Source organism: Zeus faber (assembly GCF_960531495.2).
Source record: "Zeus faber genome assembly, chromosome: 22".
Classification (NCBI taxonomy): Eukaryota; Metazoa; Chordata; class Actinopteri; order Zeiformes; family Zeidae; genus Zeus; species Zeus faber.
This window is the reverse complement of record NC_137209.1, coordinates 12,503,689-12,570,364: the sequence shown is the minus strand read 5'-3', so window position 1 is coordinate 12,570,364 and position 66,676 is coordinate 12,503,689. Positions and strand designations below refer to the sequence as shown.

Below are 66,676 nucleotides of genomic sequence, written 5' to 3'. Positions count from 1 at the left end.
AGTAGTATCATAGTATAGGCTTATTATTTTATAGTATATTATATTAGCTTGTACAATACTTTCTTCGACAACAATATAATACAAATATAAATATATTATATATATATATATTTATATGTATATATATATATATATATATATATATATATATATATATATATATAGTCATAGTAGTATCATAGTATAGGCTTATTATTTTATAGTATACTTTATTTATATATTTTATAGTATACAATACTTTCTTCTACAACATGATAATACAAATATAAATATATATATATATATATATATATATATATATATATATATATATAGTCATAGTAGTATCATAGTATAGGCTTATTATTTTATAGTATATTATATTAGCTTGTACAATACTTTCTTCTACAACAATATAATACAAATATATATATATATAATATATATATATATATATATATATATCTAATGATATAATATATAATTGTTTTCAATTGAATGTATTTATTATTAAGAACCGCCCGCTGCTCTCCAGCGGTATCAACAGCGTCCGCTCTCCTCTCCCCGTCCGTTGAAACTGGGCGCCGCGAGCCACCATTTTGGATCCGGCCGGAACCCGCCGACCGGATGTGCTTCGCCGCGAGCGATCCCCGGAATGGACGTCGTTTCCGCCGCGCTTCCCGGTGGCCCGCACACGCAGCAGCGATGGCCGCGTCTCTCGTCGTCCGGAGGTTCGCGGCGCTCTCGGGGGCGTCCGCGGTGACGGCCGGGGCGTACGGGGCTCACGGTGGGTCGTTGGCGGTAGAAGAACGTTGGAGCGCCGTTAGAACGGCTGCGTGGCCGTGTTGAACGGGCCGGAGGGCTTGTAGTGGCGCCATGGTTGGTGAAACCGCGCCGACAGAGCAGAGCGGTTCGATATTGACATGTAATATAAAATCATATATTAATGTTGATTATTCCCTATTAAATGTTATGTAACATGCGACCAAAATACAGGACTTATTTGACGGCACGGTCGCTAATAAATGTATCATATGATGTAAATTTATACATCATTTTAGTAGATTTAAATACATCTGTAAATATTTGCGTAAGCAAACAACGTTCCTACAGTTTGCTTTACTCATTGTTATTTCACGTTTTACTGTGTGTTCTGTACCAGCCGAGAGGGTCCGAATTCCTTGAACGTGGAAGCATGATTGTAAATTGGGCCAATCAAGTGTAATTGTGACATGAGTGTGACTTGGCTTGACTCTCCTTCCAGGGTTTAAAAACAGTGACCCTGATGATTACCAGCGACAGGTACGTGCGGTCGTTTCTGAATAACTCATAAATAGTTATGGGTGTTCACAGCCTGTGCAAATGTAAGAAACTGTGTATAGATATTTTGTGGAAAAAAAAAAAAATCTATAATTTATATAATTATGTTATATTATACAATATTTCTTCTATAATAATTCATTATAATAATTGTATAATATAAATGTTAATTATAATTGTTTTCATTTTATTTATTCACTTATCAATGTGGTTATGTTCTGATTTATTAAAAAAAAAAAAAGGTTGAAAAATCGCTTAACTTGCATACATATAAAAAAAAATCGGTGGTGTCTCGTAATGTTAATGAGAAATCCTCTTGATTTAAGAGTGTGAGGAATGTGCCAACATGAGTTTGATTAAGGGGGACATCATCATCAATTTTTTTTTTTTTTTACGAGCGTAATTGATGAAACCCGCTTCCCAGGCGGATGAAGTGTTTACTTAAACCGTATTGATCCCGTATTGCATCGCCGTTTTTAAAAGCTGTGGCAGGAAACGGATGTCGATTGGGGGAGGGAAGAATTTTACAAGGGTGGTGTGGTATCGGATCGACGTCTTCCTCTATCTCTTCCCTCCAGCTGTTTGAGACTGCCAACCAGTACCACTTCTACCACAGCCTGGCCCTGCTGGGGGCTGCCCACTGCGGGAAACCCGCCGTGGTGAGTATACCGCGCTTGCATACCGTTCCTGAGGGAGGGACGCGCCCCGGCGTCCTCTGATATTCAAATAGTCCGACGGGGAAATCCTGCACCTCCCTCCCTCCGCCCCGTCCCCTGCGCACTTTTTGATTCCATTTCCGAGCGCAGAATGTTAAGTACGGTTTCCGGCAGCAAGTCAAAGATTTGATCTGTTGCTTTTCACTGAAAGCGTCTTTAGAGAGTTCCGATACCAACTTTTCCTTCCTGATACCGATTCCGATACCTGGACTTGCATAAGTGCCGATACCCATCAGACAGAAGTTTGTAAAAAAAAAAAAAAAACAAGTGTGTGCGTGTGTGTGTGCGTGTGAGTGTGTGCGTGTGTGAATATACTGTATATGTATGTAAAAAAAAAAATAATAATAATAAATATATATATATATATATACACACACGTCTGTGTGTTTAAAATTTTTATATATATATATATATATATATATATATATATATATTCTGTGTGTTTAAAAAAATAAAATATATATATATACACTGTGTTAAAAAAATATATATATATACTGTATGTGTGTGTGAATATACTGTATATGTATGTAAAAAAATATATATATTTGTGTGTTTGAGAAATAAAATATATATAGTGTGTGTGTGTGTGTGTGTGTGTGTGTGTGTGAATATACTGTATATGTATGTAAAAAAAAAAATATATATATACATATATATACACACACTGTGTGTGTGTTTAAAAAATAATATATATATACTGTGTGTGTGTGTGTGTGTGTGTGTGTGTGTGTGTGTGTGTGTGTGTGTGTGTGTGTCGCATAGACTCGCATACTCGCCGATATCCGATCCAGCATTTTAGGCTGTATCAGAGGCATTACCGATATCGTTATCGGAACAACTCTGAGTATAGACACAGTCTGGTATTACTAGGACCTCCATCCATTGCAATCTCTTAACAGGGTTCTTTTTAAATTTAAGTACCTGGAATACCTTGAAAATAGCCCCCTTTTTGCTGAAGTCCTTGGAAAGCCCAGTGATATTCCCGCTGGTCTTGTTCTTGAAATGATAACGAAATCATCATATACGGTGTTCTAGAATCGCTTTTACGACATGGATGATGCCAGGGAGATGTGACTTTAATTCAGCACGGTTGGAAATAGACACTTATAATTAGTGCCCTATCAAATTCATGGTACGATTTGCTCAATTTCAGGGGCACCGATCCTCAAAAAAAAACAACCCGCGTTTCGTGGACTTTAGAGGAAAAACACAACCTTTCACGGCGATGATTAAATTCAACTTTTTAGGCACACACAGTCGGGCCCAACTGTTCTCATCACATGCAGTGACGTTTACGTCCGACGGCGACAAAACAAAAAGGATCAACATCTCACACAGGCAATACTCCACAGTATTAAAAGTGGCACTTCGACACGCCTGTTTTCTTTTGACATTTTTTATTTGGGCAAATTTACGCAGAAGGCGGCAGATTTCACCGTCCCTGACGCGATTTTCACGGCCATGAATTTGGTCGGGCCCTGGTGATAATAGTAGATGACAATGACATCTAATGATGATAATAGATGTAAAGATACAGTAGATTTAATAGATACACTAATATAAACAATAGACAATGAGACTAAGATCATATTATGTTTTAATTAATAAAGGTCGCTTGGAAAATTGATTCATATTTGTTTTGCGAGAGGCCCCTGAAAATGGAAGAAATTGTCCTTGAAAGTGCTTAAAAAAGTACTTAAAAGTCCTTGGAGTTTACCTTGTAGTGCCAGTCTAACACATGACCCCCCCCCCCGCCGCGTGTGTGTCCTCAAAAGCATGAAAAAGAATCGAGTCGCTCGTCTTCAAAAGCCGACGTGACGGCTCTCGGTATTTAATGTATCGGGGAAATATTCTCCGGATGGCGGGGTGTCAGACGTCGTATCATCCCCGACGGCGGCGTTGATGTGAGAAGTGTAGAGTAAGACTCTAAACCCCGGGGTGGTGGGACTCAAACTAAATCTTGACTTTGCCCCTTCCTCCTCCAGGCTGGCACGCTCCTGATGGCCGGCATCGGGATGTTCTGCGGCTCTCTGTACCACCAGGCGCTGACGGGGGACCCCAGCATGCGCAAGGCGGCTCCCGTGGGGGGCATGGCGATGATCGCCGGGTGGCTGGCCATGATCCTCTGAGTTCCGTGACAAGCCGCCTCTCCTCTCTCTCTCTCTTTCTTTTTTTTTTTTTTTTTTTTTGGCCCACGGGGGGGACGCGGTTCGACACTCCAAAACTGTCGACGGTTGACGTCTGCGAGAGCTTGGGAGGAGGAGGGTGGGGGGGCTGCCGAAACGGGAGTTAGGAGATGATGGGGAAAAAAAAAAAAAAAAGTGGGGTGTGTTTCCCCTCAGCGCCCCGGTGTCGGCGGGAGATAAGGTCGTGTGGAGGGACTACCCTGTGTGTGTGTGTGTGTGTGTGTGTGTGTGTGTGTGTGTGTGTGTGTGTGTGTGTGTGTGTGTGTGTGTGTGTGTGTGTGTGTGTGTGTGTGTGTGTGTGTGTGTGTGTGTGTGTGTGTGTGTGTTCCCCCCTCTATGGCAGAGTTTCCATTTCAGAATGTGACTGCATGTCATGTATTTTGTCCAAAATTAAATAAACTCAGAGCTCTGTTATCGAAAGAGAAACTCGTGGAGTTAATGATGTGCACCACACCAAGGTAGTACAGAGGTAGCAGAGTTCTGCGGAGGTAATAAAGAGGGGCTTCGGGCTCTTGGAGGTTCTCCGGGGGGGGATTGTGATCATCCCCCCGCCTGCACCAGGTGGAATACCCGAGCAGCCCGTGTCCCCATTCTGCAGCTTGTCGAGTTTTTTTTTTGTTATTATTATTATTTTTTATTTTTTGAAAGCCGGAGCAAGGTTTTTCCCCTACGAACGTCTTCATACCCCGTGCGCAGCGTTTGATCCTCTTAAGTGCAGGAACACAAAGGAGTTCATTACCGGTGGGCCTCCACACCCCCACCCCCCCCCCTTTTTTTTTTTTTTTTTTTTTTTTTTTTTGCCGTGTTCAATCCTCTTCACACATTAAAATTGAAAGCGAAATCCTCTGAGGCGCTAATTCCCATTACCGACTGTAACGGGGGGGGAAACCTTTTTGAAAATGGCGTTTTTTCCCTAAGACTCCAGGTCAATTCCCCAACCCCCGGGTTGCCGTGGAGAAAATAAAAAAAAAAAAAGCTGCCCGAGGCTACCGCTGCAGGAAACGGGCTCCCCCCAAAAAACGAGCCCACCCATCAAGATGCACGCGGCTCCTTGTCGGGGCCTATTTGGTTGCTATTTATGAGCTGAATTTTTTTGCAACCCGACGCAGCGCAGAAACTTTCTAAAAGACGAGCGACGACTCCGGGTGGTTGAGTGACGTGCATATTTTAGCGCCGATCCCAATGCGTCGGATGGGGTAGAGAGAAGGAAACAATCCCCCCCCCCCCAACCTGGAAAAATCTGACGCAACTTCACGCCGCAGGCTTATTTTTTGTGGCGCCTCGCCGCTTATCGGCGTCCAAGTGGGGTTTCCCTTCCTCTTTCACCTGCTTCCCTTTAACAACCCGACGCCAAAGTCCCCGTCGCTTGACCGAGGCGTTCCGACCCCCTCCGCTTGCCAAAGCGGCACGCAAGGGAAAAATTCGCCTTTCCCTCGAGATCTTCGGGAACTTCCCGAGGCCGGACGGAAGTTGTCGGTGCCTTACTTTTTTTTTTTTTTTTGGTCTCCTTTAGCTGAAATATTTGTCACGTCCCATCTCCAGAGCGCGTCCCTGACGCCGCTTTCGAAACCCTAAACCAGGACAGTGCGTAAAATAAACCCAACGGAACGAGGGGATCTCGCGGATTGCTCCGCCGCTGCCTCGCTCCGCCGTCGTGGCGGGCGGGCGGCCGAAAGGGTGGCCCCAGCCGCGAGACACTAACCGTAGATATTATCGTTAATCGTACCTCGGCGGATCCTTCCCCTTGCACTTCACAAGCTTTCACCCCTGTCTTTTACTTCTCCACTCATGAATCAATTATTTAGGCAAACGCTCCCGCACGCCCCGGCCCCCCCGCCGGCCTGCCCTCCTGTCACCCGGCAGACGGATTTAATTACATCGGCTGCTTCTCCTGGAGATGGCTCCCTCCGTTTTGATTGATTCCTTGGCCTGATTTGCGCGTTTCAGGCCGAGGTGAGGTACGGCCGGCGCGGGGGCCATCAGTCACCGACGAGCCGGGGGCAGGGGTGGAGAGGCGGGACCGGGTGGGCCAGGTCCGCCGGCGAACGCGTCGCCGCCGACACACGGGCGCCGGCCCCGAAAGTATGAAACCCTGCGCGTAAGAAATCACTTGTCTTTAAGTGCAAGCTTTCGAATGCCTGGACACCCGCACAGACGGCAAGCGAATCCTCTCTCAGGGGCACCGATCTGGTGGTGGAAACTTGAATGCTGGAGCGGAGCGGAATGACTGTAATGGCCATTCGGATCGCTGCCACAGACCCCCGCCCCAACCCCCACCACCCCCGCTGACCTTTTCAAGCCACTTAAATGATGGCCGCCGCCATCACACTCGCAGATAGATTATTCCCTCACTTCAGTGGTCACTGAGGCTCCACAATAACCGGTGGAGGCAACAGCAGAGCACCCCTCCTCAGTTGGAAACCCGCGGCTTTATATCCGTTCATTTCCAGGCGCCCGGCCGCGGTGTTCACGCATCAGCGGAGCCGAGATGGGAAAAACAGGGAGGAACCCGCGGGTGTTACCGTAACGCTAGGATCGGGAGTCATCCCGGTGTCGCCTAGTTTATTACCGCTGGCTTACGGGGGAGATGGGTTGTTGGTAGTCAGGTCAGAAAGGTAAATTACGCCGTGTGATACTTTTCTTTTCCTTTTCTTTTTTGGTACTAAATCAGAATCAGAATGTGTTTATTTTGCCAAGCACACTTTCATATGTAGAAGGGATTTTGTCTTGGTGAGGATTGGTGCGTTTCTGTGCATTACACAATAAAAATAAAACTGAACAAAGAGAAATCAAATTTGTATTACAATTAAATACAAATTAAAAAAAAATAGACAAATATATGGAAATTGTCCAAAAATATAGAACAGATTCAGCCAAATATATAAAATATATATAAAGTAAATACAAAGTGTGATTTTATGCACAGAATACATTATTGGTATAGGTATATTAGGTAAACATTATTACTACTATGTACTTGCCTGGTAATGCAAAGCATTGGGATGTCCATTCCGTTATTCCTTATCTTATTTCTCTCTTTAGCTACTTAATCACCATCAAGATTTTTCTACTTTCACTTTGAAGGTTTTGCTGATGTGAATAGGTAATTCCAAAATCAAATGGTCCAATGATCCTTTTTTTTCTTTTTCAAGGTGAGGAAATTGTGTGAAGGCGCACAGAGAGGACAAGTATTAGAACACTGTAGATTGCCTTCCTGCAGAAATGGAAAAAGGTGTAAAAGACAACGAGGAGTGTGAAAGCTATCAGTGAGCAGAACATTTGTTATTTCTTCTGAGGGACAGAATTTTCTCTGTGTCATTTGACAAATTGGGAGCACAATGCTTTAAACCATCTGACTGAGAAGTGTGTTATATGGCATTGAGTTGATATAGCACTTATTAAAGTTATGCAGTTGTTCAGATTTCCGAGTGTGACATTTTACAGTTGTACAATGGTAAGGATCAGTCAATTTATCAACGCTTTTCCAATGTAATGCATAAAGTTACAGGGATTCCCACTCAAGGCTATTAGTACACTCCACTGAGACAAAAGACGAGTTGCATAATATGGCATGATGAACTGAAAAGTCAAAGATACCTTCCATTATTATCTACACATTATACAATTATAAATACAATATGATCCTGTCAATATATTCCATACGGCGGGAAAGCCAGCAATAAAACATAAAAACAAAAAATGGTGGTGGGGGAGCCACGTCATTCAGAGGTGTTTAAAACACACCGTTTCACAATCGCTCGGCACTCTACACTCTCACGGTTCTCAAAATGTGGAGTCGAACTTAATGGATCATTTCAGTCCACGTGATTTTAAAGTGTGCTTGAGCATTGGGAAAAGCCCAGTACAAGTGAAATTATTATTATTATTATTGTTATTGTTATTATCATCATCATAATCACCATCATTATTATTATTATTATTATTATTATATTTTTTTCTACAGGCTAGTCAATAACATGATCCCTGTGCTCATTTCTTTAATTTTCCTCTGCGCTCATTTCTCGACCCGTCGACGGCGGAAGAGACGTTGTAGTTTTTCCCCGGCCGGCGTCCGTCGCGCCGCAGACTACAACTCCCGCGATCCTCTCGGTCTGTCAGGCGGGGGACGGTGGCGCTGGGACCTGTTGGAAATGTCGGCCGCGGCCACCGGACTCCACCGCGGGCGTCGGACCGACGGGCCGGGCAGATAGCGGACACGGACGTGCCCTCGCCGCGCTGTGGAACAGGGTGTGTGTGTGTGTGTGTGTCCGTGCGAGACGCGGGACCGACTGCGTCGAACGGCGGACGAGGGGGACAATGTTTTTGTTTTTGTTTTCGTTTGGGGGGCGGGGGCAGGGTTTGCTTTTACTGCCAAGCTAACGAAGCGACTTGGTGTGTGTGTGTGTGTGTGTGTGTGGGTGGGTGGGTGTGTGTGTGTGTGTGTGTCTCTCTCTCTCTCTGTGTCTGTCTGTGTGTGTGTGTGTGTGTGTGTGTGTGTCTCTCTCTCTGTGTCTGTCTGTGTGTGTGTGTGTGTGTGTGTGTGCGTGCGTGCGTGTGCTTTAATCCCCCCCCCCGCCCACCTCCTGTTATCTAGAAGGCTAATATGCTAAGGCTAGCTGGCTAATACTGACCGGCCACTCACGGGAATTAGCTGGATCGCTCCTGTCGGGCGCTCACGCCTCTCGCCACACAAAAAATACCGAGGAAAGGACGCGGCCGTTGTTTTCTCTGAAAATCCGGGAGACCGCAACCTGTCCGTATACACGAATTCGCTGGTTAGCCGATAAGCCGGATAATTAGCCTCGGTGGTAGCGTCGCGGCTCCCTGGCTAATTGACCTAGTTTTGGCGAGAGCCATGTTGGCGTCCCGCTCCACGGAGCAGTGTTTACTTTCTGCAGCCATGTTCAGCGGGCTCTCATTTCGTCCCCCAACTAAAAGGCTGTTTGGGTTAGGTCGTGCCAGTGCACAGCTCATGGACAGGGTTTATTTTATATCTTTATAGGCGAATTTGCACGGTTTCCCATTTTCGACGGTGGGAATTGTTGATACAGGGGTTTATTATATATTGCCAAATTTATATACATTTGTTTTTAGTTCATTTCAAGCTTTTTTCATTTTTTTTGAGTTTATTACTTGTTGCCAATTATTGTATTGTAAATGATTAATGCTGTTGTTCTCATTATCTATAATTATTATTTGCTGTTCGTATCGTTATTGTTATTATTATCGCCTTATTGTTTTGATGTCAGCTGCTATAACACGGCAATTGCCCTTTGAGTATGAATAAAGGATCCATCTGTCTGGCAAAGTTATCAAGTGTTCTTGGACAGTGTTAAGCCGGCTGCGTCAACATAATATTTTTCTCCCATAAAATCACAGAGGCTAACAAACGTCAAATCCAGACTGTATTTGCTCAGGATACGGCAAACACGACCTGCCTTTAAACCCCGGCTTAGTCATCGCACCGTTAGTCATCGCCGAAGAACGGACTCAATTATGTGCTTATCGCTCTCAGTGGGATTATTTTGAGGCCCTTTAGCGTCGCAGGCTTGATTTGACGCGTAACCCTCCTGCTGTAGGGCCGCGATAGATGGAGTCCCTGATGAGCGCGGTGGCCCCGCGCTCTCCGGCCCCCGCGAAGAAGCCAATGGAGGTGGACTTCCGGTCGGGGGCCACGCTGGAGCAGCTGTCGGCCCAGGTGTCTGAGTTGGTGGTGCTGGAGCAGGGCGAGTTTGGGGATCAGACGGCTCTGGAGGTTCACACGGCCAAGGACTTCATCTTCAACATGCTCGGTAGGTCCGTCTGCAGGTCGTACGGGTCGGTCGCTGAACTCTGCGGTAGACACAGCCGGCCTATAGAGGCCAATTCCGGGTGGAACCGTCCTTTCTCTGGATATTTCAATGTCGACAAAATATCACGCTGGGAGCTGCTTTCAGCCAATCAGGATTGGCCATGCTTCAGGTCTAGCTTCAAAGTCGGATTACAAGCCAGTCAGGTTCCTTGGTCTCCACTATAAATTGATGGATTTTCTTTTTCAATTCGTCCACTATCTCCGTCTCAGCGTCCGACTCGCAAAAGATGTTGCGCTAATGATAGGCCAGCGTAAACATGGCCATAAAGTTTTGCAGCTGAGTTCCAGCTGCCCTTGTTTTTCATCTGATCAGCATTATCCATGTGGCAGAGTAAACAATCCACACCGGTTCTGAACCGGTCCTCTGAATTAGGTTTTATCTTTTTCATTTTGCATACAAGTTAGAAACCTAGGAAATGAAATAAATCCAAATATCTTTCTCTACGAGATTATATTATAGATTGCTATACTATAATATTATAATCACAAGATTTGCATTTTGAGCTGCAGGTGTGTGTGTGTGTGTGTGTGTGTGTGTGTGTGTGTGTGTGTGTGTGTGTGTGTGTGTGTGTGTGTGTGTGTGTGTGTGTGTGTGTGTGTGTGTGTGTGTGTGTATATATATATATGTGTGGTTGGGGGGTTTGGCGGAGGGTGTCCGAGCTCCTGCCTCATGGACCCCACAGTGCCCTTCTTATCGGGTGCTTTTTTTTTTTTTAAGCGTTAATGGGTGTCGAGGTAGCGGATTGTCTGGGCAAGATATATTCATGAGGAACTCCTCATGCACCTTGCACCTCGAAGCACTTGCGATGTGCACACAGAGAGGGAGAATGCCTAGAGCTGGAGCCTCTCTCCAGTTTCAGAACACGGTAAACTGCCCTTACACCGTTTCATTGCTCGGATTTTTCCTAGTGGAGGAAAAAAAACATAAAAAAACATCTGTCATCAATGTCAATCGCAATTGATTGAGTCGATTGCCGACAGACAATTTAATCATCAATCTGCCCAAGCCAAATTTAAAATAATTGTCCCACAATAAGAAAGTCCTTGCGTTTCCCCAGCTGTAATGGACAAATTTAGGGATGTCAGGCTGAAAATCACAGGACTTACCTGTTGTGGGGAATCAAGTCAGCAGTATGAATTTGACAGATGTATGAGCTTCCTTTCTTATTGAACACGGGGGGCGGGGACGGTATCTGGCAGTAATACACTCAGCTGTCAGGATGTATTTTCCCTGCTACAATAATAAAGGTGGTTTTAAGACAAAGATAAATTGCAACAGCTGTCCCAACAAGTGTAGGGACAGAAAACCATCGAATGTTTCTTGTGAACGCGCACTTCCTTTTCTTCCTTCTTACACCGCCGGCCCCGTTCAAACGGCGGTGTAAGGAGACCGAATCCATGTGAAGAAAGTCCTATTTTGATTCAGAGGTTTTTATTCACAATTTTCTGTCGATTTACAAAGTCCAATAAATTAATTTTGCTCCCCAAAATGGATTCAAGATTGTGATAAATAATAGTGATCACAATATTGAGCAAAATATAATTGTGATTATCATTATAGCCGTAACCGTGCAGCCCTATAAGCCATATGTCATATCTTCCTGATCTTCTAAACTCAATATCATGTCACAGGACCAATGAGCACCTTGGAAAGGTACACATAATCATTTCTGCATGTGTTCTATAATGTTTAAAGCTGTTATTGTGGGAAATATGAGTCAATTTTTTTGAGTCTATAGGGCAATGCAGCATATGTACACTGCAGCTGATACATAAGGCGTTGCAAGCATACAGTCACACAACTAGGACAGCCCCCGACTAAACCCTTCCCTAGTTGACTATTAGTCATCAGTTCAAGCCATTAGTTGACTAATCGTCGCACGTTTATGATAATAATTGAGTCATATATTTTATGGGGCATCAGAAATTGGTTTGCGTTCCAGGGCGGAGAAAGAATGTTATAACTAACATTGTTAACTCTGTGCTACATTAGAGACGAATACAAAACCTAATAACCAGCCTTAAAATATACATTTAATTTACAAGCGCTGTGCGCACGAAGCGAGCCACCTGTTAATTACAGCGGCTAAACGTTACATCGGTTAAACTTGTTAGGCCCTGTTATTATTTAATTAATGCACGTATTTAAATGGCATATTCATATATCATTTGCACTGAAATGTGGCGTACGGAAGATCGTTTTTCCGGTGTCTGTGTTCCCTCATGAGGGACCCATCGTCAGGGGCATTTCCGGGGGCCACGGACTCGTGTTTTGCGCCGCGCCCTGGGGATCCCGAGGGCCGCCGGCTTTACAGCGCCGACCTCGCCGTTTCCCGGGGCCACAGACTCGCGCTCGCTACGCCTTCCCCCTCCGCGCCCACCGGGGGGAAAGGGGCGCACCTCTGGCCCGGGTCCACCGGGTGCGTCGGGGGCATTTGAAATACGATTTGGTTATTGAAGAATGTGATTAACAGTTTCAAAAGGCTCTTAGAATGTACGTCATATTTTTTCAGACTTTTAGACTCGTCGAAGAGTCTCGACTTCCATTGAAACGTCAGGGAAATTAGTCGTCAGGAACATCCCTAGTCTGAATGTGTCAGGACATCCAGCAAGGGGACCGAACATTTTGTGTATTGATCAGTCACACCAACACACTTCCAAACAGCCTTTTAAATATACATTTAATTTACAGGCATTCAAGCGAGTCGCATGAAGCGAGCTCCCTGTTAATTACCGGCCAACCACCAAAAGCTGTAATTATTCTCCTGAATGTGTCGGAACAACCGGCAAGGGGACTGAACATTTGTTTATGTAAAAAATTTGTTTCAAATTAAAAGCCCTCTAGCGTTTCATACACGGGTCCAGCCATATAGGTTTGAAGGTTGATTTCCACAAGGCTCAGCTCCTGAATGGACTTTTTCCTTTTTTTTTTCCCTGCGACCAATGAAAAACTTGGTCGACTAAGACTCTTCTTGTCGACTGACGTTTGGTCGACTAATTTGGGGCAGCCCTACCTACACACAACGCAATTAAAAGCAGTTTGTTTCACCGAGAGGAGGACTTTATGCAGCCTTGTCTTCAACATGCACTCGACAACCAATAATACGAGAAATTAAGTCTGAGATGAAGAATTTAGGATGTTTCACTTGACCAACGAATGTTGGTAGAAGTAGAACAAAGCGTCCTCTCAGTGTTTTTTGTATGTCTTAGAATACACCAGCGGATTTAATATTAATATTAAATATTTGAAGCTATAGCCATATGGCTTCTACAATAACGTCCTGTTTTATTGTTTCCCTGAATTTTTTCATCATATTTATGAGATTTTATGTTTCAAAATCCAAATGCTGTCATATACTGTGATATAGTATACAGTTTGTATGGTAGAGCAAAGCCAAAATGCCTCCATAGTCAACACATAACCTCGATTTAGAATTTTCTTTGTGAGCAGATTATAATTGAAAGTGTGAAATAACATACTGTGTAGGAGGCTGCGGAAGTTCCATTCCCAAGGCCAAGTGACTTTACAGGATGCAAAGTGTGGTAAGTGACTCATTGTGTCTCCGGGCGAGGCAGCCCGCAACGGAGTCGCTCGCTCTCTATGCGGGTGAAGCGAAAGTCGTGCTGTTCACATTGACTGCGCAAGAAAAGAGCCGAGGCTCATTCTTGGCGACAGTTTGATGATCGCTATTTACTGGGCCGTTCATAGTGGCGGAGCTATTGCCACGCACTGTAGACGTGAACGTGGATATTTCCCACATTACAATTGGAGATCTCGTTCCGTTTTTTTACCGAGTGCCGTCTCACAAAGATGACCAATAACCGCCGCTGAAAGAGTGGCGAGCGATTTTGGCGTTCACATATACGAGCTGTGAAACTCACCTTGGAGGTTATATACAGTTACTACGCAAACTACCCCCACCCACCCACCAGCTCTTCAGTCACTGTTGTTTTCGAGACTCTTGACTATGCATCCGTTCGGAATACTGTGGGAGGCAGGGAGGGTTGTCTATAGCATAGCCTATCATCAACCCCCAAACACCCCCCCCACCCCACCCCCAAAGGGAAAAAAAAAAATCATATCTGGGGCTTGTGCTAATCCAATCAAATATTGGATTAGCACAAGCTGGCCCATGCAGCTCTCTCGTGCTCTCTCTTTCCTCTCTAGCAACAGAAAGGGCTTAATCGTACAGGCAGCCTTGCCCCGAGGAGAAGTCACATACAATCAGCTCTATATCTAGGCCTGTTTTTGTTTTTTTGTTTTTTTTCTTCCTCCCCAACCATAATTGTGTGTGCGTGCGTGCGTGTGGAGGGGGGTTGTGTTTTGCCGTGCACTGTACTCAGTGTCTTTCTGTTGTTGTTATTACCGCAACACAAAGTCCCTGGGCTTCTTTTTCTGTATTTCCTGTGTTTTTTGTTTTTCTCTCTCTCTCTCCCTTTTTTAATTCAAAGTCCAGCCTCTGAACTTCAGGCCCAAGGCTTTTGTGTTTGTGTCTCTTTCTTTCTTTCTCTCTCTCTCTCTCTCTCTCTCTCTCTCCCCCTCTCTCTAAGGATCCAAGTACCTTCTCTTCTTTAACGGTTTGCCTGTTCCGCCGCCATTGGCTCCCTCTGTGCTATTTCCATGTCTCTGTGCTGCACCGCCCGCTACGGCGGGCACTCTGGGATTTGGGCGGTGTGAAGTTAAGGGTGCAGCGGTGGCCGCCTTAGCGACACTGCGCCTCGCGGGCCCTCCGCTGCAACGGAAGCACCATCTGCTCCCCTGTCCACCGGTCTTGTTAGCGTGCTGAAGTATTGCAGGAGGGATGGCCACTTTTTTTTTTATTTGTATGTGTATGTACGCATGTTGATGATGACTTTTTTTTCATGGCTTTCCTAAAGTTGAGCTGCGCTGGGATCTCTGCTGGGGTTTGCACACAGTCAGGGAAAGAAAGATAAAAACACGCACTGGCTCGTGCGCACACACACACACACACACACACACGGGAAACTTCTTCAGTCACATCTGAGAACAGACTCTTTACTTACCGTGCGTCTTGAGTAAACACGAGGCTTTTTTTTTTTTTTTTGTTTGTTTTGTTTCTTGTTTTTTTTCCCCCTTCCTTCGGGGGGGAAAGTGTGAGGGTGGCTGTTGTGTACAGTGCGAGTCGAACAACAAAGTGTCCCGTGATGAAGGCGGAATTAGTCTTTGTCAGCGTGGCGTCGCATCTGCCACAACAGATTCTCAAATAAATGCAGCAGAAGGCTGACGTGCGGTTGTGTTGTTTGACTTCAGATCCATTGTAGTTAGGGTTGCCGGGTCACGCAAAAGATGGAACTCAAAAAAGGACCCCATTTGACATGCTGTGTTTGAATTTAATCCGCCCGTTTCAAAGATTTCTTGTGATCTGGTCACATATGCCCCATTATTCGTGTTAAATTATACATTCTCCGGTGGTCGGTATTACTGAGTTATAGATGAGTATCAGGTATTATCTCTTCATATCTTATTTGCGGTGAATTTTTAAGGTGGTTAATGCTCTGAAGTAGATCTGCGACTTTCTCTCAGATCTATATAAAGTCAAAACAGAGCCTCTTTGAGTATCTTCGGTTGCACAGCTCATATTTAGCACCAATAGTTTTCAACAGCTCCCTGAATCCATTTTTCTCTCCGGGATAGGTGGGGACCTCATCTTCTCCCTCCAATTTACACTCGTCTCATCATACAGGATCGTAGGCAGTGAGAGAGCCAATCTGCCGGTGTTATTTGTTTAGCCGGTTATTGGAAATGTACTCAGTGATTTGGCGAAATCTCATGGGACTGGGTTTTTCAAGTCAGGAATCTCAATATGTCTGTAACACACGACTTTATTCGTGTGCGTTTGTTAAACTTCTTCCGTCCGAAGGAGTAAAGGAGCATTCACTTCTGTATGCTTTTGTATCTTTTGTACTTTGTTGTTTAAAATTTTTATTTATATATATATATATATATATATATATATATATATATATATATATATAAATTTTTTATTTTATTTAATATATTTTCATAGGAAATGCTGCCAGGGTTTATTGTGCATGTGTTTTGTCTGAAGAAATTTGCTCTGGCTAGCTTCCTTGACATTGGATTCTCAGTGAATGTGATTCTGCGTGGGTAGGGCAGTCACGATCATGAAACTTTTCTTGACAATTAATTGTCACACAAATCATTTTCGATAACCCTTTAATTGTCTTTCACTAAGAGCCTTGAAGATCATTGAAGATCGTAACAGGAACATTTGTACGGACCACTCACCTAATCCACATTCTATTTATTGCTGCCTTTCTAACATTGATTTAAAATCCCCCTTTCATTTGGATGGAAACGTCACATTGTGGAAATCAATTTATTATATAAAGATTGCAATCGGTTTAAACAATGTGTTTCCAACCATAATTCTCATTTGGGGTTATAAGTGACAGCGTGGGCCTTGAGTGCATGTGTGTTGTGGGGGTCCAACTCACCCCCATGCTTGGCTGCCAATGGGTTCGCTTTCTCTCTGTAGCTGCCCCACTGTGTGTAAGTGTGTGTGTTAGGGCTTGATATTTTTCTACCCCGGGAAAGAGGCACACTATCCTGGGAATCCCGGAAATTAGCTTGTTTTCAGCTGTTGTCAAAACACATTGGTCATATTTCAAGAAACACTAAATGCAACAAGGAGCAATAGAGTTCTCCAACCTGACCGCTTTTGGTGTATTATTTATGCGGTATAAATATTTAAGGCAAAATAACTCCATTTATGTTAATCAGCATTAGAATGAACATAATATAAACTTAAGCACGCAGCCCAAATTTCGCACTAGCTGCGACTCCGAGGAATATGAAATGCCAAGTTCATTACCTGTGATCTGTCTGCTGAGAACAGCCTCATGGTCAGGTCAATATTTTACCGTTCTTCATTGTTTAAACAAATTAAATTTGTTTAAGCAAGTAATTTGGTGTTTCCAAAATCATTCTATTGAGCTGAGATGGATTCCATATTTGGTTAGCGCTCAGAAGCTGCTGGTGCGCAGTGCAAACCGTGAACCTCCTGTAGCTAAGCAATGTTGGAGACAGTAATGAAGTCAGTGATCACTCTAAGTTAACAGAACGTTTATTTATTTTAACTTTGGCACTTCAAAGTAACACTGTGCATTGTGCATCCAACCCAATTCAGTGACCAATCCCAGCAGCCTGCATGTCACGCTTCATGTGCAAAATGCAAATCAACATTTTAAAAACAACAACATAATAGCCTATTAAACATTAGAGATAAGCCTGTGCAAAAATAAATGTAACAAAATGGCCCATAATGCAAAATGTACAACATAATCAAACAAAATATGTGTACCTGTAGGTTTATTAAAAATAAAACGGATATCACCCTCATTAAAACAAAAAATACTTTGGCGCTTTATGATTATTAATTTCAATAAGCTTTCAGCCACCGGAACATGCAGCACGCACACAGCTGTTACATAAACTTAAAAAAATGTCGTAAAACATATGCAATGCGTATGGTTTAAGGAAATAAACCATAGACCTACATATTTTCTAAATATAGGCCTATTCCAATATGTTCAGAATGGGGGGGGGGGGAAATTAGAATAAAGTCCTGTGTGTGTCTGTGTACTATACCATATTCAGGGCTCGCTCACTCACCCCTTCTATATGTCATGCACACAAACGCTCAACCTATTGTAGAGGAGAAGGACATTTCTGACTAATTTGCCGTCAACCCTCTGGTTATTCGGCAGTTGCTGTGTTGCTTACGGCGTGGGTCGTACACACACGCTCGCACCGCAGCACGCTGTCACCCTTCATCAACTCGCCGTTAAGGGTGTTGAATCAGTGCCCCGTGTTGACGTGCGTCGCCTGCGCGATGTGTTCAGCGGACAGGAGCGGTGACATGTCTTGACCGTTAAACACCTGTCACCGACTCTAGTGTGAATGAATGACTGAGGCTTACAGCAGGGTCCCCTCTCTTGGTAAACGGTTGTTGGTACACAAAGTCCAGAAACGAGGAAAAGGAAACAGGAGAGCAAAGCCGTTAAGGAGCTGCCAAACTTTGACTAAGGTACTGGAAACAAATTTCAGGGGTGTTTAGGGCCAGGTTAGATCCAAGAGGTTTATTTGTCACATACATAAACATACTTTCATACATATATGCAGTGAAATGTCTTTGCAACACACCCGGAGATTATGCACAATAAGTACTAAACCGAACATAATAGCTAACCTAATTCTTTCCTAGCTAACTAACAGAAACTAACTGATTCCTAAAACGTAACGCAGTTAGTCAATAAAATAATATAAATAAAAATAAAAAAAGAATCAAAAAGATAATGAAAAGTGGGGGTACAAAATAGAAGGGAATAGAGTTATGTTTATGGAATAGGCCATTTGTATATACAGATATGTGCATATGAAGAAAGTGAGTATGAACTAGTGGATGGATTAGGAATTGTATGTGCAATAGCGGGACGTAGACTACTGTGAACTACTATTTCAGTTACTTACTCATATTCTGCCTGTTATGTTGACTGAATAGACTTAAATTGGATGATGCGTTGATCTGTTTGAATTTGGCAATTAAATAGGATTATAGCTGCATAAAGTTGACTGGAAGGCCTTAATAGGCCCACGGTCAGGAAGGTTCCCCACCCCTGCTGTAAAACTAGAGCCGTAGAACAGATATAGCCATTAAACATTGTTTTGACACGGGTAAAAACATTTGAGGGAAAGTGTAACAGCTATCAGGGGTGTCCTTGAGGCGTGTGTTAATGCTACATCGCCACAATGACCTCCACAAACCCCAAAGTTGCTCTCCTCGTCCTGAAGCGCTCCACTTGTCTTTTTTTTTTTTTTTTTTTCCCCCAAACAAGGTCACGGGCCCGACTGATGCAGCTCACGAGCATCAGGGTTGTCGCGTTAACGAAAACAAGCCGTCATGTTGAACCTGAAACACAAGTGTTTACCTCGTCCGGTCGTCTAAATAATGTTTTTTTGGGGGTTGAGCAGCTGAAAACGTATCTGGTTTTCCAGAGCTTTGCCACAGCTGTAAGGCACGAGTTGAAATGGAGCCGGCGCAGGTGGAACGTCTCGCAGGGCGACATAAATTTAAGCGTGCGCTCGATTAATCGAGGCCTTGCAGCTGCAAAAGCCGCCGTTTGCAAAGCTGCATTTATTCCAGCGGGCCGTTAAAAAAAAAAAAAAAAAAAAAAAAAAGCCTGGATTGTTATGTGAGAACTATCTGAAGGCGGTGGTGTAATGTGGAGTCAGCGCACGTTAATCCCCCTTCCCAAACCGCCCTAATTACTACCAGACTGATTAAATATTTCCAAATAGAGCTCTTGAGGTTAAAAGCTGCATATATCTCATAAAATTATTCTCTTTTGGTGATATACACTCACTGAGCACTTTATTAGGAACACCACGCTAATACTGCGCAGGGCCTCCCTCTGCTCTCGAAAACAGCCTACGTTCCTCCTGGTACGGACACCGCAAGATGTCGGAAACATTCCTTTAGGACTCTGCTCCACGTTGACGTGATTGCATCAAGCAATTCCTGCGGATTCGTCAGCTGCACATTCGCGCAGCTCATCTCTCGTTCTGTCCCATCCCAAAGGTGTTCTATTGGATTCAGATCCGACTGGGGAGGAAACTGAGGAACATTAAACACTTTTGTCATGTTGCATGAAACCAGTTTGAGACTGCATCTGCTTTGTGGCATAGTGCATTATCATTCTGGAAGGAGCCGTTAGAAGGGATGCACTTGGTCAGCAACAATACTGAAATAGGCTGTGGCGTTCAAACCATGATTGATTGGTAGTACCGGGCCCAAAATGTGCCAAAAAAAAAAAATCCCCTACACCATTACACCACCTCCACCAGCCTGGACTGTTCACACAAGGCAGGTTGAGTCCATGGATTTATGCCGTTAACGCCAGATTTTGACCCCACCATCTGTGTGCTTCAGCAGAAATCGAAATTCATCAGACCAGGCTACGTTTTTTCCAGTGTTCATCTGTCCAGTTTTGGTGAGCCCGTGCCCACTGCAGCCTCAGCTTTCTGTTCTTGGCCGACAGAAGCTGAACCAGACGTGTTCTTCCGTTGTTGGAGCCCATCCGGCCTTTCAGTCCGCAGAACTGCCCGTCACTGGATGTTTTTTTGTTTTTTTTCGCACCGTTCCGAGTAAACTCTAGAGAGTGTTGTGCGTGAAAATCCCAGGAGATCAGCAGTTACAGAAATACTCAAACCAGTCTGCTTGGCTCCAACAATCATGCCACAGCCGAAAAACACTGAGATCGCATTTTTTTTCTGCATTCTGATGGTCGATGTGAACGTTAACCAAAGCTGCTTACCTGGATCTGCATGACTTGATCCATTGCACTGCTGCCACATGATGGGCTGATTAGATAATTGCGTGAATAGGTAGGTGTACAGGCGTTCCTAATAAAGTGCCCAGTGAGTGTATTACAACAAAGAAGTACAAAAGGACTTTAAATCTCGTTTTGTCCCTACGCAATTGCTCAGACCGAGCATCAAGAAGTAAAAAGCCTGTCGTATCCACACCTGTCCGTGTCCAGACATACAGACGGATGAACAAGCTCACGCACACACACACACACACACACACGCACACCTGGCCCGGCGATGTGAGACATCCAACCAATGGGATTAAATTGGAGCATATCCGTCCCGCCTCCTTTCTGAAATGCCTATTTCCAGCTAATCTCCTGCCTTGATTTGAACTCATGAATAGTTGAGCTGGCAGAAATGGCTTACCTTTCATCAGCTGGCTCGTCTGGGGGGCTAATCCCGTTATTAGCGAGCAGGCGATAGCTGTGACAAGTGCTTGTTTAAAATAAAATAAAATACACAGATAGCATCTGCCTGAGACTATATTTCCCCAGGATTATAATTTTTTTTGTTCAATGGATAGGGTTACTCCTCTCGGGATTTGACTGTTATTCTTAACATGCCATTTAACATGCCGCGCCGTCTTTACCGCTGACGGTTTCAGTGTGGAGAGCAGCGGCGAAGGTGTCGGTGGAATGAAAACGAATGAATGTTCTCAAAACACGGTCCCCCTATAGATGATGCTGAGGTGAGGGCTGCCTGACACCAGGCCGTGTCAGTGGCGTACGTACTCACCGCTGCGTTCGTGGCATTCTCGCATTACGCCCAGAGACTGGGGTGTAATGCAAGAATGCTCGCCCCGGAGAAGTGCGCACCGCCCTCCACAACACCATTTACGGAGCAATCCCATTTTCCAGAGATTTACAGCGTTATTTTTAGGCCTCCATCAAGCCAGCGCTGCATGGCTGAGCATTTTCCTTCTACTCTGCTCCGGATGAAAAGGAGCCGCTTGGTGTGTCGGCGCCGCCGCCCCTGCCCCTCGTCCCCCACCCCAGTGCTGCAGGGCTTTGTGCCCGTCATGCCGCATCACAAAGTGTAGGCATTTAACGTGTGTAGTCATGTATAGGTTTGTATATGAAGTCTGAGTGTGGATGTGTGAATCTGTGTGCATATATGAGCTGTGTGTATGTGTTCTTTATACTTGATTTTAGATGTGAATATTTTACCATAAAATGGTAAAGGTGCAGAGGACTGGAACGACTTATTATTTTCGGGCATATTTTTTTTTTTTATAATTTGTGTTCCACCACAGCAAAAGCCGCCATCTTGCGCATTTCTAAAATGGCCAGGAGCAGCCAAATAAGTTGGAAAAACCTTTCTTGAAGGAAAATTAGATTTTTCCAGATTTGTGTTCCTTTGTGTTTTTTTTAATTTCTCAACATATTTTCAAAACCGAGTTTGCTTTATAAATAGTAGAAAAATGTTAAACCGAGGAGTTAAATATTCTCGTTAGATTACATGGGGAAACACAGTTCACTTACCGAGACGCTGAACAAGGATCATTTCCTTTAAAGCGAGCGTCCAGGTGAAGATCATTCATCCGTATTCCATGTGATGTGAAGTCTCAATGTGAAAGCGTTTTGATATAATTCAACCTTTAAATCATACTACTTTTACACGAATCGAGCCATTGTTGTGAAACGGCGAAGAAGAAGAACCCTTCGCGTCACGCACCTACGTCACTTCCGTAAACAGACGGTTAAAGCGCAGCACCGGGGTGTTTCGGTCTCACTTGTCTGTGGAAACTTTCTTCCCCGTATCGTTATCGTCTGAAGAGCACATCAGTGTGATCATACTGATGTGCTCTTCAGAACATGTTATGGAGAAGGTCATTGGTAAAATGACGTGCTGTGAACCTCTTGTTGTTGTTGTTGTTGTTGTTGTTATTATTACAGACTTGCCAATGTTTAGGCGTTTTTCTTTTTAACATTACCGTTACATGAGAGGCGGTGGCACTGACAAAAAGGCAGGTGGCTGAACTGGAGGTGGCAGAGTTGAGGTTGGGAGTGAAAAGGATGGATTAAGAATGAGTACATTAGAGGGACAGCTCAGGTTGGACAGTTTGGTGGAAAAGCGAGAGAGGCGAGACTGAGATGGTTTGGACACGGGTGTAGGAGAGATGAGTTACATTGGGAGAAGGATGCTAAGGATGGAGCTGCCAGGCAAGAGGAAAAGAGGAAAGGCCAAAGAGAAGCTTTATGGATGTGGTGAGGGAGGACACGCAGGCGGTTGGTGTAAGGGAGGATGATGCGCAGAACAGAAGGTATTGGAGGCGGATGATCCGCTGTGGCGACCCCTAACGGGAGCAGCCGAGAGAAGGAGATGATTACTGTTAAATTTAAATGGAGCAGGTAAACGGGACAATGGAAAAGCCCATAAGGCTTCAGTATTTACATCTGAAATCAAACGCATTACACATGGTTTGCTTTAAAAAAAAATACGCTACACAAACACCACTCGCCAGCTAACATTGGCTAGCTCAGCATGGCGTAGTTGTTATCTGACAGTTCTGTTATGAATTTTTATTTTTGGGTTATTTTATTTTACATTTCATATCTTCTATTTGTCGCCCTTGCTCACTTACATAACCGTGAAATAATTACTGAACAGCACGGAAGGGCTATGGTCGGATGCACCAATAATGCGTTCGTTATCTAGGTTCTCATGAGGGTCGCGAGGAGGCCTCAGGTAGCCACAGCGATGCCAAATAGTAGCTCTACTGTAGAAGGAACACAATCTCCCATGCAACAGAACATTTGCTCTCGGGTCCCCGCACTGAATACTTCAACTCAGAGACAATTTCAACAAGAATAATTACGTTTGCTGAAATGATCTATTCCTAGAAAGATAAACTCCGCTTAAAACTATAATATATTAACAATGCACAGACAACATACTGTATATTCACTTTGACATAACGAGGTGTGTATTTATTTAAACAGGACATGCACACCTCATTTGGCTCAGTGTGAAACACGCAAAATGAAATAAAGGGTTTTAAAAAGTCTATGGTCCCAGTGTTGGCCGTGCTTTTTTGAGCTAATTAATCCTCAAAGACAATGTTTGTTACTTAGACTTTCAGGCTGTAATGACAACAACAAATCCCGGACGGCAGTAAACTACTTTCTTTCCAGTGTCCATGTACTGATGCACGGTAACTAATAGCGGTGCTACGGAACTTGCATGATCCGTGATCCGTACGGGTCACCCCCCTCCCCACGGTTCGGCTCGCATGTGAACCGTAGATCAATTGCGCAATGTAATTGTCATAGTGAAACACAGTTTTACTGCTGCTGTTACTTCTTAAAGTAATAATTCAAAAAAATGTCGATGCAGAGTTGCAGCGAAACGAGGACAGACAAGACAGATGCGGGCTGTGTTTTAGGGGAATGAGCTGTCCATATTGGAGCGGTCAAGAGCCGCTCGTAAACAAATACCATGTGTAGCCAGAGATGCAGACTTCTCTACAAAATCCACTGTCACTCGCTCCTTTCAGAACCAATTTTCATGACTCGACACCGGGTAAACATTTACCACACTAACTGGCGTCAAACTTTGTTTCTAATTTATCGAAACAGTCTGACCGTCCCCTTTTTCTTTCTCCCGACTTTCTTCTTGAGCCTCCGTCTCCTTCCTCCTCATTGCACTCTCTCTCTCTACTCTCAACCCCTGAACTCTCAACTCCGCTGATTGGACCAAATTTGGTGCACCATGTTGATATCATGTGAACATCCTGAAATACTTGGCATATCATTTTTAACCCTTTATACGACTGCATTTAACACACATATACAGTGTGTGTGTGTGTGTGTGTGTGTGTGTGTGTGTGTGTGTGTGTGTGTGTGTGTGTGTGTGTGTGTGTGTGTGTGTGTGTGTGTGTGTGTATAAGTAGGATTTGAAACACCAGAGAAACTACTACTTAGTGTATCTCATAGGCTTACGCCGATATATGATTAAATCATCTATCGGCGATCAACTCTGTCTATCATGATTGACATTGATGACAGATGTGTTTTTTTTTGTTACAAAAGGGGGAGAGAGGGAGAGGGAGGGAGGTGGCGGACGCTCACGCCCTCTCCGCTCAGAGCTGTTGAGAAACAATGGATCTCACTTCCCCTTTCTAGAGTCCCGTACAGAAACCTTTAAAGGGGCAGGTGCTCAAAGAAAGAAAGAAAAGGCACACAGACCCCCCAGCTCCGGTTCGAAATGGAGCAGCACAGCGGAGTGCAGATCACTGGGTGGAGATGCCCCGCCGGGTGTCCGTGATCTGCACTCCGCTGTGTGCACATCGCAGCCCGCTCCCATCGCACTTGCTCTATAAGCAAATCTTGTGATTATAATAAAGCAACAAACATTATGATCTCATAGAGAGAGATTTCAATTTATTTTGTTTCCTTAGTTTCTCACTTGTATGGAAAATGAAATATGTAAACCTAACCCGCGCGCCATCTCCCGTACGTGTCTGTTTATTTTAAATCCATTTATTTTTCGTTTATTCCCTACATGTATCAAACAACATTTTTAAACACAACTGAGTTCAGGGACTGTCCAAGTCCTTGCTCCGTACTGTTCCAAAAATAACCCACTGTCGGGACGCACGTCTCCTTGTCGCTTTCTGGTGCTATGGGACTTTATTGAGTACAAACTGGATATTTTTGTGTAAATAATTTACTTGTTTATAATAAATCCTGCACTTCTGCAACGCGGAAACCGCATTTGCCACCTTACATCATGTTCTATCCACCGCGCGCACGCCCCCGATAAGATTATGTATCGCCGATCGCTGCCCCCCCGGAGTTGCCAACACAAAATATGTTTGAATGAACTTGTACAAATTAAATTATATTTTCAGGGGAACTACTTAACCTTGAATAGTATATTAATTTTGATGTATATTTAGTAAACGGGATTTACTACAGTAGCAAAGCAACATTTAGCTAGCTCAGGTTAACTTTTCAATGTTTCAGTTGTGTTGCAGTTATCGTCCAACTTGCAAATATATGCAGACGTTATCTTTTCCTTGGTTTTGCGGCATAAAATAACCTGTGTCCATACCTGAATCCTTTCCATGTCCTTTTAGATGGGATGTCATCGATGGGAGGAGACGATTGAATTGGACCAGTGTTGTGAAATAGTTGCTGACGCTTTTTTTAATGTAGAGGTGGAAGCAGAGGCTATGACCTAATTCACGGTGGGGGGAAAAAAAGTGGGATGCCATCGACTGCTGGTGTTGACTTTGCAGAAGTTATGCTGAGAACGAGTTATGCTGAGGCTTGAGAAATCAGTGGCAGCGTGAATAAAGGTGGAGATTCCTCATATCTATTCGGTAAGATTTGCTTGCGACCTCTTCAGGCAGTTAGGTGTGGAAGTCTGTACAACCGCTACCATTTTTCACAAGGAATAGAAAATGAATCCTGTTTTTTGATATTCAGGAGAGAAAAGGAAAGATCGACAACATTAGTAAAGGCGTAAATCTCTACAATCGCAATCATCTCTTGGACATAATCAGATTTGTCCGAGGGGAGTTGTAGCTCGTTGTGCCGCTCCCAACACGATCAGATGTTAAAACCCGCTTGATGTCTCGCCGGGGTCTGCGAACCAATCACAACCGGTGGAACCGCGTTGTGATCGGTTCACACCGCGCGCTCGTCGCTCACGGGAGCACGCCATGATTTTCCTCCGATCCGGGGCTTTGCTCGTCCATCTCCGAAAACCTGTTGTGCGAGCGGAAAATCGGCCCAGAATCACGTAGGCTGAACTCGGCGTAAGTGTGTTGGCAGCCACGCATGTGGGCTCGTAAGCCCTGTGTGTCCACCCAAAGCAAACAGGACGGGTGTTGGCGCTCACTGTCCAAAGAGAGCAGCTCCACAGACACGCAAGACGGCCTCCACGCGGACTAAAAATACTTTTTGGACCAAAAAGTTCCTTGCACTGGAAATCTACCTTCAAAAAGACATTTCTTATAGGATAAAGGCGCTAATCTGTCTGTGGAACTGGCCATGGTGTGTGTGTGTGTGTGTGTGTGTGTGTGTGTGTGTCGGTTTGTGTTTTGTGTGTGTGCGCACGCTGGCGGACGCCCAAATTCCTACCATGCAACTTCCAATGGGAGGGTTTGGATTAAAAAGCAGATTTCCTCTTTTCGTAAAAACCTCAAACTCTTTCTCAGCCAGTGCAGAGAATGGAGAAATTGACACACTTTTTTTTCCTTATTTGGTCTTCCTCTGCACACACACCCCCCCCGCCCCTCCCCCAAGTCACCATCGGAGAGATAAGACTCAATTTATTCTCTCACTCTTTCCCTCCTCCTCCTCCTCCTCCTCCTCCTCCTCCTCCTCACACATTTGATCCAATTTATCAGTGTCTTGAGATAAAGCGAAGACAAAGACGGACAATCGCAGCTCGGAACGGTTTGTCCTTTGCCTCCTGATCCTCTCGCCCTCCCTCACACTCGCTCTCTCCCTGTCGCTCCTTCTCGCTTGTCCTTTCTCTCACAAGCCACTTTGCTCGCTCGCTCTCACTCACTCAGATTTTGATTTGCGATAAATTGATCATCGTCTTGCGGTGAACAGACGTGTGTGTGTGTGTGTGTGTGCGTGTGCGTGCGTGCGTGTGCAAGTCAGTATATAACCCAAATGCAATGCATTGGAGGGTTCAGAGTGGCAGGGGGGGCACCCCGGGCAAGAGGCCCCCCGAAGTGTAAAACGTGCAGGAGCCCTCTCAAAACAGCAAGCAGTCTGGATTGTTCACTTTTAAATGAGGAGCGGCGAGCTGATGGAGCTGATCCCCTCCCCTCCTCCTCCCCCTCCTCCTCCACCCCCCACAATGGGGAGATCCCGTGAAACACTCAAGACCTTCTTCCTTCATCAAAAAGTTGGGCTTATTATTTGGTGTGTGTGGATTTTTTTTGCTCTTAAAAGAAACCCCCTACAACAGTGCTGTTCTCTCCCTGACTCTATGTAACTTGTTCAAAACGTTTTTCTGGCCTTTGACCTCTGGTAAGGGAGGATTTCGCCGCGTTATCTAATAAGCGGTCAAACGTTCCCCTTGATTAAAAATCAAGCTGTTTTGATTCGGGTGCTCTTGGTTACATCACAGGGGGCAGCTAATCTCCATCTGCCCGCCACAGTGAAAAACCAGTGTCTTTCTTAACACAAGGGCCTGTGTGAAATTGTCGAGGGAGGAGGAAGGCGGATGAAGACTTTTTTTTTTTTTTTTTTTTTTTTTTTTTTTTTTTTTTTAAATAAATTTTTTTTCCTTCCTGTTCTCCTGCCTCAGCCCAACCCTTGGATACAGCGGCCCCGTCAGAGCCGTGATTCATTCCAGTGATTCCTGTGTGTCGACATTTTTTAATGCCAGAGGAATGACCGGAGTGAAAACGCATCAAATTTACTCGTGGCATAAATTGATCGCGTCGCATGTGCATTTCCTTGAAATAAAACCTTATCCGCCCTATCAATTACTGAAGTTACTCTGATCATTTAAGCGAACGTTAACATTCGTAAGCATATTAGACGGCCAGCCTTTGTATTAGCCTAAATCTTAACAAAAACAATCGGGAAGAAGAGAAGGCAAGAGGATGAACAGGCACAGACGGAGCACAGGGGCCGACTTTAACGTTCCACAATTCCAGAGAAAGTGTTGGTGTTATTGCACGGGAAAAAACAATTTTAACGAAGTGATTACAAACCGCAGGCATCCCCGTCAGATCTCCGTCACCCCTCCACCAGTCGTTTTCGACCGTCGATTAAGGGACTAAGGGTGAAGTTTAAACGAGCCCGACAAACAATACTCGGCATGACTTTTATTTTGCGTGCACGTCGCTCGCCCACCTGCACTCCCACGCCTCTACCCTTCTCAACCTGTGGGAAGCGCAGCGTTGCCCACGTGAAACACCCTGCTCACTTTAGCTGCTGTTCCCGTACAAATCACCTGCACAACAACACCTGATGATGGGGTGATCATCCTTCAACTCCTCCATTGGTAAAATGTGCCACTAAAATGGAATATAACAAGCTGCGTTTTCCAAAGCAGCTTGTTATATTCCTTTTTGAGCGGACCTCAATATTTTTCCTTGCAGTTGTGCTTTTCTTTTTCTTAATCTATGCACAATATACAGTACGCTTTCACTTCCCGCGCTATCATTTCATTTTCTCTCCAGCATACAGACGCTCAGGATCGGCTCGTTTCAAAGCCGCCAACCGCCTCACATTATGTTGATTGTCCAAGGCCAAACCAGTAGTGGTATCAATTAAATGTCGTCTCGCTGCAAAAAGTCACCACATGTTGCTTTACGGCGAGGGGATCCGGCAGCGACAGAAGGCTGTGGCTGGTGGGCACCGCTGCGACTGGCTCCAAAGGATAATTCAGGGCTGACAGCCGCGGTTTATTATTTGGTTGACCTGACAAGATAGGCCACAATAGATGATTATATTTAACACGTCGGGGACATATTTTTTTTAAATTACTTTTAATCCTCCCACGCTGAGGGGGCAAATGACTCACAACTAGTTCCGAGAGCGCGAGTGCAGAAACGCGCGCACACACACAAACACGTATTTTAATATTTTTATTCTATACTGTCCAGGATTCAAAATTGTGCCCTGTTTACATTGTTTCTTCATTGCACTGTTTCATATTTGAGGCTTTGGTACATCGATTTGAACCTGTTGGCAGCATTTTCCGGATCTATTTGACTGTCTATCCATCTACTGATTTTGTTATAACAGTGTTCAATGATAGACCTCTTCTTGATTTTTTTTTTTTTTTTTCATATGCCAATGACACTTCATTAAAGCCCAGTACCTGGTTTATTACGGTGAAGGACCATTAATGAAAATGACAAAGTTGTTTTTTTAATCTTTCTTCGGTTGAAGGTAATCACATTAATTATGAACAGACACACACACACACACACACACACACACACACACACACACACACACAAACTAGGCTTGGCACGAATATGTCCATCGGCAGTTGTTGATTTTATTTATTTAATTATTTTTCTTTGCGATTATTTGGGCATTTTTTGTCCTTTTATTTTGCTAATACAATGACCTGTAAAGCGCAATTCAAAGCGTGCACGAATATGAGCTGGTATTCCACATCTGGAAAAAACCACAAAAATAGGAAATAAATGTGACATTGACCGGTGTTTTGCCTCCCAAGTAGGCCATGGCCATTTTTCACAGTTTTTTACAGATTATAAAAGTGGAGATCGTAAGCTTTCAAATGATGTGTCGTATTTTGAAATCTGAAAGATGTGCTTTTTGGATGTTGTTGCGTATACTCCTGTAGCAGAGAAAATGCCCCTCAACCATCCTGAGGTTTTTCACATTTCAGAGGCAAGTGATGGGTGGGAACAATTGCTGGTTAACTCCACTCCCCCACTCGACTACCTGTCATTGTCTGTGGGTTAAGTGTGTAGAGTATAAATAAAAAACCACGTGAAAATGTATCATCGTTTTCACGGAGAAGTGAAAGTTCTTGCTTCTGGTGTTCATCTGTTGTTGTTTTTTTTAATATAACGTTGCTACGCAAGTGACGTCGGGTCTTCTTCGTGTGCTCTGATGTGTCACTTTTTCATCATCTGTTTTGAAAATTAGTTGAGGGATTGGGAAAATAAAATAGTAATTATAACTCGCAGAACGCTTACTTTACTGACAAGTATTTTGCGATCATAAAACTGTTTGTTTAAATGGTTTCCTCAACATTTAAACTTTCGTAATATGAAAAAAACAAAAAACATAAAAAAAACGAGCACTTTAGATTTGATTTGCGGAACATGTTTGCCGACTCGTTCCCCTTTTTTCACCAGGCGCTGTCACAAATCACCGTGAACCCTGTTTCTCGGTCCTTCTGAAACTTTCCCTCGTTCTCTCTTCCCTCAGTTCCGTTCAGACGTTGGAGGAACAACGCGGCGGTGCAGAGCGCACTCAGACACACCTGTTACAGGGGGGTGAGGGGCCAATCCCGGGGGAGCCGCAGCCGCCGGCTCCGCCTCCTCCTCCGGGAAGCAGAGAGCCGGACCGGGATGGGCTTTCTCCGGGGTTAATAACGCGATTTGAACCTTTTATTTTGCTCCCCCGCTGTTTATCCTTTGTTGTGAGATTTTTAGAAAGCGGCCCCGAAATAATGGAAAAGGCGAAAAAAAAAGATGCGATTGTTTTTACCTCCGTGCTGCGGCCGGTGAGACACGGTGCCGGTGAGTCCTGGGCCATTTTTGCAAAGACGACTATTGTCACTTCCTTTGGCTTGCCGGTCGCGCTTTAAAACCAAAATAATCCCATATAGGATTGCAGAGGGAAAGGGAGACAGGCGCATGGAGAAGCGCACTCGGGCGCCCGCCATCCGCCAACGGTTGCCAGTAGGAAAATATTGACATATTGGTCAACCCCAACACACACACACACACACACACACACACACACACACACTCTCGCACGCATACACATGTGGCAACATCAGCACGCGTGCGCACATTTAAACGCAGACACACTCCCCAACATAAAAACAGAATAGTTTTCCGCCTGCGGGGGGCATCACCTTGTAATTGGATGAGAGGAATCATGTCAGAAGCTTTGTGACCTGCGGCTCTCGGTCAGAAGCCCCTCGTTTCGGCTGGTGACGCCCCCCCCCCGGGTGCGGCGGTACTACCCACCCAGCAATACACACAAACACACACTTGGTCATTCTCCGAGCCAAGGCTGGTGCTCTCCACCGCTGGAGATGTTTGAGGTCAGACTCAGCGGTGAGTAGGGCGACCGCCGCCACAGGATCGAGCGTTTTCTCTCGGTGACTCGCTTAAGCCGGCGAAACGTAATCTGCTTGTGTCCAATACGCCGGTTCCCACGGGGGGCGAAGCCCGGGAAGTTTACAACTCAGCTAAGTTGTCATAAAGGGATTTTGGCGGCTCGGGGTTTTCTCCTCTAGACTGTTTAGAGGAAAGAGTTTGTGCAGCTGTTTTTTTTTCCCCCCTCCTCCTTTTCCTGAATTTGATGGGGGGAAAAAATGATGGCGCAGGGGGCTTAACACGAGACGGCTGCGGTGTCACTAAAGCCACCGGGCTTCAAAGTTTTGAACTTCAGCGCCCATTTTAAGCCCAGTCCCTTCTTTGTGTTTGTGCCTCTCGCACCCTCTCTCGTATACTGTATGTATTTATGTTTTTGATGCCGCCCCAACTCGTTTTTATTTTACGACCATTAAGCGCTTTCCGTATTTGCCTTCTCTCCTTGAAACGGTCTTGGCCGGTGTGAAGGCTCCGCCCGGAATCCGATCGGGGGAAGGGGGTTCCTGGCGAGCGCGGAGAATGTCAAATGCTTTTACCCGGCGGCTTTAAGGTCCGTCCTCCGCAGGTCACAGAGGGAGCGATTAACTTCACAAGCGCTTTCTTAAACCTCAGTCCCGTAAACGTAGGCACCACCTCCTTTTCAGGATAAACTCCAGCCGCGCGCTCTCTGAATACAATTTGATATGCTAATTGTTCACGGAGCTTCTGTTTACCCTTCCCTCTCTGTGCGCCCGCTTTCCCTCCTCGCGACGGTTTTGAGCCGGCGGTGCGCGCGTGTTCTTTCTTTTTTTTTTTTTTTTTTCCCCGCCTTCATTCTAAATTGTGAAACGCGAGCGCAAAGACTTTTTTTCTTCTATTGTACAGTCACACGTTTCATCGAACTTTTTCACGGCTGTGTTTCAGTTCAAGAGTTTCCAATAAATATCCGCTGAAGACCATATTTATGTAAAATTCTAATCCCGATGACAGTTAATTCCTATTTTTTTATTTTTATTTTATGAATTGCGCCAGGGTTTGACAATCCAATATTCATGGAGGCATGTTTTGAATCCGTTATTTTAAAACCTAACTTTGGCGTGCAGGTGTCTGTTGTACAACTCAGAATAACGCAGGGTATTATCCTGAGCAATTTTGTTTTTCTAGCAGTGTCCCTTAAGGGTGTCCTTACTTCTCTCTCCACTTCATTTTTCAATATGAGTTCTTGGCAGCATGACAAATATATGGGTGTGTATTCAAATTGCTCGCTACATGCACCTTGCCTCTCATTCATGATTGATTTAGAATTTATTAACACTTTATTAACACTTCGCGCCGAGCAAATCACACCTCCCCGAGGCGTACCTGAATAATGAGCAAGCTTATAGAATGGCTAATTTCTTCTTCCATAAATGTACAACAACGTTATGAGCAGATTGATAAATGAGACCCTCTGATCCCTCCCGGCGGTTCGGAATCCTGCGGCTCCTCCTGACTAATTTGCGCCCCCCCACCCCCAACCCCCGCAGGCCTCGTCCAGAAGTTGGACCAGCGCCTACCGGTGGCCAACGAGTACCTCCTGCTCTCGGGCGGGGCCAGGGAGGGCGTGCTGGACGTCAACCCGGAGGACCTGGGGGACTACGCCAAGGGGGCCGACTTCGACCTGGACTTCACCCTCCTGGTGCCGGCGCTGAAGCTCCACGACCGCAACCAGCCCGTCACGCTCGACATGAGGCACTCGCCGCCGTGCCACTCCTGGCTCAGCCTCCGCCTCTGCGACTCCGGCACGATGGCCCGCTGGAGCATCTGCTGCCAGGAGGAGAACGGACTGAACGGCGAGGAGGAGGAGGAGGAGGAGGCTGAGGAGATGGGTAGGGAAAATAACTCATCTTCAACCAGCTTTATACATTTTGCAACGGAAATAAGCAATCGAGTCACATTGAAAAATCGAGGGCAGAGACAATGGAGTTTCAATCAGTTACAGTGCAAATGTTAATGTCATCACAGCTATCATAAGAAAAACCGGGCCGGGAGATCATCATATCAGACCATATCAAAAATAAAAAATACGGGGGAGTGGACGTGGCGGGTGGCACGGCCCCGGGCAAAGATTTCCGTCTTCACGGCGGTGCATCGCACCGATGGCCGGCGAGGCATCGAGATGCTAACCGAACCTCGGTGAAGGCCCCCGTTCCTCCGACTCCCCCCCCCCCCCCCCCCCGCTCATATTGCGGGGGGTGGAAAAACCGAAACAAAAAAAAAAAACACTCGGGGAAAAAAGTTTGCAGATTGCCTCCAATCCGCACGCCGCCGATGCGGAACTTCCCGGAGATAAGGGGGGAAAGTAATGACATTTATTGAAATGGATCGGTTTAATTTTTCCACCGTCGAAAGAAAATGCCTCCCCGCAGATGCTCCTCCCGTTGAGCCGCGGCGCTACGGTAACAGCCGTCTCCCACCCGGCTCCAAGGTTATTTGCAGCTGAAGGATCCGTTTGGGGCTGGTTAGGCGAAACACAATCACGGGTTATATAAAATGTACGCATCATTTCACGGCTTCAGCCTTGACTTAAATCCTTAATGTCTCCTCCCACCACGCGCCGTAAGTCACTTTGGACGCAAGCATCTGCTAAATGATGTCATGTAATGTAATGCCGGCATACCTCACGCCGCGGTGTCTCGGTGAAAAACCCATATGAAGTTTGACTTTTTTTTTTTTTTTTTGTCGTCTCAAGGCAGGGGCTCCATCCCTTCGCTGGGCTCCCCCCAGTCCCTGGACGGCTGCTACTTCTCCCCGGCCCTGGTGACCGACTGGTTCTGGGGGGTGGTGAGCGAGGCCGTGGCGGAGCTACGCCGCACGCCGCAGCGGGGCATCCCGGTCCCGGAGAGGCTGGAGAGGAACGGGCCCCTCACCACCATCATCCTCCAGGTGCCGAGAGACCCCCGGCCCCCGTCGATTTGCCCGGTCGCTCGTAAAGAATGATTTAAAAAGCCTGACGGAATTAGGTGTTATTATACTATTTAAGGAAAACTTGCTCAGTCAGGAGTTGTACGGCGAGCTGCTTCAATTTTTGCCTCTGGCGTGAAACTGCACACCTTTTTTTGTGGTGCAAAATCAGTACCGTAGAAAATGAAGCCCTATAAATCATTTTCCAAATGCTATAATTATTAGCAATAGAAATTTCAGGATGGGGGGGGGAATGAGTGGAGTTACAAGACGTTCCTTCCTCTTTCCCTCCAACCCCCGCAGGCCGGCTCCAGCCGCGTGCTGTACGACCTGCTTCCCGTGGTGTCCTTCAGGGGCTGGCCCGCGGTGGCGCAGGGCTGGCTGACCGCCAACCACTTCTGGGACGGCAAGATCACCGAGGAGGAGGCCATCTCGGGCTTCTACCTGCTGCCGTGCTGCTCCCCGCTGGGCGGCCGCGCCGACAGGGAGTGGAGGCTGGCCTTCTCCCGCAGCGAGGTAAGCCCCCGCCCCCGGTGTGGGGCGCCGCCTCCCTCCGTCCCTCCGCGGCCGTTTGCCGATATAAACGGGGATTCCCTAAAGAGTGTTTTTGCCACAGGTGCAGCTGAAGAAGTGCATCCCGTTCCCCATGGCCCAGGCCTTCCAAGCCGCCAAGGCCGTGCTGTCCCGCGTGCTGGCGCGCCCCCGCACGGGCCTCAGCCCGTACCACCTCCGCACGCTCCTCTTCTGGGCCTGCGACCGGCTGCCCGCCGCCTACCTGTCCTGCCCGGACGCCGACACCCCGGGGCGCCTCCTGCTGGGCCTCCTGGACGACCTGGCCCACTGCATCCTCAGCAAGAGCTGCCCCAACTACTTCCTGCCGCAGTGCAACATGCTGGAGCACCTCTCCGACGGCCAGGCGCTGCTCGTGGCCCGGAAGCTGGCCCACGTGCGGCTGGACCCCGCCGAGCACCTGCGGGCGGCGCTGGACCAGGCGCACCAGGCCGGCCAGCTGAAGAAGGAGGCCGCGGCCGGGCCCAACGGCCACGCCTCCCCTGGCCACGCGCCCGCCAACGGCATCATCTCGCCGTCCGAGGACAAGCTGGCGCAGCGGCTGCAGCAGCTGGTCACGGAGAACCCGGGGAAGTCCATCTCCGTCTTCCTCAACCCGGACGACGTCACCCGGCCGCACTTCCGCATTGACGACAAGTTCTACTGACGAATGGCCGAACCCTCCTGGAAAGCACACGGCCATCGAGGCACGAACTGATCGAGGTTCAACCTCGCTGCTCGCCAGACTCCTCAAACCAAAAAAAAAAAAAAGTCTCGTACACATCCTAATATGATGGGGGAGGCTGGCTGCCCCCCCCCCCCCAAACATTGAACATACTCCTAACTTGTCATCCGGTTCACAACGCGCTTCTGAGCTGTTGCCATGGAGACGGCTTGCTCCTAATGAGCTGGCCTTGACAAGACTTTTCAGCTGCTCCAGCTATTGTCGTGAGAAATGAGGTGTGTGTGTGTGTGTGTGTGCGTGTGCGCGCGCGTGTGCTGTTTGCACCCCCAAGGGGTTTTCGTACACTACTTACACTTCTAATGAAAGGGGGGAGTGGACTTGTTGAATACTGAATTTCTCCCCTTTTATTTTTCAGCCCTGATCAAAGTTGGCGATTTGCCGAAAGGAAAAAAAAAGAGAGAAAAAAAAAAAACCTCCTAAATTAAGGTGCGTCTGACGCAACCGAATGTAACGGCGCAAGGAGGAACCGCCGTGTCTGAGAACAAAGATTTTCCTGTATTCTCTCTTTTTAATCATGTCTCTCCCTCTTGACCATCATCCTCCTCCTCCTTTAAACTCTGCCCTTTCCTTTCCTTTCTCAGGTATTTCTAATGTTTCAAAACAAAAAAAAAACATTATAATAATTTTAATTTTCTTTTTTTGTTTTCATCCTTTCTTTCCTTTGACCCGTCAACTCCACGGCGGCGAAGAGCCCCGCCCGTCTTAACGTTGCGTCGCACAACGGAACGTACCAAAGAGCCGCTTTGAAGAGGGTGTGACGGGGCGGGGGGGGAGTAGTCGAAGGTTCCTGTCTTCATCCGGCCCCGATTCTGTTGCCTTGTCTTTCCTTCTGAAGCTTGAAGCGGGTGGAGAGCGGACGAGGACCGGGGGTCGGTTACAGCCGCTTCCCTCTCTTCTCGTGTCGTCCAACCAGAGTCATGCGGTACTATTTGATGTACTTCCTTTTTTTGGGGGGGGCGGTCGTTCTTTTTCTAGGGGAGGATATACCGGTACGCCAAACTAAACAGTTGCGTGTTCAGCGTCACTGATGTGGCAATTTGAGTGGATGAGAATCGGTTTTCGGAAAGTGTCGGCGCGGCCGGCGTTTTTCCCCGGCGGCCTCGTCCTGTTCGCCGTTGAAGCCCGCAAGGTTCCCAAGCGTGGAGCCGGAAACGCCAGCTCTTTTATGAGTTTGTGAGCCGTCGTCGGCTCATCACCCCTGCTGTTGGTTGTCGCTAGTGTTTGTCGCTTGCGGCGGCGCCCGCGGAGCCTGCGGTCGTCGCCGCTTTCCCCCGGCAAAAAACGCGACCGGTCCGTACCTGGTTGTCGCGAGCCGGCAGACGAAATGGCGCTTTGGCCCCCGCGTCTGTGAAGTCGGACAAGGTGGGTACGGGAGGTACGGGGAGATTAATCCTCCCAAATAAAATAAGAAGCCCCGCGTGTGTTGAGTGACGTCTGGGATTGAAAAGCCGAGGGGAGCTGGGTTGTACTGTAAATCAGCTGGTGTTGAATCTGCGCCTGTGCCTCAGTGCTTTACTGTTTACAAGGTCGCGCTGGTGGGCGAATACGTTCAATGTCTTGGTGCATGTACGCTGGGGTATTAAAAAAAAAATATATATATATAAATATATATATGTTTTTGTCAATTTCTTTCAAGATTCTCTTTTTTTTTTTTTCTTTTTTTTTTTTTTTTTTTTTTGGTCTCGGATGTAATTGCAAGAAACTCGAGTGGTTCCTGATAATTGTCCCCTATCTCCTCTGCTTGGCTGGTCTGTTTTAATGAGATTGTGTGTGTGTGTGTGTGTGTGTGTGTGTGTGTGTGTGTGTGTGTGTGTGTGTGTGTGTGTGTGTGTGTGTGTGTGTGTGTGTGTGTGTGTGTGTGTGTGTGTGTGTGTGTGTGTGTGTGTGTGTCAAATGGAGCAGCAGGATGCAGACAGACACCCGAGCGCTGCCTGCTGAAACATCCCCCCCGGGTTGGTGTGTGTTGGTTGCCGGGTCCCTATCTTGTCTCGCCAGATGTGAGTCATGCACGGAGGGAGGGGAGGGTGGAGGAGGCGGTGGAGCGGGTGGATATGGAGGCTAGGGAGCGAGGCCAGCCTCTGGTCCTTTGAAGAGATTTGCAGTAAGAGGATGGACCTCCCAGGGCAGCGGCCGTCCTCTCTTCCTCTCTCTCTCTCTCCCCCCTCTATCTCTCCTTCCGCCCCCGTCGCTCGGCGTCCCTCCGGGGTTATCGCCCTCTCCGTGTCTCGTCCCCCCCTCTCCGTCTGTCGTCTTTCACTTCCCGTCGCCGTCCTTCGCTCTGTCCCGCCGACCGCCCCTCCCCACCCCTACTGCCATCATCGTCGCCGTCATCGTCCTTTCTCACGTGGCTGTCGCGTCTTCCTACCGCTCCCACCCCGTCGGTACCCAAAGGTCTCCGCGGGTGGAGGGAAACCAGGACGACGGCAGTTTTGCGCGATGTTTTTACCGCCAAAAAAACGTCTCCGCGGAAAGTCCTCTGGAGTCGTGCAATATCCGTACTTCTCCCACGGTTGTCGAAAAGCTAGCGTGTTTTATAGTCGGGTCTGTTTTCTGTACTGGCACTCTGTGTGTGTGTGTGTGTGTGTGTGTGTGTGTGTGTGTGTGTGTGTGTGTGTGTGTGTGTGTGTGTGTGTGTGTGTGTGTGTGTGTGTGTGTGTGTGTGTGTGTGTGTGTGTGCGCGCGTGAGAGCGGGGGAAAACGAATGTCCAGCCGCGCCGCGTCGGGAACCACGTCGTTCCCGGCTCGCTGCCGTCACCCGAAACGATGTCGAGATGAGGACCCGAAGTGTTTTGATTCAAGGTGTCGATAAAATTGTAGAACCGTGTCTTAACGTGCCAGAGACGAGTCCACACTGGAAACAATCAGTTTTTGTTTTTTTTGTTTTGTTTTTTGTTACCTGCCACATATAGCACATGTTTGGTCTTCGCAGAGCATTTCAAATCCACTGGCGTTGACCTTAATGTTCATTTTTTCGAAATATCTATATATATGCAAACTGAATGCCCCGTTGAAGATCTACATTGCTGTTCTCCAGTGTAGCGTTATTTCCAAGGAAAGACAAACCTAAAGATGTTGTTATTATTATTATTATTATTATTATTATTATTAGTAATAATACTAGTAGTTATTATTGTGACTAACGATGCTTCTTTCTTTTGGGTGCTCATGCTACTGATATTTATAATCGTCACGATGACAGCAAATTGAATGAATGTAATCCGGTAAACCACCCTCAATCCGTTCGCCTCTAATCAAGACGGTGGATATTTTAACGTAACCGCAAAATTTTTCCGTCACCTCGAGTGCCGAGGGTACGAGCGCTATGTTGATCACTCCGCAGTTGGTTATACCGTATTTCATATCGCTTTTTATAACTTGATCTCTTACTTTTTTTTTTTGTTTTGTTTTGTTTTTTTCAATTTTCAAGAATGCAAATTATTTTTTCCGTATCAGGGCAGATTTTCTGTATTTATTTTGTATTTTTATTTCTATTTTGGTGGAGGGGGGGGGGGAGTTATATTGATGGAGGGACACCGCAGTAGCATGGAATAAATCACAACCTTCAAAATCATATGGTCTGGGTCCTCCTTTATGGTCAGAATATGCACGTGATCATTCTGTGTGTGGAATTATTGAAGAGACATTAAACTACACGTTAATTTAAAAAAAAAAAGCATATATATATGTGTGTAGTGCTCTGTAAATCCTTTTTAAAGTGATATGACGTGCAATACAAACTGTCACCGAAAGAGGGCGCTGCAGGACAGTTTGTGTCGCATTGGTTTCCCTTGGTCAAGTCTGCACGCTACATAACACCAATGTCAATGCCTGCGTCTGCTCAGATTTTTATTTGCTTTTGCATCGCATTTTTCGAGCGCAGCAACCGATGATATTGTGGCTGAGGAGGTTTCGAGATGAGAACATGATGAAAGATGACCACAGTTTCCGGGACAGGGGGCACACGGGGAAGTACATTCCCACGGCTGCGTAACGGTGCGTACAACGTTGGAAACAAGTTGATGGAATCGAAAAAAGACGAGATTCCCAGTTCGCTCCGAGTCAGACTTAGAACGGCCCCCGAAGGTTCTTCGCGGGACGAACGGCTGCGGGTGAGCAAGGGCCCCATCGTAACTTTAAGATATTATATCCAGTGCGGTTCTTTTCTTTCTGTTGGATGTTGTACGCTCTGTGCATGTGAAACACCAGAGGCGTAGGGAACCCCCTCTCTGCTTTTTCAAGCACTGGGAATATTTGCATGTTTATCATCAGTAATTTAACGATGGCGCAGATGTTCAAGGCACAAAGAGTGACCCTGTCATTTTCCATTAATACCCACAACCGCACACACACTGACAGCAGCAATCTGTTGACGACTATTAAGCAGATTAGGAAGCAGGAGGTATTTTGCCGGCCGGCGTGACTGACGGACGTGCCCCTTCCAGGCCGCGACCTCGCAACCTATCGTAGGCCTGCGCCGCAAATCGAAGGAGACAGGCGGCGGACGGCGCCCGGGACGGCGGCGCCCTCCTCAAACCTCGAGACTCGGGAGTCTGGCGATGGCGCCTCGAAACCGACGCAGCCTTTTTTTTTTTTTTTCTCCCGGAATCCCAGCTGATGTCTGGGAAGAAGGCAAGAAGGATTTCTCAGGGTTGGCTTCTTTAAGATTCTCCCAAATTGCAGATTGTTATTATTATTTTTTTCAATGATCTAGACTGATGGTTATTTACCGGTGGGTCCTGACCCGTTTCGGGTCGCAAAAGCGCTGGGGATTACCGCCTTATTCATTTTGTACGATACGCTACAACGGCCCGAATTTTAAATGATCCTCGGGTCGTGACTGAACGAGGAGAGGCAAATTCGGCGAGGCCAGGTTGAGAACCGCTTTTTTCTCTCGACTCTCCAGCGGTCTGGCTTTTCTGGAGCCCATCCGACCGACTCGTGGAGGTGTTCGGTTTTGGTCTCGCCCCTTGAGTTATCCAAATCCCAAAAGCTAGAAACGGAAAGCGCCCCAGGCTGTTCGCCCCTTAACTGAACTGAAGTGAATGGGCCGGGGGAAGTCCCTCAGAAGCTTAAATGGCCGTGGGTTTCAGACCCGCCATACGGAGAGGGAGCGTACCGCCTTCACAACACACTAGTTTTGCCCCCTGCCTCCCTTGCTTTTTCCAAGGGGACCATCAGCATCCACTCCACCAGCATCGAACGTTTAACCGATCCGCCTTTTTCGACGTTTAAATCGGCTGAAAATGCCGCATGTGCACACTTTGATGAAAATGATCATAACTCGAAAAATACATTTTATATGGCCCTAAAACTGTTTGACAAAACAACACTTTAGCAGCACATTCTAGTGCGAAAATCTCCTTGAGTTGCTTTTTCCCGGGTCCTCTTGAATGAATTTGCTAACCCTCGTGTTTTTGGTTTGTTTGTTTTTTTTGATGGTAGAGTCAGATAGAAGAACCAAACCGCTCTTTAGAAATGTCGACGCCGCTGCAAACCGGACCCTCTGCCGGGGCCTCGGCGAGGCTAGGCAGAGGGTTCGCCTCGTTCGGACGGCTCCAAGGTGAGAGGAGGAATCGAACCGGGAAATGTCGTCCGCGGACACGGGACGCGCCAGGCTCCTCCGATAGGTCCAATGTACCGTGGACCGCGGAACGACCAAACCCTCTATCCTTCAATGACCGTTCCTATCCACCTCTACCTGCGTCCCCAGACAAAAGACTTAATCTGCGGCGTAAATGGGCCATTGCACCCTCCTCCCCGGGACGGGGGCGTGTGAGTGTCTGAATGAGGCCAGGCTGCAACGCCGTAGCCCGCGGCCGCCTCGTCTGTCGGTGGGAAACTGTGGCCGAAAAAAACGGGGACGTGCCATGTGTTCATCCCCCAATGCACACCCTCCTCTCCCTGTCTCTCTCTCTCTCTCTCTCTCTGTAACAGCCATGGAGGCCAGTGAGAAACCACCGCTAGACGGGGCAGAGACCTAATTAGGAGGGCAGAAGGAGCCGGTAGGAGTCGGCGCCGGAGGGCTTTTCCGGAACGGGCCGAAGCCGAGCCGCGTCCCTTTCTTCATGAATGATTCTTCAGGAAGCTCTGGCAGCGGTGCCGCCCTAGCAGGCGGTTTCAGCGGGATGAATGTGTTCGACCGAATAACCCGCCGCTTGTATTTATAGCGGACAAGGTTGCCTCCAAAACCCAGGTTTGCCGACGCCGATGTCGGTAGATTGTGGGAGCGGGAGTCGAAGCCGGCGGTGCCCGGGCGTCTTGAGGATGGACGCTCTGCAACTTGAGGAACGTCTCTGGAGGCGTCGAGGGGGTTTGTTCGCGTGAGGCCGTCGGGACGCCGGGCGCTTGTAATCCCTGTGTTTTTTTTTTTTTTTTTTTTTTTAACTCTCACACACACACACACACACACACACACACACACTCTCTCTCACCCATTCTTGTTTCTAAATCCAATTTATCTTTCGTCTCTGTCCCCATTTTCCTCTGAGGACAACCCATTACACACTCACACACACTTGATACACTGAATTATTTTTGTATCTCTCTCTCTCTCTCTCTCTCTCTCTCTCTCGCTCGCTCGCTCGCTGGGAACTTGTACTGCTGCCAGTGCACATTAATCTCCCTTACTTAGTCATGTGTGCTCAATAGGGGGGAGAGAGAGAGAGAGGGAGGGGGGGGGGGGGGGACCCTGGAGAATCCTGCGATGTCTGCGGCATTTTTGTGCAGATCACACGTTCTTTTTTTTTTTTTTTTTTCTTTCCCCCGGCAGGGTGTCTCCCCACCTTTTACCCTTGTTGATCTCTCTCTCTCTCTCTCTCTCTCGCTCTCAGGAATGAATCGCCGTCCAAATCTCTGCTCTGTCATTACGTAAGCGTCGCTCTTTTTCTCTCTCTCTCTCTCTCTCTCCCTCCATTGGAATGCAGGGAGTCATGTCCATCATTGAACACAATTACTTTTATTGATCAGCGACTCAACCTCTCCTCTCCTCCTCTCTCTCAGCTCCGTGTGTGTGTGTGTGTGTGTGTGTGTGTGTGTGTGTGTGTGTGTGTGTGTGTGTGTGTGTGTGTGTGTGTGTGTGTGTGTGTGTGTGTGTGTGTGTGTGTGTGTGTGTGAACCAGCACCTGTTGGATGGATGATGATGTTGCATGACTGTGGGAAATGTGTCCATGTGTATTATTATTATTATCAATAATATAAAAAATATATATATATTATTAACATGATCTTTCATCATCATAGTATAAGCTCAATGGTCCTTGCATTTAATGTTTGTATTTTTATATATTATAGATTTTAATTTTTATTATATAAGTTTATATATTTTATGTATACTCACAAATGTTGATTGAGTACAACTTGAGATTATTTATCATTATTATTATTATTGACATTATTATTAGCATTAGTAGCGTTATTGTTATTGTTATTAGCATTGTTATTATCATTATGATTATTAATATTACTGGAAAATAATCCAAATCAACATTTTCAACAAGTCTTGCTACGGCGAGCAAGATTGGTCAAAGTTAATTGTGATTGTGGAACCAAACAACAACAACGATGGCGACGTCATGACAGCCACGCCAACATGTTGAGCGTCGGTAGCGACGTTATTATCACAACGCCCTCGATGACACGCTTCCGGATTCTAAGAAGGGGCCGGACTTTCCTTCCTTCCTTCCTTCCTTCCTTCCTTCCTTTCCTTTTAAAAGGGGGAGGATGAGCGAAGGGGGTTTTGGGGGGGGGGGGGGGGGGAAGTCGATGAGAGTTCATCGGACGAGCCTTGAATTTTAAAGCTGGGGGCGACAACTGGAACCCTCCGCCCCGCCCCTTCTCCTCCTCCATCCTTTCAACCTCTCCCTCTCCCTCCCTCCCTATCTCTCTCTCTCTCCCTCCCTCTCTCTCTCCGGCCCTCATTAGCTGTTTGTCAGCGGCGAATTATCCCTCCCGTCTTATTCCGTTGTTGCCCCGCCCCCGCCCCTCATTATCATCATCCAGGGGCGGCTGGTGCTGACGCAGCGCTGGCAAGTTTCCCCTCCGCTGTCTGTTCTTCCTCTCTTCCCTCCCTCCCTCCCTCCCTCCCTCCACCCCCCCCCCGTGTCCTTCCACAGCCCGGGAGTAGAAGCAAACGCGGACTAAGAAAAAAAAGGGAGATTAGAGGGAGGAAGAGAGGAAGGAGGGCGAGGGGATGGACAGATTGGAGTCCGAAAAGAGCAGGAGGGGTGAGGGAGGGCGACGTGTCGATGGCGAAAGAATTTGCCGTTCCCTCGCTAATCTCTCTCTCTCTCTCTTGCTCTCTCTCGGTCTCCCCCTTCTCACCGGATCACTTTGCCTCTCTTTCTTGCCTTTCTTTGAATCCATTTCTCTCCTTCTCCCTCGTGACTTTTCCTTGCACTCCTTTCTTGCTCAGTCTCTTTCTCTCTCTCTCCCTCTTTCTTCTTTTCTTTTATACCGCTCTCCCTCTCGCTTTCTTCCTCTTGCGCCTTCTCTCTCTTTGGCTCTCTGGTTCGCTTCATCGCTCTCTCTCTCTCTCTCTCTCTCTCTCTCTCACGCACACACACACACACACACACACACATCTCTTTCTCTTTTGCTCGCCAGGTTGCATCTTTCCCTCCCTCCCTCTCTTCTCTCTTACTTTCGTAACTCCTCTCTCTCTCTCTCGTTGACTTTGTCTCTCGTTCTTTTAATCCCTCCCACGCTCATCGCGCTTCCTTTTCTCTCTTTTGATGCCTTTCTCTGTCTCCCTCTGCCCTTCTCTCTCTCTCAAGATCTCTCTCTCTGTCCATCTCTTTCTCTCTCTCTCTCTCTGTCCATCTCTCTCTCTCGCTCTCTCTCTCTCTCTTGCATGCTGGGAGGGTTGGGTTTGTCATAGCGCTGTGTGGTTCTTCACTGTTTATTTCCCCAAAGAACAGTGTTTTTGCTGTTGTGTGTGTGTGTGTGTGTGCGTGTGTGCGTGCGTGCGCGCAAGAGTGCTGTGAGGGCGGAGACCGGGACCGGAGCTTCTGATCGGCGGGGCGGAGTTTGGTGAGTACACCCCCGGTTCCTGAATATGACCATCGCATGGATTGTGATTCCCAATCCGAAGACTTTTCGGTAACAGACTTACAACGTGCAGGCGGAGGTGTACAGGTTAGAGCAGGGTCTCAACTTTCCTGGTGAAACTTTGGGAAAATCTGCTCAAGTCAGCGGCTTGTCATGGCGAACAGGGAAGGATGGAGGATAAAAGCGACCGAATGGTTGAGTTTCACGGGGCGTTTCTTCTCTCTCGGCTCCTTCTCTCTGGTGGTTTCTTTCCGCTCTTCGTGCACGGTTTGAGGTTTTGGACTCCTAACATCAACGGTGGAAGGGACATATACAGGAGGGCTGTAGTATCTGAATTATGCAAAAAGAAATATATATATATATAGATATAATCTCTCTACAACAAACTCACAGTGACACAGCAAATGAGGTCAACTGGACTTTGTGGCGGAAGGGGAATTTTTTCCCCTTAACCATGGGACCATTCTCAGGTAGGATTTTCAGAGCGTCATCCGGTCACCGTAGATTTACTGTATATCTCTCACCGAGCCGTCCGATTCGCGCTGGCATTCTAACACAGAGTTGCGATGGGGCAAGGTCTTCTGTGATCGTTTTAAACCTGCTCTGGCACTGTTTTTGGAAAGGGAGGTTAAGAGGGTTTTATCTCTTTCAGCCATTGGTGGGAGGTAGGGAAGGCTCATATTTACCCTTTTCTGCCAGCGGTATACTGCTCACTCCACCACCGGGGTTAGGGAAAGCAGCCACCCTCTAGAGCAGGAAATAAGGGACACTGAGAGTAAACCAACTGTATAGGCTACTCTGACGACAGCAAACTGAAGGAGAAAAGAGGAGTTACGTTTTTTTTTAGGGTAGAGGGTACAATGGTGAGGGCGCCATTTTTTAAGCATTAAAGACATGGTTGCACCTAGCTCCTACTTTTTTTTGTAATCTGGAGAGGGCCGTGTCTGAGAGGAAGAGGATGACCTGTCTTCATCTGCCGGATGGGGCTCCAACGACCAACCCAGCTCAGATGAGGGAGGGCACGCTGTTCATTTCTACACCGCCTCAAGGCCCGCCTCAAGGCCCGCCTCAAGGCCCGCCTCAAGGCCCGCCTCAAGGCCCGCCTCGACCCGGGACGAGGGTCCGGCCGTGGATGCGGCCGTCGCCGCGGAGGAGCTAACAGCCGCACTAATGCAGCGAATACCAGGAAGAATCGCCGGGCATGGAGGCCTCCACCTGCAGCTTTAAAGCATCTCTGGAGCCGTCGGGGATTGGACCCGCCGGACGCGCCGCTGGAGCGTGGGGAGACGGGTTCACCGCCCGCATCCTGTCTGCGTGCAGCCCTCTCTCTACTGCCAAAGAAAGGGAGATTTGGCGCTCCTTAAGAACTGAAAGCTCGTGGCCCTGCTGTGCACAGACTATAAGTTGCTGTCCAAGGTCCTGGCCAACAGACTACTTGGGGATTTTAATTATGAAGGACCAACCATACTGCATCCCGGATAGATCCGTTATGGACAATTTGTTTTTAATTAGAGATTTAATAGAAATATATAATGGATATAAAATTGATCTCGGTGTTTTATCTTTGGACCAGCAAAAGACTTTTCTAATCATGTTGGCCACAATATTTTATTTTCCACCTAAAGGGCTTTTGGATTTGCGGAGGGTTTCTTGTCCTGGGTGGGGGTTGCTGTATGATGGGCTCAAGGTGGGAAGGGGTTTGAGCTGCCCAATTCCTGTCAAATCAGGGATAAGGTAGGGCTGCCCGATATCAGGACAACCCTATCGCTTGCCGATTGAACCCATTTTTAATAGACAGAGAAATAAGATGATGGAGACTCCCTACCCGGATTAACCCAGAGCCCACATTAGGGCGTGTCAGCGTATGCTGATGAAAAATTCAAATGATATAAATGTGCCGGCAAAGGCAGCAAGCAAAGGTTTACTGGGACAAGAGCGGGGCTTTTGAGATCGGACCATGGCAGGACAGGCCAGCTCACGGTCGGCCAGGTGGTCTAAGGCGGCGGTGGGAAGGAAGGGTTGGAAGTCCTTGGTGTGTTTAAAGGAAGTGATGCATTTCAAATGACGAACTGGGAGAGGGCAGCCGAGAGTGTGTGTCTGCGCCCGATTGTCTAAAGGGAAGCGGTTGCTAGCCCAGTTGTCATACAGCGGGAGAGGTTTGGTCGCATCGACTTTGTGGCACATGATGGTACGACCCCCACCTACCGTAGGGGCATAAGCGAGGGTATTCAGGACGGTGGGTGACATTTTCGGGTCGAGGCAGCACTGGATCAAGGCATCTGCTCTGCACCTGCCAGTAGAAAAGAGGACAAGGCCTCGTAGAAATTCCACCCAGGGGTTCAGACTGCAGGCGGAGGTGGACACATTCATTACATTCGACACATTTTTATCTTTCAGTCTTGGAGGCCTGGCAGAATATTTACATTTTTATTCATCAGAATTTTTTTCATTATTAATTCTTTTATTTTTATTTTTTTTATTCAATTTTATTATTATTTTTTTCTCCTTTGTGTTCCTGCTCAGTCTTGATTATTGTGGGAGGTGAATCGTTGCACTGCATTTACCTCTTTCTTTTTCTTTACTCTTCTTTCCCTAGTTCTTTGACTCTCTTTCTCTTTTACGCGCCTCTTTATCTCTTTCTCTTTCTTTACTCGTCTTCCCCTCTCTCTTCCCTCTTCTCTCTCGCTCTCGCGCTTGTGCCACTGGAATCGGTGGGATTCCATGCGCTAATCTCTCTCTCTCTCTCTCTCTCTCTCTCCCTCTGTCTAGTTCTTTTAATCTCTCGTTCTCTTTTACACCCTCCTTTATCGCTTTAGTTTTCTTTGCTCTTTCCCCGACGCTTCCCTTTTTAACTTCCCTCTCTTTCTCTCTCTCTCTCTCTTCCTTGTGTACCGTTCAAAGACCCTCCTCCGCCCCTCTCTCCCTCGCTCCTCCCCCTCCCAGTTCCCACACTAATTAAATCGGGGTGTAATTACTGTCGTCGGGCGGGGAATCCGAGGCGAGCGGGGGGAATTGGTCACAGCCTCTGTGGAATCTTTGAAGTGGAATTACTTCCGGCAAAGTTGCCGCTCAAAGTGCGCGGCGGCCGGGGACAGCGTGCGGCGAAGGTGGAGTCCCGTCTTCCTCCTCGCGTTTTTTTTTTTTCTTTTCTGCCGTTTTCTCGGTTTCGCCGACACTCACCCCCTCGCCCCGCTTTTTTGACCTCACATTTAGACCCCCCCCCGGCTTTTCCGGTGGCTTCTTTATGAAAGTGGTTCGTAATTATTCATCAGTGGCGCCACCCCCGAATCTCTCTCTCTCTCTATCTCTCTGGAGGTAAATTGTACAAAGGAGATGGTCTGGGCTACAAAGGGAGCCGTCCTTATAGTGAACAGCTGTCTCCAACCTGGTAAAGACATCAACAGATCCCTGCGTACCCAGTTATCTCTGGCCTGTGATTTTCCTGTTTTTTGTCTCTGTTTTTGTTGTTTTTGTTTGTTGTTTCGTAATCAAGTTTCTGCTGCTGTGACACGACTTACTGAAAATAAAGGAAAGTCTCTCTCTCTCTCTCTGTGGAGTCCATGCCTTGACGGGTCAGAGCTGTTTGGCGGCACAAGGGGGAGCTACACAATATTTGGCAGGTAGTTTTAATGTTGTGGCTGATCAGTGTCTGTGTGTGTGTGTGTGTGTATATATATGTATATATATATATATATATATATATATATATATATATATATATATATATATATATGTGTATATATATATATATATATATATATATATATATATATATATATATATATATATATATATATATATATATATATATATATTTATATATGGATATATATATAGTATATATGGATATATATATATGTATCAGATAATTTTGTTATGCCTATGACAAAAAATAAAACACCTCAAGCATCTTTTAATTCCGCAGTTGACCGAAGCCACAAAGCCTTCCTGCTCTCCGCCTCTAATTAGGCCTCAGTGAATTCCATTTTTAAGAAAGGATGATTCCGTCCAATCAATACCAACGCCGCCCGGTCTGGGCCGAGCCCCCAGGGTTCGGGGCGTTGTCTACGGCCGTGGCCTCTGGCTCCTTCTGGCCCGGGCGCTCGATCCCAAAACGCCACCTCCGTTCCCCCGGCTTAGGCCGCTTTAATGTCCCCCATTACTTCGGGATCACCGGTAATATCGCTTTATTAGTCCACTTACCCGAGGCAATTAAAAATGTTACGACAGCGGAAGAGGCTTTTAATAGAAATAATTGTGTTATACAACTGGAGAGATGCTGAGACGGGAATTTCTCACCGATCTAAAGTGTCTACCTGGATTTTCCCACCGCAACCCCTGTAATGTCGCTCTCCTTTTTAAATAACGTTTAAGAGTCGCTCGAGCCGTTTACTTTCAACGACTCTACAAGCGCTCCAAGCTACGAGCTAACCCCCCTGAAGTTGGAACTTGACAGAAGTTATACGATGTGTGTGGGAAGTCCTTATGGGCTGCGAACAGGATCCATAAAGTTATTAAACAGCCACAAATCCATGGCCATTTACGACGGACCAACAGCTAGCGCACCGCAAATTTAGGAGCTGTGGTTTTCTATTCTGTTGCCTGGAGGACGTTGTTCTTTGGATAGGTCGTTTAATATGTTGGTGTTTAATCTTACTCCAAACACACCACCAGACTGCGGGGCCCGAGGGGTGCAAGTAACTCGGGTTCAATATGCTTAGATGGCTCGCAACCCCCATGACCCTGCCATTTTAACTGCATACACAAACAGCACACATTGAGCGCTGCGGTTTCCGGCATTGTGGGGGAGTTGGTGTGGGGGCGTTGTTGGCCAATCTGGCGACCTGGTGGCCCCCCTGTGGTTTGTCCCTGGTAGCGGGTGGTTTCCGGCCTGGTGCGACCCGGCGGGGCTGCAGCGAGCGCAGTCAGATGCTTTCCAGGGCCCCTCGGGGGCTGCTTTCCATCGTGGTTGTGGGTTGCGGTGCTGGAGGCTTGGGGCCGGCCATGCTCCCGCTGCGCGGCTTCTCTGCGGCAGCTGCTCCAGCGGGAGGTGCTCCGTCTGTGGGCGGTCATGGGGGCGGGGGGGCGCGCATATAACTCAGTTCACCCCAGGTGGGTTGATATTAGATGGCCCTGCACCGTGCGCACTCGGCTACATGGGTGAGCGCTCGGGCTGGTGGCCGGTTGGGGCATCTCGCCGGTCGCGGTGTGGCGGGCCTCACCTTTGCGCAGGGTGTTGGCAGGTGTGCGGCCCCTGCAGGCTCGCCCACTGTGCGGGCGGTCCTGGCGTGGTGTCGGCCTCTCGGCCACAAAGCCCAAGTCCGGGGCCTGTGGTCTGTGCCCGGTGGCCGCGGCTCCGGTTCTGCGCTTGCGGATGCGTCTCATGCCTGCACATGGCGGTGGGATGTATGTGTGAACCTCAGGAGTGCAGGGTTTGTGCAACTCGGGGCCATGCGTGGGTGCTGCTCCGCCGGCTATCAGCATCTCTGTGGGGGGGGTCGTCTGTGGCTGCGGTGTGCGGTGCTCGGAGCTTTCTGGAGGTGGTTCAGGATTCTTGATGTGCGGTGTCCATGCGGCTGCGGGCCTCGTAGGGGGGCTGCCAGGCCTTTTCCGCTGCTTGGAGGCGCTACGATATAGTTCTGACCCCATCCACCAGAACTAATTGGGACAAGTCCTGGGCATTGACCGGTGGACACATCTCACACACACACACACACACTCTACCAGCGTCCACCTCAAACAAGTCCCCGATTACATCCTTCTCCCTTTCTCTCCTTTACTGCCATAACTTTGATGAATCATGTTTTTCCTCTACATCTACGTTTTGTCGAGCACATATAGTTGTCTGTCTCTATGTTGATCTGTCCCGCCCGTGGTGATTCTCCCTCCCCATCCTGGAGAAGTAAAGATGATCAGCTGTTTAGAGATCAAAACATGGTAGGATTGTTCACCGTAGAAGGGATTTGGAGGCCGTTCCGTACAACTAAAAACTGTGCTCTTGTCATCCCACAGGTCGTCCAGTGAGTTCTTGATGATTAATAAAGAGTTGGCATTGCAGGTCGAGAAGTTGAACTCCCCTCGCAGATTAACTTTGTCTGGAATGCAGTGGCATAAAAGTACTCTGTGTTGTATGCCCAGCATGCTGACAGCACACGTACAAAGATGATAATTATAATAATTTGTTTGTGTTTATACAAAATTGCTTATGTTCCATAATGATATACTTCCTCATGCAAACATCATGGGACCTTTGAGCGAGTGATAAACGGCACAACACATATGTGAGTGTGTTTTGGTTCCTAAGAACCACGTTTTTTTTTCAGAGATATATTTGACGAAGATATGCTCATTTGAATGTGGGTTCACCTTAACCGATCCGGCAGAGAATCTCCCCCTCCAACATCCTAAGCTTCTTCAACACTTCGTAGGCGGGTGATGGGTGGGAGCAGTAGCTGGTTAACTCCACTCCCCCACTAGACTACCTGCCACTATCCCTCAGGAACGAAACTTGCAGGGCTGATAGGTTGCAATTGCTAAATGTACATTAAAATAAACTTTAATCCCAAACGTTAGCGCTTTAAAATGTGGAAATGTGCATCTTATATTATAGGCTTTGAAACCTCTTACCCTAACCCTTTAAGCCCAATGTATAAAGCCAAAATGTACGTTGGTTACTATTATTGGTCAAATTTATTTTGCAAAATACATTTCGTTAATAGAACGAGAATCTCAGTTTGTTTCCTGAGAGCAAAGCAGTTTTACCTCACCGACCATGCAGCGGGATTTCTCCAGCAATATCTATCAAAATGTATATTTTATACCCACGGACATACGAGCTACGAGCCATGCACGCCCGCGCGAGCGGTGGACATGCACTACTTCGACAGTGTGTGCAAGTGGTAATGAAAAGCCGTCCAGGAGTGGGTTGGAAAAAGTTTGAATGTGTGTGTTTTGATGATCCACACACACACACACACACACCCTTACAGAAAACACAAACCGTTCTGTTTACAGTATAAGCCTCCACCCCTGGACCCATAGAATAGGTTTCAGAAATAATTATAGAAAAAAGAAGTCAGGAAATCATTTTAGCACACGCGCACACACAGTATTATTATTATTTTTTTGTTTTAGGGAAAGGAGGAGGAGGAGAAAATGGTCTGATTATAGGAGAGGCAAAGCACTCCGGGGAGAGATAATGGAAACAGATGAAGTGAACGAGGAGGCGAGGAATGGGCGGGAACTGTGGAATGGAGTAATTCCCCCACAATCCAATATTGCTCTGTGTGTGTGTGTGTGTGTGTGTGTGTGTGTGTGTGTGTGTGTGTGTGTGTGTGTGTGTGTGTGTGTGTGTGTGTGTGTGTGTGTGTGTGTGTGTGTGTGTGTGTGTGTGTGTGTGTGTGTGTGCGTGCGTGCGTGCGTGTGTGTGTGTGTGTGTGTGTGCTCGCTAACTTGTGTTATTATAACAGTGGGACGGACGGAACATGGGGAGGAAGAGTGTTTGTGTGCCAATAAGGTGAAGGGTTGTGTGTGTATACATGTGTATTTTACACGTGTGGTAAATAACACCGCACTCTCCTGCAGAGCTCTCACTTACACATACATTTCCCAAGAACAGTAAACAGCAGGAAACAAGCTCGACAGAAATCCCTTTCGCACGCACGCACACGCACACACACACACACACACTCTTGTACTGGTAGCAAAGTGAGGCCCAAGTAAATACACCAGGTAAGTGAGGACCCATCTTCCTGGTGCACTACTAAGCCAAAAAAACTGTCAACTCGAAGACCGGTCCTCAGACGTACAGGAACAGACACTGTGTGAAAAGTGTGCTTTGTTTTTCGGAATGCCACACCTAAATGGATGGTTATACTCAGGCGATGGTGCAGCACGGCTTCGTTTTCAAATCCATTCAAGGTATTTACCTGCTTAGGTTTTATTAATTATTATTCTATATTAATTATGTATTTATGTTTTCATTTATTATTAGTATTTTATTATTATATATGAATTTAATTTATTCATTTTTTTATTATATATAAATGTATTTGAATGTATTTATTTATGATTACGTTACTCTATAAATTCAAGAAAAAACAAGTTAAAATGTAGAATTAAAGGAACACCTATTCTCCTATTATTGCCTATTTGACTTATTTTACAATGTACTGCTTTTAACATGCATGACTTCTTTTCACATTCATGTTTTAGGGTTAGGGTTAGGGTTACGGTCTCATCACTCATTTGCCCGTGGTGACTTCCCCCCTCTTGGAGTGGTGATCAGTTGTTTATAGACCCAAACATGATAAATAGTTCTCCAAAGCGAGGGGTTGGTGGTGGTTCTCCATAACCAACAACTGCTCTTGTCATCCCACAGGTCGTCCACAGGGCAGAGTTATTGCAGCAGTTATTGACGATTAAAGAATTAATAAAAAGTGGTACTGCCGGTTGAAGTTGAACTCCACTTGCACACTAACTGTCCTTAATTCAATGTCGTACAAATACTGTGTTGTATGCCCAGCATGCTGACAGCACAGGTTAAAGTCAAAGTCAATTTTGATTTTGACAATTTAGCTCTGGTTAGCCGTTGTTTTCATTCTGACATTTTAAACCGCTCCATTTGATCTGTCTTTGAGTTTTCAAAAAGCGGTGTAAAATTGTGTAAAGCATGGACTTTGGGTGCAAGACATTGGCGTAGCAAATACACACTCTCTCTCTCTCTCTCTCTCGTTTGCCCTCTCTCTCTCTCTCTCCCTCCGGCTTGCGTAGGGGTGGCATGAAGTACTGAAACCCGGGCTCTGCCTGTACACAACATGTTGCGGGTTGTCACGCCGCGCTCACATCCGCTGGCCGTCATCGTCCGCAGCTTGGGGCCTCCAAGATGGGACGGGACGGGGCGGGGCGGGGCGGGGATGGGCGGACAAGGGACCGGCGGAGAGGAGAGGAAAGGGCAGAGAGAGAGTGAGAGAGAAAGACCGTAGGATGAGTCATCTAGTGCTACACTGTGTGAATGAAGAAGCAAAAGGGGAGGGGGGGGGCATAGAGAGGTGTGTGTGTGTGTGTGTGTGTGTGTGTGTGTGTGTGTGTGTGTGTGTGTGTGTGTGTGTGTGTGTGTGTGTGTGTGTGTGTGTGTGTGTGTGTGTGTGTGTGTGTGTTTGTGGGCCTCACTGTGTCAATAAAAATGGTGTAAGAGTGTGGATCTACTGTAGCGAGGTCAGATCCTGTTCAAAATGTCCTTTCTCCCCTAGCAACATGAATAAAATACGATATATATATATATATAATGAATCGCATGGTAATGGTGTGATTAATCACGTTGAATCGCAATTTTTAAATCTACTCAAATTTCACCCCGAAGGTATTTTTCGGTGTAAAAAGCAGTGCATCGAGTTATAGCCACACTGGGATTGAATTATTGAGGACAGAAACGTAAACATCTTCATCAAACGGCATTTAACGGCATTCTCAAGGTAAACACGCCTCAGACAAACAAGCCTGTTGGCATGAAGTGTTGAATGAAAACATGGAAAGCAATAAAATAGAAAACATAAATTAATAAAATAAATGAAGGGTAATAATCATTTTGCTTGCGGGCCCTCGGCAATTCCAGGGGGGCCCCCAAGTGGGAACGGCTTGGAAATAAAACTGCGTAATGTGAAGCCTTTAAAATAATACTCACCCTATCAAGCAGATCGGTTGCGTAGCGTCCGAAACAAGTTCTTTCTTATTCCGCCTCGGCCACTTTGTTCAGCTTCCCTGTGAAAATTCCAGTATATATTGTTTTTTACTCACCTCGAGGCCTGTTCGGCTTCTGGGTGTGTGGGCGGCGTATTTAATTAGAGGTCCGTCGACCGCGTTAATCAATCTTTCGATCAATTAGTTTAACCAATCGATAATAAAGTCATTTGCTCAGGGCTCCCGGCACCCTTTGCACCGTGGGGTGGGCGTCCAAGGAAGTCACATGCACGCCGTCTACAAATGACTCAATTTTAAAAGTTCGATAGCTTTTTCGTCATGGTTGAATACTCAAAGTCTGTATGCTTCTCAAACCTCGTCTACGCGTTGCACCGCCTTTGGATTTCAATGTAAACGTTTTTTTTTTTCTTTTCATTTGAATTGAATTTAATAAAGTTCAATCGCTCAAGCACTCATATTTATTTGTATTGATTTATATATATATATATATATAAATATGCTTGTCAAATGTGAAAACAAGGCTTTAATAATAATAATAATAATAATAATAAAAAAAATAAAAATAAATAAAATAATAATAATTAACAAGCCTGTTGCCATTGATATGTCGATGCTTTGGGTTCGGGTTGCTTTGTGTCAACTTGTGTGTGTGTGTGCGTGCGTGCGTGCGTGCGTGAGAAAGAGAGAGGGCGAGCGAGACTGTATGTACTGTATGATCACGTGGGCTTCCCGAAAAGCTCACACACCGTACTCTGGCGCGGGCGTGGTGTGATGTACGGGCGCGTCCGAGTGGCGTCTCTCTTCACGCAAAAACTCTCTGAAATAGAGTCATTTGTCAGAGCAACGGACAGGCTGGCACTGCTGATGAAGATTCAGGAGCTCGGCAACTCGGTGTGTGTGTGTGTGTGTGTGTGTGTGTGTGTGTGTGTGCATATGTGGGGCCAAGTTTCTGCTGTTTACACTTGCCATTTCTGTCGCTCTCTCCTCTTCACTCTCTCAGTCCCCCCCCCCCTCCCTCCTCCGCCGCACTATTGTAATGGATGTTTCGCAGTTTGGGGGGCAGGTGTCACACTCACAACTTATGAAGTTATCTACCATCGTACAGCCATGCCTGACCTTGGGGACGCCTGTCATGTGTGCAGGACAAATGGCCACTGCGCACACGCACACACACCTTCAGCCAAGTGTGCAGAACACACACACACACACACACGCACGCGGGTCTATCCGAAAGTGAATGAAAGCTGGAGAGTGTTTGCATTAGTGATTAACGCGGCTTGCAAACATGTGTGATTTGTTTGCATGAAAGTGACTGCAGGTGTGTGTGTGTGTGTGTGTGTGTGTGTGCGTGTGCGTGTGTGTGCGTGCGCGCGCGCGCTTCTTCCGCATGCTGCCGTGTGCCATTGACGATTTCCAAAAGCGTTATTTATTTAGGAGCGTCTGTCCCCCAAGGGCAGCAACGGGAGTGAGAGTTACATCACAGAGCGGAGGGGCTTGGGAGGTGGCGCTCCCCTGTGATTGGGGGAATACGAGAGGTGTGTGTGTGTGTGTGTGTGTGTGTGTGTGTGTGTGTGTGTGTGTGTGTGTGTGTGTGTGTGTGTGTGTGTGTGTGTGTGTGTGTGTGTGTGTGTGTGGAGAGGAAGTATGCGTGCATCACATTTTGGTTATCGGCCCATTACCCCTGTCTGAAAATAAAGGATTCCCACTGTCTCGCGGGGTTGCTTACCGCAGAGCACTGAAGGGGCTGCGCTTTCGTTCGGGAAGTGCCTTTTCCCCGCCGTGGGAGAAGGTCAAGCCGGGCGCCCAGAACGCTCCTGCAGGTAGGGAGGTAAGGGAGGTAAGCGAAGGCAGTCAGTCACGGTGCAGCTGCCGATCCACTGACCTCTGCTGGGGTCACATGTGTGGTCCCCAAAGCCCCCGGGCGCTTGAAAGGAACATCAATCACTGCCGGCCACAGGACACACAGGAACACAACAACACCGTAGGACCTTAATGGGCCTGAGATCAATGACCGCTACGCCTTGAGGGGGAAACACCGCGTTCTTTTATAGTTAAAAGCAGTGTCGGCCCAAGTTTGAGCCGTTTGCTGCCTTTTGCCCAACAAATAGAGACGGTTTAAATGTCGATGAGATTGACTGAGAGAGCGAGCGAGAGGGAGTCTAAGTGTCTCTGTTATCAAAGGCGGTGAACCTTAAATGGCGGGTACGTTCTACAGGAAATACTTCGGTGGAATGGAACGCCGCTGTTCTCTTAACAAGAAGATATGAGATGGATTGATATGTGACAATAAAACCCCCTTTCCCACATGGAATCCTGAACATTGCTGGATTAAAAAAAAAAAAAAAAAAAAAAAAAGCAAAGGCAGTAGGTAGTCATTCCCACATTGGCCCCCTTTTGGGAGAAGTTCCGTATGGAGTCTGTTCCCACATTAGATGACTGTTACGGATACAGTTGGTTCCCATCTCCAACTGTCCCGGATGGACTCGGTCCCCTCCGTTGTAGAAGCGGGGACAGAGCCCCCAGATGCAATAACCCTAACCCAATATTATTAAATCAGTGTGATTGTTTTCAACCTGTCCTGCGCTTTCTGCCCCCAGTGAAAGAACATTCTCCACCAGTACTTTTAGGGAACATTGGCTTTTGGTGCAAGTAGGAAAGGGGCTTTAGCTTCAGGGTCCCTAACAGACTGTTTTCTGCATGTCGTGAAAAGATGTTATTTTTGCGTTTTTTTCTTTTGCCTATTTCTGCACGCCGTGGTACCACTCCTGGAATTGTAGAAATTGGCTGTGGCTACAAAGCTGAGACTCTTGTGAATCCAATGAGCGAAGTTGGAAGTCCAAAGTGGGAAAGGGGCTTAAGAAATGGGATAATCATGTTCCCCATTGGAGCTGCAGTCGGAGCCGGGGAATGCTCAGAGGAGGTTCAGCTTGGATCGTGTAATTTGTAGGCTCACTTGTACCTCCAGACATCCTCATCATTCAGTCCTGCGACTGACATCCTCCGTGCCACATTCTTGATTAAAAATGTGTGAGGGAAGTGAAGTGAGGGACTGAGGGGAAAATTTACAAAGCGACTGCGCAGCTTTTGTGGCTGCTAAACCCCTGCAAATAACAGAAAAAGCGAGCGTCTAATTCACGAAGCACCTGCAAACGGTGAAATGCACCACTTACTGCTCTGCCACACAAATAGCGTCTCGGTGAGCCAGTGCTTTTTGCTCGTATTTAAATTAGGTATTATGCATCGATTTGGTGGAAAATTGGCCTCTTTCTCAGCAAATGAGCCTCGTTGCAAACTGCGTCCGTGTGGTGTGGGGATGGTGTGGTTTGAGCAGCCACACCTGTCCTGGGTCTAGGTAATTGGGGCCGAGGATCAGAGTGGCTGCATACCTGTTTCGCGTTGGTTGGTCTAACGAGCAACAGGTAAAACCCCCATCCCCACAAAAACTCAGGAGAGGAGCCGTTGTCATGACACATGTCTATCTGCTCCTGGGCTTATTCCAAATAGTTTACTCTCTACAATAAACTGGTGGGTCTTCAACACCGTGGTCTCTGTCTTTGTGCCGGAGATCCCTGAGAACGCCACTTGGGTGGCCTGTGGTAGGCAAAACTGCCACACTGGCACCTGAACAGGGACTCTCTGGCACAGGGTAGGGACACAGCAGCAAGCCTCTCCCGACTGGCAGCAGCAGCACCCAGGGTGTCCGGCGGAGGACCGGGGGAGAAGCAGCTGCAGCAACCACCACAGGTAACCACAGGGAGCTAGCTACACCACCTAGCAGCCACCACCAAGACCATCCATCAGCCCAGCAGCCAGGCCACCCCTCCAAGCAGCCCCCACAACAACCAAGTCCGGCTACGCCTTCACCAGCCAGCACAGCAGCCTGAGGCCCCATGCTCCGGGAGGGAGGAGGGGGTTGTCTGTTGTCGCCCGTGCTGTTCTGGGGAACCAGGTCCCCAGGAAGGGGACCATTTCTGTTTTGTTGGACTGTTTTATTGGTTTGAGGTATGGGAACCCTGTTTCAGAGTCCAGTGTTTTATTTATTTAAGGTATAGGAACCCTGTGTCAGAGTCTGTATTTTAGCAATTATTTTTCTTTAGTTGTTCTCTGCTCGGTTGGTGGGGGTAGGCTTTAGCCAGGTATTCTCCCTGGCATAGTTTGGTGTTGGGTGTATGTGGTGTGGGGATGGTGTGGTTTGAGCAGCCACACCTGTCCTGGGTCTAGTTAATTGGGGCCCAGGATCAGAGTGGCTGCATACCTGTTGATCATTGGTTGATCATTGGTTGATTTTAACGAGTAATGGGTAAAACCCCCATCCCCACACACACTTAGGAGAGGAGCCCTTGTCCTGACACATGTCCATCGGCTCCTGGTTTAAATCCAACTAGCCCACTCTCTACAATAAACCGGTGTGTCGACAACCCCGTTGTCTGGGTCTCTGCGCCAGAGGTCTCTGATAACACCACTTGCATTGTGTATGGCAGGCAAACTGCCACAGATTGCTCAGCAACAATAAGCAAACTGTCACATTGGGCCCAATGGGGATTTATGGCCATTTCTGAGGGTGAAGGTTTCAATACTAGGGTTTGGGTATATGGTTTTATAATTGTGAAACACATCTCCAAGCAAGCTTTAGTTTATTATAGCTGCAGAATAAATGGAACATCTTCGGATGGGGAGGAGGGATCGCAGATCGGAAAGGACCCTCCTGTGTCTGGGCAATCGGGAGGGAAGTCGACGTCGCTGAGAACTGTTAGTTGGAGCTGTCACACTGGGTGAGCAATCAACACGAAGATTCTCTCGTCAGAATGTTGCAGGGTGTTTCACAGAAGTTGTGTTTGTTTGGCTTCCACCTTGTCCCTACTACAACAAGAGGCTAAAACGCGGATAACTTCGCACGGTGACTTGAGAGAGCCGGGCCAGAGCTGGAGCCGGGGCGATAACTGCTCTGCCCAGATTGTTTGAGTTCTCTTTGTGCCTCCCAGCGCAGTGTCAGTGGCAAGGTTACTTACGCATGCATAGCCCGGCCGGAGCGCCGCAGATGAGTTGGGCGGCTCGGCTTAGTGAGAGGCAGGAGGCATCTGTGAGCGATAACGGCAAATACTCTTACTGTATTTTCTATTTTCTATTGAGAATATTAAAATCTCTTCCCTGGAAGTGTGCATGAGCAAACACACACACACACACTTGAAATATACACTGGAAATCATCCAGCCTGAAACCATTTGAAAGTGAAGGCCTTTCAAACTCCTAAGAAAGTTTGCCAAAACAATGCTGTGTTCTTACAGAGTGGAAATATAAAAATCTGCTAATTGTCAATGTAGAAAACGTTACTGTAGTCCCTCTGCAGTTTGTGTCATTTTGGTCACTTCTTACGGGGTCTCGTAGGTGTTTCGGAAAAGGTGTTACAGGCCAATCCTTGTTGTAGAGGTTTCTTAAAGGTCACCACTTATGGTACATACACTTGGTATCTTTGATGGGCCTACTAACACACAAACTGTGAAATAAGACCACTCAGTCTGTTTTTTTGTGGGTAGCTTACCTATGTCAAGTGGGGGCTCATTAGAATGAGACGGCCTCTCTACCTCTGCGAAGGTGCGCCATTTTTATTCTCGCAAAGCACCGGATCCACCGGCCTTATGTCAAAGCTCAGAGCTCAGCATGGGAACTGCTCTGCTGTTGGCTGCACAGACCAGCACAAATCTTTTAAAAGAAAGAGGAATCGATATCAATTGTCTGTGATGAAACTGCAAAAGAGGGTTGAATTTAAAAAATAATTGTGCTGTGTGTTTCTTTTGCCGTTTAAGCACGAGGCGATGCTAATAGCTGAGGTGATTTATCACATGTAATTTTCTGGAAAGGCACTGGCGTTACATGCGGCAGTATCCACAATAACGTTTACGGTATTAGTTGGCTAATGGAATGTCTAAAAAATGAACTCCAGCAGCTCAGGAGGTAGAGCGGGTCACTTGTAGGCTCCCGGGTTCATCCTGATAGTCTGATGGAGTGTCCTTGAGCGTGACACTCGCACACCCCTGATTGCTCCTGACGGCTGCATCCATCTGTGTGTTGCGTGTAAAACGTGTTTCAGTCCAGACTGTAACATAACAAGTACTTTCCAAAACAAGCTGTACGATGGCTTTTTTATTTGTTTTCGAGCGAGTGGAAATACTGTAAGATGCGATTATGATGATGATGATGATGATGATGACGACAGGCTCCGATTGGGCATTCCGTTGGTTTCCGACCTGAGAACGGTCGGTGCTCATGGAGCCATGATGCTCTTCCTTGTGGAGAACAGATGTTCGTCATTCCTCTGCCCTGTGCCACAGCTGCTGCTGCTCTTCCTCGCCTCCCGAGGAGGATGAAAACGGAACCGGCTCCTCGGGATATTTATCATCCAGTAATCGCGCCCGAATCCAGACGAGACTCATTACGTACCGAAAAGGAAAATCATTTGGGTGATGCGGCTGGAAATAGCGGCCACTCCCCCAGACGCACGCACGCACGCACACACACACACACAGACACACACACACCTCACATTTTCTTTTCTTCACTTCCTTTCTCCCTCCTTGGCGACAGCTACCCCCCGGCTCTCTCTCCCCTCTTTTCCTCCCTGTCCATCAGAAAAAGGTGTCACCTTCTCTCCCCCGCACCTTTTGCTCTGTCTTAGAACCTCACCACTTCTTCTTCTCTCTCTCTCTCTCTCTCTCCTACACAGACACACACACACACACACACACACACACACACACACACACACACACACACCCCCCTCTCCCCCCGGACTGACCAGATGCTGGCCACTTTTACGTTTCTCTGCGTATTTACATTTCTTCCAAACGTGGCAATTGATAAATATTTATAAAGCTGATGGCTCACTGCGGAGCATCTGCCTCTACAGTGTTGGCTCACAGCTCTGTGTGTGTGTGTGTGCGTGTGTGCGTGTGTGCGTGTGTGCGTGTGTGCGTGTGTGCGTGTGTGCGTGTGTGCGTGCGTGCGTGCGTGCAATCAGGCCCCACAACTGCGGGGAATGCCGGCCGATAAAAGGGTAAAAAAAACAAAAAGTAGAACCCAGCTAATGTAATGGCAGCTAAAAACTTCCACTCCCCACACACACACACACACACACACACACACACACACACACACACACACACACACACACACACACACACACACACACACATTACCCCTCCTAGAGCGGTCTTTAAAAATGGATTCTTTCGGGGGGAGTGAAATATGTGCGAGGGCCGTGGGTATGCATGGCTGACGGATGGACGGAGGACCACGCGCACGGGCACCCGTCGCAGCAGATTAGCGCGGCCGTGTTGGGACCCCTCCGCCGAACGCTCCGTCCTTCGACGGCCGCTCTGCCGTCCTTTTAATAACCACCAGGTTTTGGCGCGCGGACGCGAGGGAAGTCGCGCCGCGGTACACGAGGTGCACAGCCTGCAGGTGCGCGAGCCTGGCGTTATTCATCATGAAGGATTTGATTGTCAGACTTCTCGGGTGTAGGTGGCAGGCGTGGGGGTGTGGTGGGGGGGTGGATTCCGCCGCCTACCATCATCGCATCAGAATCGCCCGGATTCACCTCCCCCCTCCCCCCCTCCCGCTTCTATTCCCGTTATAGCATCGCGCTGGAGGCACGTGTACCGGGGACCGCATCCATCAGGATTCACAGTCAAGTCGCTTTGTGTCGCATCAAAGGCACTAAATAGAAACGTAGCAGTCAAAGGGGTCCGTTTAGCCTGGACAAATCCATCATGGCAAATCCCAAGACCGAGTAAATTGGGGCACGGCGTTTTGTTTCGAAAAGGACAATTACTGTCACCCCTTTTTTTTTTTTTTCCTGTTCTATATAACCAGCTATTTTTGATGCCATGGTCATTTGGCGTCCCAGGAGGTGAGAAGTGTTTGGCAGAGTCCCACTGTGGAATGTTCATCAGATGTGATATGTAGCCGAGCGTCCTCGGCGACGAAAGTTTTATCTGAAGATTGTCAAGTTTTTTTTTAATTGTTCTTGGATGAGTGGAGGCTGTGGAAGACTCTGGTTTCACAGGATTGAACATCATATCTTAGTTAATCCAGTTTATCTTCCTCCCTAGTGTAAGATCCATTATAGCCCTAGGTACTAGGGAACTAAATGAGGAACCATTTAGGTCCGTAACTTTTTGAAACAGGAACCTTAACGTTCCCGAAAAGAGTGACTGTATTGGAGCGTTAGCTTTAATTCGTGGTTTTGGCATGTGCGGGTCGCATCGGCCGCTGTTTTTCGGGTTCTGGCTTCCCATTTACCTGAAACTCAATAGGAAGAGGAAGTGCGTAGTGAGTGTTAAATCAGAATTGTACTTGTATGTTACTGGAAGGTTTTTGTTGCTTGATGATTGACATACAACAAACATTGAACCCAATGGTTCCCCTTCCCTGGAAAAGGATGACCTTGCTAGCAGGGAGTTTTTTAGGACCAGGAACTATCCAAGTGAAACCAGTTTAGCAACTAAGTTCCTCCTGTGGAAGAAGGCCCAAGTTGCTAAGTACCGTGAACCACAGCGAGTTCCTGGTTCCTGAAATGTTCCCTGCAATGGAAAAAGGCCCAAACAGTTTTAGTCCTCAGATCGTAAGACTTGGCATTCTCTGCAGAATATTAAACCCACATGCACGTGCACACACATGCAAATGAATGCACACACGCTAGAGCATTTCTCCAGCATTGTTGGCTCGGGGGTTTACTCTGCTGTCACCTGGGGGGGAAACTTGACCCTCTCCAGCTAATGATGTTCCATATTTAACAAGCATTTGACTGACAGGGTTGTAGTCATGCTGCATCTGCCATGGTCCTAAGTTACCTCTGCTTTTAATCTGACCGTCTCCCCCCACCCTACCAGCCCCATGCAATTCAGCCCGCGACATGATGCAACCGTAAGGTAAACGCTGTGTGTCTTAGATAGTTAGAAAGTTATTCAAACCGCCCCCACCTACGCCAAGTGTGGTTGTAGGTGGGGGCGGTCTCCTTTCCCTGGGAGCCAAATTTATTCCATTTTGTTACGCCACCCATGTATTTGAATCAGACTGTGTTGCGATTAATCAGGAGACCCCATTTTGGGACGCCAAACTGTAGCTAATGATACTGGCAATGCATGGCCACAGCCACTACAAGTGTTGCAACATGCCGCAACACAACACCTGATCAGACCGATAGTGTTTTTTAATGTCTGGAGTTATTTGGGGGGGCCGCGACTGTGCGGCACAACAAGAGGCCGTTGGCAGCTCGTGGCCGTGTTTTCTCCGATAGAGCCCTAAAAAATAGTTTTGCGCGGACGAGACCTTGCTGTTTTGGTCTGATAAGAAAATAAATGAGGTGCCCTCCGCTTCATTGGGATTGATGCAGACCTTGGGAGTTTCTCTGAAGAAGCAAAGCACCCGTCTTTCTCAAAAGAACCTCTGTCTTGTAAATCTTAATCACATGTCCACGGGCCCGACCCCTTTGCACGGCAGCACCATGTACATACCATACGATGCGGGGTGGTTTTGAGATATTCCAAAGGTGTACACCCTGACACAATCAACCTGCGAAGGGTCCAATCAAGAAATAGTCTATATAGGAATAGTTTGAATCTGTTTAGGTTCATCTAGTCTTTATAAGTCTGACCACGATGGGCATTTGGAAGCAGGTCCCCGGTCGCGTCGACGAATGTTGCCCACTGCTCCTGGCTGCCCCCCCGGAGGAAGGACAAGCCAGGATGGGTGAAATGCAGAGGCCACATTTCACCGGCCACCACCCAAAAAGCATGTGTGTGTGTGTGTGTTAGTAGAAGTTCTACTTCTAAGTCATTATTCCATGCGGTTTGTGCATTTATGGTATTTACTCCAGATGAGAGTTGCAGATTTTTGTCATATGTCTGTATCCACTAACTGTAACATTGTTATTTGCTGCATCTATATAATATTTTCCCCTCTTTTATTTTTGCACTATGAGTCAAGGCGCAAAAGCTCTTGCTGTGGCCATTGTCATCTTCCCAAATAGGATTAGCAGGCATTTCAGCTCTCCACCAATCGGGTGCCTAATCTCCAAAAGTCCACGTTCCAGCCGCCATTTACAACTTTTCCAGCTCTCTGCTCGCTTTAGGGCTCCTCCCACTCAGCAAGTATTGTCCATACAACGCCGCCGATCAGCCGCCAATCATCCTATATTCCAAGCTTGTCCACCGGCTATTGCCGTCAGTGTTGTAATCCTTCTCCATAATAACTGATCCTATTTCAAATTGCCCCATCTTCAAAACACTTCACTATAGATTGCGCAGTACAGTATACATATAGAGGTATAGAAAACCCCCGCTGTGTATTTTGGTGTAATGCGTAGGCGATGTCACAGATGTTGTAGTGCGTTTCCCTCTCTCATACGCACTCCAACAAAGCCGACAGCTCATGCCATCAAAGACTACTGCCTTGTCTGTGTTCACGTGCCAGCCAGGCTGGAATATACCACCTCCTATAGGAAAGTGAGAAAATGAGCTGATGCAGCAGGGAAAGCGAGGCGTGGGGAGGAGGTTGAGGAGCTCAAAGGTTTCCCGCCAGCAGATGTCATAATTGACGGAATAAGAAAAAACGAAGACAGGTCCAGTTTTTTGAGCCCCAGAACGCTGCCCAGAGGGACACCGCAGGGCGTCCTCCCCCTTCGTGTTCAGGTAACGCACGCGGGTTAGCGCGTCGACGGAGGCGCCCTGTGGTAAAGAACAAACAAAGAAGACAAAAGGCAACAGGGAGGAGAGGGAAGCAGGAAAAGGATATGGAAGGGAAGCGTGTAACAAGAAAACGCGAAAAGGAAAGGAAGGAAAATTAGTTTTTTCCTGTCTTTCGCGCTGTGGTCTCCCAAGGGTCACGCTCTCCAACAATGGATTCCCCCCATTATCCTATCTCCATTTCGCCTCCTTAACCCCCCCTCTCCATCCCTCCTCCTCCTCTCCACCTCCTCCTCCTCCTCCTCTCCCCCTCTCTGGATCACAGAGGGCTAATCGCAGTCTGTTTTGCTGTGATATCTCACAACAGCTCCATAGCTGCCACCGTGCCAGCAAATTGGGCACGTCTGTCCCGGTGCCAACCCCTCCGCTCCCTTTCTTTCCCTCTCCCTCTCCCTCTCTTTTCGTCTCTCTCCGTCTGTCCATCTGACATGCAGCCGTAGCGCCCCAGACACTCTAGTTCGAGTTTTCCGCATTTAGCCTTTTACAGATGCTTGGTACCGTGGCACCGTTTGACTCTCTGTGCTGAGTTGTATTTGACTCTTTGTAACTGTGGAATGGCGTTTAATAACAATTATTCAGGACCGACTTTAGGACTTTCTATTTTCTCGTACAGTGGAGACCATCGATATTAGGGACAGCCCCTTGATGGACATTTGTGACACTGCCAAAGTTCACATTTGGCCACGAATGGCAGCTTCCCCACATTGCTCTGAAAGCAGTGGGAGGAAGGTGAGGAAACATACATATGGAATAGTGTCTTCTAATCAGGTAGAGTCAAAGTTTTCCTTGTTCATCCCGCTGTATATCTTATTGGGCTTGATTTTCTAAAGGGCTTAAAACATTCCTTCCAGCGTGCCTAAGATGCCCCCAATACCAGTCGCTCACCACCAATGATCTTCCAGCAACAAAACCAGTTGTTTGGACACGTTTGGGTAAGGTTTCTTGTCCCTACACTTTTCATCCAGGCTGTCTGGCAGTGCTGTCGTGAAGCGCAGTCCGTAAAAATCTGTTAATCCGCCCCCAACATTGGAGCGCCCTCAAGGGTTCATCTTCCTTTTACAGATTTTTCTCCTTTCTACCACAGCACACGGGCATGTTTGTTGCTATTCATAGGTGTACTTTACAACGCTAATGGCGTTGTTTCCAAAAGGTCAAACTGCTCCTAGTTTCTTGGGGTTGAGGTTTACTGGTTCCCCACGGTGACTCCAGTGGCTAATTTTGGGGCGTGTACCGCCGGCTGCAAACTCGCTTGCCAGGCGTCCACTCGCGGTGGCGTACAGGTAAACTCAAAACATTTGAACTCCCATTTCAATCCCGGGGAAATCCGACCGACGGCCGCCATCGCCGCGATGCCCTTCAGTCAGCACTGCAGGTCATTGAAACCCTGCGCAGCTTTCTGTCTGAACCGAGGATCAGACGGGCCGGCCTGGATGATGTCCCTATATTTAATCAGTCGTCAGACCGCCGCGGCGTCTGTCTTGTTTATGAAAGCCGCCCGGATAGGTACCGTTCTGGTCATAGTGGCCCTGCCCTCCGCCCCCTTAATCACCTCCTGGTGGAAAAACAAAGGTCTGCTTTGCCTCGCTAAACCCCTGCTTTTACACGCCACTGATAATGCCGTTACGTAACCCGCCGTCGAATGCCGCAATTCAAAGCGAAGATATTAAGCTAATCCGGGAAATGCATTTTGACCTGACCAATTTACGAGGATGT

General features: G+C 47.1%; 2 protein-coding genes across 3 annotated transcripts; both read left to right on the top strand.

Moving 5' to 3' along the window:
* Positions 1 to 635: 635 nt before the first annotated feature.
* Positions 636 to 4,630, top strand: tmem256 (transmembrane protein 256). Of its 2 annotated transcripts, none has more exons than XM_080023395.1 (4): positions 636 to 766; positions 1,244 to 1,281; positions 1,878 to 1,958; positions 4,004 to 4,630. In XM_080023395.1, exons 1-4 carry the CDS (start codon positions 685 to 687, stop codon positions 4,145 to 4,147), a joined length of 345 nt encoding a protein of 114 aa, XP_079879521.1. In that variant the 5' UTR covers positions 636 to 684; the 3' UTR covers positions 4,148 to 4,630. The 2 variants fall into 2 exon arrangements, with proteins under 2 accessions (XP_079879521.1, XP_079879522.1); XM_080023396.1 differs by lacking the exon at positions 636 to 766 and adding an exon at positions 793 to 904.
* Positions 4,631 to 8,339: 3,709 nt separating this feature from the next.
* Positions 8,340 to 35,399, top strand: tmem102 (transmembrane protein 102; the record flags this gene model as incomplete). Its single annotated transcript, XM_080022977.1, has 6 exons — positions 8,340 to 8,452; positions 9,784 to 9,996; positions 32,767 to 33,108; positions 33,972 to 34,165; positions 34,487 to 34,699; positions 34,800 to 35,399. Exons 2-6 carry the CDS (start codon positions 9,795 to 9,797, stop codon positions 35,397 to 35,399), a joined length of 1,551 nt encoding a protein of 516 aa, XP_079879103.1. The 5' UTR covers positions 8,340 to 8,452; positions 9,784 to 9,794.
* Positions 35,400 to 66,676: the final 31,277 nt, after the last annotated feature.

Bases quoted from the DNA above. Each gene is read 5' to 3' on its own strand.
- tmem256 (XM_080023395.1), top strand. From the start codon at position 685: ATGGCCGCGTCTCTCGTCGTCCGGAGGTTCGCGGCGCTCTCGGGGGCG. The intron at 767-1,243 runs GTGGGTCGTTGG...CTCTCCTTCCAG, and splicing joins CGGGGCGTACGGGGCTCACG to GGTTTAAAAACAGTGACCCT. The intron at 1,959-4,003 runs GTGAGTATACCG...TTCCTCCTCCAG, and splicing joins ACTGCGGGAAACCCGCCGTG to GCTGGCACGCTCCTGATGGC.